The sequence below is a fragment of the Heloderma suspectum genome, chromosome 2 (assembly GCF_057233095.1).
Source record: "Heloderma suspectum isolate Gila_16-S chromosome 2, 16-S_ref, whole genome shotgun sequence".
NCBI classification, from domain to species: domain Eukaryota; kingdom Metazoa; phylum Chordata; class Lepidosauria; order Squamata; family Helodermatidae; genus Heloderma; species Heloderma suspectum.
The window spans coordinates 261,040,279-261,112,367 of record NC_139459.1 but is presented as its reverse complement, the minus strand read 5'-3'; the positions used below and the strand labels follow the sequence as shown (position 1 = coordinate 261,112,367).

The 72,089-nt window shown below is 43.8% G+C and overlaps 1 protein-coding gene across 1 annotated transcript; it reads right to left on the bottom strand.

The window, feature by feature from the left end:
* Nucleotides 1-18,341: 18,341 nt before the first annotated feature.
* TGFBI (transforming growth factor beta induced) lies at nt 18,342-71,487 on the bottom strand. Its single transcript, XM_084838985.1, has 17 exons — nt 71,257-71,487; nt 63,626-63,724; nt 46,886-46,950; nt 44,980-45,137; nt 43,152-43,316; nt 41,420-41,566; nt 41,002-41,143; nt 38,217-38,429; nt 36,199-36,336; nt 33,879-34,015; nt 33,017-33,153; nt 30,649-30,779; nt 27,694-27,818; nt 26,891-26,993; nt 24,816-24,895; nt 23,273-23,297; nt 18,342-20,422 (listed from the first exon to the last, which is right to left on the bottom strand). The coding sequence occupies exons 1-17, from the start codon at nt 71,373-71,375 to the stop codon at nt 20,382-20,384; spliced, it is 2,025 nt and encodes a 674-aa protein (XP_084695111.1). The 5' UTR covers nt 71,376-71,487; the 3' UTR covers nt 18,342-20,381.
* Between the last annotated feature and the right edge of the window lie 602 nt (nt 71,488-72,089).

Below are 72,089 nucleotides of genomic sequence, written 5' to 3'. Positions count from 1 at the left end.
GCTCCAGGCCAGACTGTGCCTTGGACCTTGTTCTTCATTGACTGTCTATCTGTTATTTCTAGGCTGCCTTGAAGGTGATGTGTACCATATAAAACAGGTACAATAAAAATTCAGTAAGTACGTATGCGATGAAAGTTCCATAAAAATAATGAGTACCATTAAAAAAAAAACAATAAAAACGGATATAACCATTATACATCAGCAGCCTGAGACACTATGAGAAGGATAGCAAAAACAGGTGAATCTTTGGAGCTTTCCTGAAGGCCTGCAAAGAAGGGGCCTGATAAACCTCCGATGGAAGCTGGTTCCAGAGGTGTGGGGCCACCACTGAAAAGGCCCTGTCTCTTGTATTGTATTGTACTAACCACCCTTGGTGGCATGCAAGTGCAAAGGGCCGCTCTTGATGACCTTGAAGTGCAGGCAGGTTGATTTGGGGGAAGGCGGTCCTTCCAGTAATTTGGGCACAGCTTAGAAATGTCATCAAGGGCCTCTCCTAGACAGAGAACCTTTAAATAGCACATGATGCTCAGTCATGTGTACTTTGTCGCTCGCTTCCTTTCTTTTCTAAAATGCAGCCATGGAGGCTGCAAATTAAAGGAGAAGTCTAGCACTGGGGGGCCGAGGGACAGATTTCTTAATCCTTTACCTTCATGCTATTTTTCTACTAACAGCTCCCCCCTCCCATTGTTTTTGGTCCTGCAAACTCTGTAGCTGAACCCTGTAGTGCATCGGAACAAGCTGATTGGAGCTGCCCATTGTCTGGAAGACCTGATGTCTGCTCTGTTTCAGCAAATTCCCTCCGAGCATCTCACTGCCTGTTCTTGCTGCTGACTGCGAAGCCCCACTTTCCGCTGCTGCCTCTTATCTGCCCGTATTTGTCCAGCCAACACTTTTCTGTTGAGGTAAAATTACATTTCCACACTACTCAAGGAACAACATTTTACGCTTTAGAAAAGTACAGGCCCCACCCACAGCCTGACACCCACAGACCTAGATTTATTGCAGTGGATTCCAATGAGGGGTACTGTGTGCAATGCGGCTGAAAGATATCATGGCCCTTGAGACCAGTAATGGTGATTAGGGACACAGCAGAAGTTTCATCCAAATTCCAATATAAATTGGCCTGATCCTCAGTTCCTGAACTAATGTGTGGATTGACACCGACTTTTTCACTTCCTGATTGTTCCAATGAATTCACAACTCAAGAAAAGGAGAAAATGAATATTTTGAGAGGAAACACATTGAGAAATATAGTTGAAACGAAGGTTTTAGTGCAGATTATTTTTAAAAATGTGGAAGCAGAACAGGCTGATGGGTGAAAACATGCAAAAGTGAGGTGGGCCAGCAATGGACTGATATGTCCATCCCTCCCTAGGAACTGGCGTCGCTCGCTGTCCCTGGCAGTCCTACGGGGGGCAACAGTTCCTGCTTAACCCTGCATCAGATTCCACAGACAGCTCCTGCAACCCAAGGTGCTCTGACTTTAGGCAACCCACAGTTCTTGGTCTCTGTCTGACTCTCTCCAAAGTCAAACTAGCTCCAAACTGTTTCTCTCTCCCAACTGCAGCCCACGCTCAGCTCTGAGGGGTGTTACCTTCTGAAGGATGAGTTTTGGGTTTCAGGAAAAGCATCTCTCAGTAATCATGATTTGGGCTATTAAGGATCTTTTGTTAAAGTCATAGGAACATAAGAAGAGCCCTGATGGATCAGACCAAGGGTCCATCTAGTCCAGCATTCTGTTCACACAGTGGCCAACCATCCACAGAAACCCACAAGTAGGACATGAGTGCGACACCACCCTCCTGCTCATGTTCCCCAGCAATTGGTGTACATAGGCATACTGCCTCTGATACTAGAGGTAGCATATGGCCATATCGCCAGCAGGACTAGTAGTCACTGATAGCCTTTTCCTCCAGGAATTTGTCTAATCCCCTTTTAAAGCCACCCAAAGTCCCTGGCCTTTCATTTACAGCATGGGTGCAGAACCTCTTTCAGCTTGCAGATTGAGTTGCATTTCAGAGAAACTTCAGGGGCTGCATCAGAGGGGCTGGTGGGTGGGGAGGAAGGAATAAGGGGTGGGGCCAAACTGCCAAAAAATACCAGCATATTTGAGCTTAAAGCTCTTGCTGAGCCTTAGGAGAGGCATTTCAACCTCTTAGAATAGGGAAAAGCCAGGAAAAGCCACCAAACTATCAGTGACAGAGAAATGGGGTGGGGTCAGAGGAATTGGGCCTGGCCATCTGTGGAACTCTGGAGGTCCATATTGAGCCACCATTATGTTCTATACCTCTGATTTACAGTGATCCAAAGAGCTCCCAGCACCATACATGGCCAAGTGTATTTATTTAATGCAGATGGATCAACAGCATGGGTAAAATCCCTATTGGTGTGTTTGTACTCTTAGAGTTCTGAGAAGATATTGTATCTACCATGCCTCTCTGGGAAATCCATCCTGGGACCAGTATTAGAAAAGTCGATCCATAGTGTTCTAAGCTTGCTGTGGCCCACTTACCATGGAGCTCAGAAGTGAGAGAGATGGACCCAGCCTCTCATTGGCTAGGGCATCCCAGCTGGCCCAGACTATACTCCAATCTATCCCCTGAAAGGGTCAAGGAGAAATCCAACCCCACCTCTAGGCAGATGGGTGGGAGCCAGAATTCAAGCTAACTGCTGTCTAGGCCATGTTGCTGAACTGCTTGAATTGGAAACTTCTCACAAATCATGGAAAATATCATAAAAATAAAGGAAAATCCAACACAATGCTGAGCACCTGTCATTAGTGTAAGGAAAGCTGAGGCAAGGCAACTGGTTCATCATCAAGTCACTCTCTTGCTTCCAAGGGAATATAGCATCTAATATAATGCAGCGCTTGACATTTCCACTCCATCCAACTACAATAAAGAGAATTACAGTGAAGCCAGTAACTCTGACCTTGATTTTCCATATTTGTTTCCTTTACTTCAAGTTCAGCTCACAGTGTGCTGTTAATGGTGTGCATAGTTCAATATTTATTTATTTATTTATTTATTTTGTATTTAATGCCTTTCCACTTAAAAAATTAGCACTCATGGTGGCTAACAATAAAATGCAAATGAAATGACCAAGTTACAAGTCACGCATTAAATCCCATCAAATGGAGACACATCCCAATGAAAACATTAAACAAAAACGCATCACTTGTTGTCGATCACAAGCTGAATATGAGCCAACAATGTGATGTGGCTGCAAAAAAGGCAAATGTTATTTTGGGCTGCATTAATAGAAGCATGGCTTCCAAATCCCGGGAAGTACTAGTTCCCCTCTACTCAGCACTGGTTAGGCCTCCTATGGAGTACTGTGTCCAGTTCTGAGCACCACACTTTAAAAAGGATGCAGACACACTGGAGAGGGTTCAGAGAAGGGCAACAAAGATGATCCGGGGACTGGAAACAAAGCCCTGTGAAGAGAGACTGAAAGAATTGGGCATGTTTAGCCTTGAGAAGAGAAGACTGAGGGGAGATATGATACCACTCTTCAAGTACTTGAAAGGTTGTCACAGAGAAGAAGGCCAGGATCTCTTCTTGATCATCCCAGAGTGCAGGACACGGAATCATGGGCTCAAGTGACAGGAAGCCAGATTCCGGCTGAACATCAGGAAAAACTTCCTGACTGTAAGAGCAATACGACAATGGAACCAATGACCTAGGGAGGTGGTGGGCTCTCCCACACTGGAGGCGTTCAAGATGAGGCTGGACAGCCATTTGTCAGGAATGCTCTGACTTGGATTCCTGCATTGAGCAGGGGGTTGGACTCGATGGCCTTGTAGGCCCCTTCCAACCCTACTATTCTATGATTGTATATGATTCTATGATTCTATCAGTAAGAACAGCATCCACCAGATCAAGACAAAACCTACTTCAGCAGCACAGCAGTTTAGATTATCATATGGCCAAAATCCTGCCTAAATAACGACGTCTTTGCCTGCCTGCAGAATGGCAACAAAAATGGCATCAGCCTAGCCTTCTTTGGCCGGCAGTTCCAGAGCCTGGACACAGCCGCCAAGAAGGCCCTCTCCCTTGTCCCTGACAAACGTGTCTCTGATGGTGGCAGGACTGAGAAAAGGGCCTTTCATAAGTATCTTAAAGCCTGCGCAGCCTTGTAGGGGAGACTGCGTTCTTTCAAACACCCTGGCCCCAAGTCATATAGGTCATACCCAGAACTTTAAATTGTTCCCCAAAATAAAAAGATAGCCAATGAAGATGTTGTAACAATTCACATGATTCTCCCTGTAACTGGCCCCAGTCAACAGTAACCGCAGCATTCTGGACCAGCTGAAATTTCCAAACAGTCTTCAAAGGCAGTCCCGTATAGAGCATGCTACAGTAGTCCAAACAGGATGTAACTAAAGTATATGTCAACATGGCCAGATCAGACATATCCAGTTGGCACACTAGCCTTAGATGTGAATGCGTGCCCCTGACCACTGCCAAAACCTGGGCAACCAGGTTTAGGGCTGAATCCAAGAGTAGCGATGTATGTATTGTGTAAAATCTGTTCCATCTGTGTTTAGTGGATTTTCAGGTGCCTTTCATTCCTTTGGAATCAGATTTTTTTTGTTGTTTCCAAATTTGCACAAATTCACATTTTGTGAAAATGTGCAAATTCCCCCCGAATGTGCATTTTCATGTTTTAGCCTATGGGGAAAATATGCATTTGGGGCCAGGTGTTTTTTGGGGGGAGGGGGACATATTTTTCTATGACAAAATTTGCACAAAATTCAGGAAACTTAGAAAACCAGTCTGCAGGTCCACAGAAAACACCCAACAGAGGGAAAGCCAGTCCACTGTGGAATCCATGGGTCATATTCATGAAAATCCAAACTCATTTGGTTCTGTTGCAGATTTCTCTGACATCCCTATCCAGGAGTACACCTAAACTGGGAAACTGATTCTTCCAGGGGAGTATAATCACATCCAACACAGGTTAACTCCCTTTTCCCTAATCTACTTTCGACTGGCCAGGACCACCTCTGTCTTGCCTGGATTAAGCTACAGTTTGTTTGCTCTCATCCAGTTCATTACAGACTCCTTGGGCCTATATTAGCTGTGGCATCCAAGTCAGCATGGAGACAAGCAATTTTATCTGTCAAGTGCCAGGCAGATTGGTCCCAACAGGTTACTGAGTGGTCAACATTTTTTTCTTGTGGGCTAGAATGTAATGGGTCTTTGACCACCCAAAAAAGCTCTGTTGGATGACATTGTAAGATGTAAAGGTGTTGGAGAAGAATACTTTCTTCACCGCCATCTCTGCCACAGAGCAGGCCTTCAAATGGGCTCCATGTTTTCCACCAATATCACTCTAGTTGTCATCCCACTCATTTCATCACTCCAAGCTCCCTTGAGAACTAAGGGTCTCATTTGGCTCTACACCAGGGGTCCCCAAACCTTTTGGACCAGTGAGCGCATCTGGGAATTTGAGATACTGCTGTGGGCACCACCACTAAATGCCTAATCAGTGGATTGTCACTTTGGCATCTACCTGTAACATCTATGGATCTCAAGCTGCATTTTATTCAGCAAAAACGTTTGCTTCGTGTCTATGGGAACAGAAACATCTCTTAATAAGGGATGTCTAATTCAGCTCATTGCTGGTGGTGCAATACAGCCAATGCTTCTTTTATACATATGTTTTGGAAATGTCCAGTAGTTGCTTCTTTTTGCGGGGAGGTTATTGCACAGATAAATTCTGGAACACTCTTTAATATTCCCTGATGTACACATTCTTTTAAATTATTTGGAAATTAACAAACGGTCAGCATAAATGGATTCTCTGCACCTAAAAGACTGATATTACAACATTGGAAGGATAAACATTCACTTCCTATAATGCAATGAATGGAGGACCTTACAATGCTTTTAATATTTGAAAGGCTGGCATATAGCTGTCACCTTCAAATGGATACTTATTTAGATATTTGGTCCACTTTTGCTCTCCCCCATATATAATTGCTAGAAAGGTGTATGCATTTCATACAAATCCATGTATGGATATTAAAAAATGAGGAAAAAACTAAAAAAAAGAAAAGAAAAATGCTCACAGGCACTACTTTGGGGACCCATTTGTGAGTGCCATTGGAGGTGCCTGCGGGCACCATGTTAGGGACCCTTGTTCTACACTGTGAGAGAGAGAACTTAGGAGCTACTCTGTCATCTGCCTGGGTCATTTCCTCATTCCAATTGCCAACCAGGGCTTCAACGGAAGTGCCTACTGAACTGACAGGAAAAACCCCAAGAACCATCAGGAAAATATTTGGATCCATCACCCTTCTGGGGCGGACTGTCTTAATTGGTCCCCACCCCTGCACAGGCTCCAAGTCCCAGTAAGGCTAAACCTGACCAGGTAGTGATCTGTCCATGACACCAGAAAAACAGAAAATCCCTCCTCATCTAGATTACCATCATCCCACCCAAGATCCAAATACAGATCTTGGGTGGGATCTTGGGTGGGAAAACCAGATCCAAAATGTGCCCTACTGAATCCATGAAGTCCTGAGCCACTCCTGACAAGGTAGCCTCAGTATGCATGGTGAAGCCTTCCAGCACAAATCAGGGGGACTCCAGCGCTACCCCTGAGACCACCTTGGCTAGTTCAGGAAAGGGACATTGTTTGGCAGCAGGGTGGATGGTACACCAATAAAATCCCAGTTCTGTCTTCCCAAATACCTGCCTTCAGATACATACAATCAGAACTAGAAGACTGTAGGATGGGGCAGGAGGATAGAATCATGATAGAACCACTGTAACTCCACCTCCTCACCTCACCCCACCCCACCCCATGTCTTGCCTGTTGTCTTGGCTCTCTGAAATAACAAAAAAGAAATTCTCATGAGAGTTTACCAGACAAAAATAGGTAAATGTGCTGGATGACTAACAAAATGAATGAAAAGATAAAACTTGCAAATGAAGCATGCTGAAAGACATCATTTTATGCTGAGCTTGTGTATGAGCACAACAGATGTGCCGGAAAACTAATCAAAGTAAGACAAAGTAAATCAAGGACACTTTATCTGGAGGGAGTTGAAAACATCCAAGATTTATCAGTGCATTGTGAAATGCTGTTTAGTGTATTGTTGGAATGCCGGTTCTTTTACTTTAGCTTACTGTTAAAATGAAAGGCTTGTAGTCAGGTGACAAAGAAACCAGAAACTAAGGTAAAACTATAACAGTTGTGGCCACACAATCAATTATGTAATGAAAGGCTTTGTACAACACCACTTGGCATAACATCCCAATTTTCCATAAATTCTGTAAGCAGAAAAACATGCCATGAACACCACAAGTATCTCTAATCCATGTTTACATTGTTCTCCCACCCACAATTTTAAGTACAGTATCCATCTCCCAAAAGATCAAAGTGCCTTTAAAAGCTCTAAAGCAGCCCAACGTTTAGAAGGTTCAGGGCTTTCCTGTCACCAGAACACTTTAGAAGAGGGGTGGACAACTTGTGGCCCTCCAGATGTTTTGGCCTACAGCTCCCATCAGCCCTTGCCAGCATAGCCAATTGTGAGGACTGATGAGAGTTGTAGGCCAAAACATCTGGAGGGCCACAAGTTGTTAACTCATGGTCTAAAAGCATAGAATATAAAGGGATAAGTATAGCTTGTCCCTTTAAAGTAGCGGTGGGCAACTTGTGACCCTCCAGATGTTTTGGCCTACAACTCCTATCAGCCCTTACCAACATAGCTAATGTCAGATTGTGGGAGATGTAGGCCAAAACATCTGGAGGGCCATTTGTTGCCCAACCTTATCTTAGAGGAACATAGGTGTTGCCCATTTGGAAGAAGGGTACACTGTTCTTAAAAACACATTTGTCGTTTCTGTACTTCAGATACCAGCCACTGGCCTTACACTGACTACTTGTTGAAAACCAACTCCAAACCCATCCAAAGAGTTGTTTAATTGTTGGAGAAGTTCTGCATTTGGACGGCCCAGCCTTTGTCTTGGGGGGGGGGGGAATGGTCGCGTGAGAGTTTCCTGCTCTATTCCATCTAGTCTAATGTGCTAACCCAGCAGAACCGAGGAGCGTCGGGCTGTGTGTGTGTGTGCTGTGGGTCACTACACTTAGCATCAGCATCCTGTTGAGCAAACAGGAAGAACAAACACCATTCAGTCTGCATGGGGGGTGGAAGGACCTTTCTGTGGAGTACTATTCCTATTTTCAAGGGTTAGATGAATCAACCTCTATCTTGTCTGGATTAAGCTTCAATTTATTCACCCTAATTCAGTCCATTATCAACATCAGACACCGATTTAGAACTAGAACACCTTCCTTGGATTTAGCTGGAAAGAAGAGACAAAGTTGTTGTCATCAGCATACTGGTGGCAGTAAACCACAAAACTTTGGATAACCCCCCTAGTGGTTCCACATAGGAATCAGTTTTTACAAAAAACCTCAGACTTTATTTCACAACCCTTTCCAGACACGATGCCATTAAATATGTCTAAATGGCAGCAATGGAGGATTTTCTCCCAATACAAATAGACTCAGAGAAGCAATTTATGTCAGGAACACATTAGGAGAGGAAAGATTAAACTCCCTTTCCCCACCTCCTGCTATATGCATTTTTTAAAATGTGCCTATCAAAGGTAAAGACACATTTTACATCCCATCTTGTTTGGCCCTTAGATGCTTAGATCCTGCTTGATCACACACATTCTTACAAAATTATATAAAACTAATACAAGCTAATGCCATTTGTTTATTTATTTAAATCATTATAACAAGCCCTTCAGCCTAAGGATTTGGAAGTGACTTCTACCAAATATCTCTTTTCTCTCTAGGAATTTATCCTGCGAGCCACTTCCTTGTTGTCATTGGAAAGTGAGACAACAAAGCTGTTGAATCTATTATGGCTGAACACCCCAAGCACTCATTGTTCATATGGGTGGGCATGCTATGGGATCTGTCTTCTTCTAAGCCCTCCCAGCTACATCACACACAACTTTGATGACAAACCTAAAAGGTACAAGCCACCAGTCACTGATGTGATGCTGTGATAAGTTGTTTATAACCATCACATAATTCTCTCTCTCTCTCTCTCTCTCTCTCTCTCTCTCTCTCTCTCTTGTCTTTCAGCAATAGTGTGTGGGTGGTTTCACCTTTGCCTTTCACTTTGCCTATTTGAAAAATCTTGGGGGTTGTGCCTCTACCGTGGCCTTCTTTATTCTCTGCAGACTATTTACCCTGGGTGGCCTTTTTATACAAATGAATGCTCCCACTGTTACACATTTAGCAATAAAATGCTGAGAAAGCTCCTAATGAGATGCACGTATATGTCAATAGTGCATCTGCTAGAGTTTGCTGCACAGTTTGTCTTCGACCGACCACCCAAACATCAGCGCATGGGTCAAATCATCTCCAAACCTGCTTTGTAAACTAGGAAAACAATGTGCGGCTTTTCCCATGTGGCTGAGAAAACGCACACTTGACAAGAGAATCCCTGCGCATGGGCTTTCTGTTGAAACAGGCTGTGCTATCTTTCTCCCGGTCTTAAAACTCATTTGTAGAACAGCAGTGAAAAGTTTAACAAAGGAGATAATCTGTAATCAAATGAGTTCATTTAATGCTATTTTAAGGACAGATGTTGGCAGATGCTTTTACTAAGAAGCCCTGCTACTAGAAACGTTTCCTGCTGGCAACTTGCTCATCATTCCCAAACAATGGTCCAGAGGTCCCATGCATATTCCCTGGACTTTATCTCTGGCCTTTAATTTTGCTAACAATATGGTGATAACTGATGACCTTCCTACCCACCTGTGGGTCCTGATGCACTAATTTGGAATCACATCTTAAGACATACATATCGGAAATATAAGTGGGCACAAAATGTAGTGCTGGTGCAAATATCTGACGTGAATGCAAAACTAAGCAAATCTTTAGATTATTTTTAAATATTATCTATCATTTCTTCCATTGCATGCATGCATGTATATGTGTGTGTGTGTGTGTGTGTATGTATATATATATATATAATATCACACATTTTTGTAAATTCATTTTTTAGTTTTAAAACTTTGAAATATGAATGTTTTCATATCGGCATTTGAAATCTCATTAAACCCTCAGAATGAGGAACTTGTTTTCTCAAAACATCTGGTTTGAAAGCAGTGGGCACCAGGACCCTGAGGAGGGTGGCAGGAGGCTAAGCTGAAACATGCTACAAGCCAGAGAGTGAAGTCATCAACCAGCTACAAACTTGGCCAAGCCAAGGCACTGGAGGATCCTCAAGGCAGCTGGGGGAGCACTAAAAAAAACATTCTGAGGTAGGGATGTATGGATTATGTATAATCCACTCTGTCCATGTTTCACAGATTGCCTTTTGTTCCATTGTCCGTTCACAGACGGGTTTCATTTTTTTTCGTTATGTGGAAAAATACACAAATAATTCTGGAAGAGGGTTTGCAGCAATTTACATAATTTACCTTCGTATTTAACATTTAGTGCATTGTCCCCCATTCCATCCAACCTTTCCTTAGCACAACCTTGCGTATTTCCCTATGAATGAATTTGCATACTTTTCAGGGAAGTGGAAAAAAGATCTGAAAGTCCACAGACTCCAACCAGCCTGAGGAGGTCTGTCCGCAGCAGATTCTCCGGGTCGGATTCTTCGAAACCCAGGCTCACTTTAGTCCATCTCAAATTTCTCCAGCGTCCCTATTCTGAGGGAGAGAGGTTGAGGATAGGGCCATGGCTATCATTGCCAGGAGGAGATCTTCTGCGCAGGGGTTAGCGGGTGTGTGGTTGACTCACTTATGTTTGTAAGCATGACCTCCTTGATCTGGTCCAGAGAGGTGATCTACTGTGCTTTTAATCCAGTGCTGCGGGGAGGATAGCTTGGCAACTCCTCTTAGCAAGGCGAACAAGGAGGTGCAGCCAATCAGGGCATTTTATAAGCAGGCCGTGGCACAGAACTAGTTTGTCCACATGTAGGCATGTTGCAGGCATGCAAGTGAAAGCACCTACAGTGGAGGAGGTTGGCTGCCACAATCTTATATCCCCCTAAATGCATTGGGTCATACAAATGGCACGATACCAACTCAGATGCTGGAAGATCTGGTTCAGGAAGGGTCACCAAACAGCAGGAGCTGAGTGGTTGGAAATGAAGTCCCTTGTGCTTTTTTGCAGCAGACTTGAACAGTGTCTGAATCATATGGAGAAGGAAGCGTTTTGTCAAGACAAAGCAAAGGCTGAGGCCAGGCAGTATATAGCAGCCTCAGGTAGCAACCAAGGCCCACCCATAAAGGTATGCAGCCTTTAAAACCAGTGCTCTGATAATTTCCAGGGGACTGCCATTTTAATTTCCTACAATGCTCTTCAAATAGTGTCGCTCTAGAGCAGAGGTGGGCAACAGAGTTTTTGGCCTACAACTCCCATGATCCATCACCATTGGCTATACTGGCTAAGGCTGATGGAAGTTGTAGGCCAATCTCCCACCAATCAGCCTCATGGGTTGACCCCAGGTTCTAGTACTATGAGAGAGGGGGAAAATGTCTCCCTATCCACTTTCTCCACACCATGTATAACTCTGTACACCTCTATCACATCTCCCCTTACTGGCCTTTTTTCTAAGTTAAACATCTCTGTCTCTGGTGGTGCTCATCCAACTGGTCTAGCTGGCTGCTCCTCATCTGGGTTGGCATTAAGCTCTGAGCTGCTGCTCAGCATGTGAGTCATTGCACCCTCAGACCTAAGTGCAGATGCCAGTAGTCTTGGTTTCAAGACTCACATGTAGTCCTGTTCACGTGTAACTTGCATGAATAGGGGAAGCATGTTGAGAGGGGAAGCAGAGCCAGATGTTTAGCCCCCAAGCCACACCGCTCCTTCTGCCCCTGATATCACCATGTCTGCCATGGCATCTGTAGCAAGAAGCCTACTACAGTCATGGAGGCTTCCCCACATTATTTAGAACCCTTAAGAAGGCTGTGGGGATGGAAGGAGTGGTGCAACTTAAGAGGCAGGACCAAAATGAGCAGCCCCACTCCCCTTTTCAACTCACTCATAATACATGAATAGGGCTAAATGTGTTTGGATAAATCTGGCCCCCTTTCTCTCTGAAAAACAAAACCAAAGGAAAATACATTTTTTGCTACATTTGAGGGCAATTGTAGACTGAAGCCCACTTAAGCCATGGGTGATGAAGTTCATGGCTCTTATGAAGAACATAAAGATTCCAGCTAACTTTTCTAATGGGTTAGATTTAGAGGTGGCTGTGCCAAGAACAAAGTATTTCACAGGCATGGAGCCTGGGGTGGTGCTGAACTTGGCAAGGAAAGAACCTCAATAAATCCCTTGAATCCTCTCACAGAGAAAACAATAGCAGAAGCTGTTTTCATCTGAACAAATTGCAGGTATTTTCCCCTGTTAGTCAATGTTTTCAGCAAACGGAGATTCCTCTCAATTTTTGTCTGAGTCTTAAAATGGGTGTTATGAGGGAGTCCATCGTATAAAGAAAGGGGGACATTGATTTAAGGCGCAATCCTATGCATGTTTCGACAGAAAAAAGTCTTACAACTCCCAGCATTCCCAAGTCAGCATGGCTGGCTGGGGAATGCTGGTAGTCATAGGACTTTTTTTGTCTAAACATGTGTAGGATTGCACCCTTATAGTCCTTTTCTGTGGTTGTGGAATTCAGAATCTTTGTGACTGTACAAATGATTGCAGTTTGGGGACAGAGGCAATGTGCCACCTAGATTTCCTGGTAAACTTTCCAGAGCAACTGCATGTCACTGCTTTGGTATACAACTTTGCTCTACACCTTGAGCTCTGAGGTGTCCTTCAGTGACTAGAGATACAGATAACTATTTGACAACACATCTTGAGCTGTGATTAAAAAAAAAGTCCTTATCACACAGCAGAGCAATACAGAGTTTGAATACAGACAAACGTTTACCAAGTAGTAACTTACCACAGTGTGCACATATGACCCAAATATTATAAAGAATTTTTACCATACTTCTGAACCTGCTTATAGGCCCAGGGAAGCAATACATTTCTCCTCTTCACTTGGCAGGACGTTATTGGCAACTGATCTGCCAAGTTGTTGCATGTACTCTGTGGTACATTAACACCAGATGAGCCAGTTCAGTCATTGTGGTGTAGTGGTTAGAGCATTGGACAGTACTCAAAAGATCTGAGTTCTAGTCCCCACTCTGCCACTGGGTGATTTTGGGCCAATCACCAACTCTCAGCCTATTCTGCCTCACAGGTTGTTGTGAGGATAAAATGGAGAGGAGAAAGACCATGTTGGGTTCTCTCTCTCTCTCTCTCTCTCTATATATATATATATATGTATATTCTATCTTGGTATATATTCTATCTTGGATGGAATCCGTCTTCAAATGGTAAAAGAGTGGGTTCATCTGCTCCTTTCTACCAGGTAGACAACATCATGTATGATATGGGCACTTCACATGGCCAGATTATTTGTGTAATCCTTTGCACTCAAAAAACTGTGGGAAATTGCACAATTGGGCATCTATATAACTGTGCATCCATGTGGTGTGCTCACAACATACATAACAATATATGTGCAGTTGTGGAGAAGGAACGTGGCTGGTCCTCCATTCTGCAAAACTGCCACCACACAGGTGAAGCTCAATGGGTGAGATCAATCACATGGGTTTTTTCCATCCAATCATCACATAGGCAGAAGGGAGAGTCTATTTCTATGCTGGTGTGGATATGTGTGAATGGGACCCCAATAACTTCCTGCCAAGGGCTAAGGAGAATTTTACCACACATCGTGTTTTATTTGTGTAGTAAAATGTATTGTAAAAAGGCATCTATATCTACCCAGAGATTCTTCAACATTTTAGACTTGTCTTTTTTCCTTTGGTATGAATTTTATGAGCCATTAATTCTGTGGCAACAAGTTCTACAAGTCCCTTGACTGCTCAGAGTGGGATAGGGGTGGGAAGGTGTGATTCTCTGGGGCTTCTGTAAGAATATAGAATCATAGAGTTGGAAGGGGCGATTTAGGCCATCAAGTCCAACCCCTGCTCAGTGCAGGAATCCACTTTAAAACATCCCTGGTGGATGGCTGTCCAGTCTTTGCTTGAATACCTCCAGTGAAGGAGAGTCCACCACCTCCCTAGGGAGTTGGTTCCATTGTCTGACAGCTCTGACAATGAGGAAGTTTTTCCTGATGTTCAACTGAAATCTCTGTTCCTGTATCGTAAGCCAGTTATTTCATGTCCTATAGTCTTGGGGCTCCTTCACACTAGGCTTTTATCCTGCGATTGAGATTGCTCCTCCACGGAAGTTTGCGGGCCCTTTACATGACGCAGTGATCATACCAGCCATCTCCTGCACTAAATGCCCTTTGTTCCGTTTTTAAACAGATCGCAGATAATGAGCTATCAAATTATCCCATTGTGTTCCACTTCAGTTTCCTCTGTGAAAAGAGTTAAAGCAGCAAGAAGAGGAGCGAGACCAATGAAAAATAATGGAAGACTCAGATACAGGGAGAAGGAGGGGGGAAGGGGAGGGGTGAGAAGGAAACGCGTGTAAAGGAAGTCAGTTGTGATCCTGCATTTAAAACGGAAGCAGAAAGCCCCATTTTAAATGCAGGATTTTAGGCTGGTGTAGAGATGCCCTTAGATAACAGCGAACAGGTTGCAGCTCTGTTCTGTGTGATAACCCTTTAGGTACTTGAAAAGTGCTATCATAACCCCCTCAGTTTTCTCTTCTCAAGGCTAAACAAACCCAGTTCCTTCAATCTTTCATTGTAGGACTTAGTTTGAGGTCCCCTTATCATCTTTGTTGCCCTTCTCTGAACTTGTTCCAATTATCTGAATCCTTCTTAAAGTGTGGTGTCCTGAACTGGACACAGAATTCAAGATGAGATCTGACCAGCACAGAATAGAGTGGAACTACCACTACTTTCTGTAATTTTGAAACTATACTTCTATTGATGCAACCTAAAATTGCATTTGCTTTTTTTGCAGCCACATCACATTGCTGACTCATATTCAGCTTGTCATCAACTACATCTCTCAGTATCCTTTTCACACATCCTATTGTCAAACCAGGTTTTCCCCATCTTATATCTGTGCATTTGATTTCCCTTTCCTAAATGAAGAACTTTGCAATTGTCTCTGTTAAATTTCATTCTGTTATTTCCTGTCCCGTTTTCTAAACTATCAAGATCATTTTGAATGTTGTTTCTGTCTTTTAAGGTATTAGCTGTTTGGCTTAATATTTCAAGAAACATATGCTACCATAACAAAAAGCACAGAATCCTAGCAACTGCCACATGAAGTAAGGAAACCCATAAACATAAATACAAAATGTAAACAAAACATGACTGCCAATAGCCTAACAATGAGGGCCTGTGAGTTTGTCCAAGTTGACCAATGGTCTTAGGTTGGAAAGGTGATGCTGCTGCAAAACTACCAGGCTCCGTCATGGATTTTGTTAATATAGGCATTGAGCCACATAGGTCATATAGTACTGCTCTGAATGGCAGTGTCTTAATTTATTGGAAAGGAGTAAAGATGGCTTGCTTATTTGTGACCTGCTTAGATCAAAATAAGAACTGATATTTGACAACAATAAAGTAGCTTCCTTCCGAGCGGGTAGTGGAACATAGTTACGGCTTGTTTTGAAATATGTAAATATTGCTTCCTTTAAGCAAAAGTTCCTCTTTCATTTCCCCATTTGCTCCTAGAACAGCTGAGAACTGAGTTTTGCTGTGCAATGTATTTTGTGTTTGTGCCCTTTCACCATTAGTGTAGAGCGCGGGACAGACCTTGGTAATTCTGCTCTTTGAGGTAGGGCCTTCTCCACCAAACTATGCTATCCTGGCAGTTTTCCTCTCTTCTATGTAGATTTGCCCTGTAGGATTTTGGTGTGGGCCGTGCCCTCCCCTCCCCCTCAGAAGCATACAGTTGCTGCTTTAACCCATGAAGGCATTTCCTTTCACATCCGTTGTTAATCAGAGTTCTTCTTAATTAACCCCACTTAATAGCTTAATGTCAGGACCACTTTGGTGTGCATTTATTCCAAGTTACATTATTTAATATCTGCCTTAATTCCTGGGGATACAAGGAAGAATTAGCTCACGTTTATCTATATAAGAAAACCCACACATAGGTAGAATCTAGAACTAGCTCTAACATTCACAACTCTTCTCTCGGGGGAAATTATCCATTCCTTTTCCACAAACTTTAGGTTAGTTTATACCATGAGCAGAGCCAACTTCGGATGAGGCCTTGTATGTATGAATGCTCCCTCATGGAGAAAAAAGACAAAACACGCTTCCTGCATATTCAGAGTTAATATGTCAGGAGGAATGCTTCACCTGCTGTGTACAGAGAGGGGTCCCCAGCCCCAAGGATCATCCAAACATAAAATTCCCCCTTCCCACCACCTGAAATAATGCAGTCTAGAAAAGCTTTTCCATTTGATTGATCTTGTATTTTAAAAGTTGCATGAGGATCGCTTGAATTGGATGTGTAACACCAAGTCAAACAGCATGCCATAGCAAACTGGAAATGGAAAGAACCAGGGTCCCCAGGGGTTAACTTGAACAATAAACATGAAAGGATATGGCTGGCAAGACATAATGGACTGCTAGCAGGGCATACTGAAGGCCTTGGAATATAGCTTACAGGGCCCTCTTGAAGTGTTTGACAGTACAGGGTTTAGAAGTATTCCTTTGTATCTTGCTTCTTGTACACACTAGACAGTGAAACTCAAAAACAATGCCTTCAGTGGAAAAGAATTGCCTTACAATACTGCGCAGAAAAAATGCCTGTGAGAAATCCAACATCTTCTGAGAAATCAGCCATACAAATTCAGAAAAGGTGCTACACCATAATGAGAAATTGAGTTGTAAACTTGCTCAAGCACTGACTGACTAGGTATTCCTAGGCACGCCACTTGCTCAGCCCCCACTAAGTGGCATGCCAAGGGGTTATTAATTATTAGCAAGGGGTTATTAATACTGCTTTACTTTATATGGCTGTTGCGATCATGACCAATGTACGAAACATCCTTTGAGCAAGGCGTTAGTAGGAGAGGTATGCATTTACTGGGATATCTGGTGAACAGGCCTTTAAAGGTATGGTTGAGGCACCACAGCCACGGATATGTATGTGGCACCTACACAATCAACAGAATATTTAGATACACAAGTAACTGAATGCTTGCTGTTGAGTTCTGTTTCATTCTACAATCCCCTTGCTTTAAGCAATGCCATGAACATATCCAAAAAACGGGAAAATATTGTCAAGTCTTTATACAGATCTTAGCCTCCGTGGAGCTTTTCATCTCAGCCAATTCTATTATAATGCAGCTGTGCCACCCTGGTTTTCACATGTGAATTCATTTGTTTGAAATTGCCCACATTTGAAAGTTACCGTTCTAGGGCAAACTTGCCACATCAGAGAAAGCTAGTTTTTTAAACCTTCTGAGATGGGAAGTTTTTATGTGGGCGTGATTTTTCACACGGCGATATGGTCAAATTATATTCAAACTGAGTTGGTACTGCCCTACAAGAGAATTGTACCCCTTCAGATAGTGAATAATCAGCCCTCAGTCATTGTTATTAGAAAGCCATTATTTGGCCTGCTTCGCACATAATGCTATGAGGTTGTTGAATTCATAATATGTGAAACCAGCCACACTAACAAGCCATGGTTTGTTCACCACAAACAACCCAGAAAGAAAAGGCATGGTTTGTTGTTGGATTGTGAACTCTGGGTTGTTTAAACCATAGGCTGTCACATGTGAACCCAGAACTGTGGGTTTTTCATGGGTTGTTTTGCTAGGCTATAAAGCCAATGGACAAGAGCAGTAAAAAAACACCAGCTGCTCTACATGCCAGTATTACAGCGCTGAAAGGCATTTGGGATACAGGGAGGAAGTGGGTGAAGGAGGAGGGAAACAAACAACCTAGGGATTGAGAAAACAAATTGCAGTTTGTTTGATTGTCAGCCAGACAAACCCTGGCTAGGGCAACAAACCATGGGTTAAATAAACCATGGGTTAGTGTTTTGCAAACCAGGCCTTTGGGTGCTCACAACTGTTTTGACCAATTATTTGGGCCTGATATGGAAGGCACATCAGTGCCCTTTCTTCCTGAAAAACTGGAGCAATATGAGAAGCCCAAGAACATGAGGGAGGGGCCCTCAAAAAGCATGTGGAGGAGCTGCTGTGTGGGCTCCTTCCGTGTGTCCAAAGCTTCTCACATTACCACGGTGGTTCAAGAAGGACTGCTGCAGTTCCTTCACTGTCAGGGTAATTTGAGTACCAGACCTCTAAGGTAAAACTGTGTCCACAAAAACGAAACAGGCTGAAGTAATTCATACTATTTACACAGTGTATTTACACATTTAAAATAAAAACCACGTTTTATTACAAATGAATTGTTTATTCGAAGGTTTTGATGAGGGAGAGCTTCTATGACCATATTACAGAGAGGGTGTATTTTCAGACTCAGGAAGAACAAAAGATATTAAAGTTAGAACCATATGTGTAAACAAAAGCTAATTGACAACACTGATCAAACCATAGCTTATATCATGCAAATTCCCTAATATCAACAATGAGGCTTTTTAAAAAATAAAAAAATGTTAAAACGCAGAATTGCTTTTCAAAGCACAGGAGGGAAGAAAATAAAAACCACATGTTCTTGCTGAAGTACACGAATTGCATTGTTCAGAGTAGCAAGGTCTCCAAGATTATATGCCACAATTCAGAGAGGTCACGTCAGCATGTGTGATGGCCTGTACATGCACAGGCAGCTTTTGACAATGGTCTCCCACATTAATTTGCAACCCCCTTTTAAAAATCTAACTTTCAAAAGTGTTTTGCCATCTGTCAGGGATTACTGGCGGGGTGGGATGTGGATGGGAGAGCAGAAAACCTAGCTGCATGTGTGAAGCTAGCTGTGCATGTATGAAGGTAGCTGCTCCTTGGATCGTGACTACAGAGCCACGGTTTAACTGAAGGCATAGGTTATACTTTTTAAAAAATCTACTTCCCTTTAAATGTGCACATACCAACTTATGACCAGATTGTCGCAGCTACAAGTTTGGAAAAAAGGTAGTAAGATTTTAGGTTTTGCTATCAAACCTGTTGCCTGGTCTTCATTTTCAAAATGTAACTAGAGCTGAAAGTTCCAGCTACACCTGCCCACCCCTGCCCCTTAACTACAAGAGTTGGACCAAAATGGAGCATGTTAGCTGGTGGGCTGCAAGCCTGAAATCAGAAATGTGGAAGAAACACAAAGCTGGATGTTTAGTCTAAAGTGAGGCTTCTTCAGTCTGTGATAAAAAAACAACAGCATCAAGGTTCAGAGACAGTTCTTAACCCTATTAGTACAAGCTAATGATTTGGACACCGTAATATAGAAATGAATACTAGATGGTTCTGTGACTCTCCTAAAAAAATAGTTCACAACAAAAACTCTATGAAGTAGGAAAATCGGTTGTTAGCACCTTATAAAAACTGGCCATCCTTTTGGGCCCCAAGGACAAAGAATCTCCATTTAGGCCCATGAGCTTCACCAATCTTTATTTTAGAAGGGAATGTCTGTAGAACAGTATGGTCAATCTAAATGACTGCATTTTTTCTGACCGTGCTACAGAATGTAGCACAAAATGGAAGCCAACCTGAGACGAATTCAGACTAGAATGCTCAGTAGCTTCCTTTTCTGGAGCAAAAGCCTCAACTATTTCATATCTGAAGTATTTGAATATCTCCAAATACTGTGTGTGTGTGTGTGTGTGTGTGTGTATCAATCAATCAATTGGGAAAGCTTTTAGCTCAGTGGGAGAGTGCATGGTTGCACGCATTGGGGCCGAGGCACAAGGTTGTCAGCAGGGATGGGGAGAAAACCATTCTGGAGAACTGGAAAAGCTGCCTGCTAGAAGAAATAGCTCTGAGCTAGATGAATTAACGGTCTGACTCAGCATAAGATAGATAACGTATTCAGTTCCTTACAGCACATACTAATCTTAAAACATTTTCTTAAGCACCATCCTGAGAGACATGGATTTATGGGTGACTATCAATCAGTCATGCATCCTTAGCTCTCGCACGCCTGGAGACTGAGCCTGAATTGTTTTGGAGTAGACACCCATACCTGAGGCTCTCCAAATTTTCAACTACCAATGGGAACAGAATTAACCTTATCAAACAACAATTTAAATATATATATACATATGGCTTTTATTTTCTCTCCTTCCTTTCAGCTGGAAAAAGGTAAGCTTCCTGTGACACGTGCTGGTGGCAGCAGTTTTTGTTTTGTTTTTAATGGAGTCCTTCTCTTCAACAACCCAGTGGCAAAAAGCTAGCTGAATCCTTGGTTGTACTTTACATGTTGAATTGCTGTCACTTTAATGTTTCATCCTTGCTAACAATCTGGAATAGACAGGAGCTGAAAGAGGAAGGAAGCAGACACATCATAAGTGCAACTGTATTCATCACCCCGCCTGCTGCTACAACTCAGAAAGGTACACCGAGTCCTGCTTGAATTAATATCAGTGATCATTTGCTACCTCTCTGTTTGGTCTAATCTGTTCTGTAAAGCTGTTCACAGTTAAAATGAAAACGTGGACTACCTGAAAGTAGGTGTAGAATATGCCTACAGTGATTGTTTTGAATATAGGCGGCAATCATGCATCCATTCACACATACTGAATTCTAGTGGATTTCATAGAATCATAGAATAGGGCTGGAAGGGGCCTATAAGACCATCAAGGCCAATCCCTGTTTGCTAAGCTTCATTAAATGTAATAGGATGTGATCTGCAGGAGCAAGGGAGCACCTCGTAGAGTGCATAATGGCCACACATTGGGGGGGGATGTCCCCCAGACCACCCAAAGTTGCCCACCCCTGCTATAGAGGCTCGCCTGTTTTTGTTCAGTGTAACATTTTGACTAGTTTATTTTTTAACTATTTAACTATTTTCAGCTGTTTTATTGTTGTATTTTATGTTTTATATATTTATATTTTATTATTTGAAATTCTATACATAATGGATGATCACAAATGGTTAAAATAAATAAATAAATAATCCATTCGGCCACCCCCTCATTCTGCTGCACATACGGGCCAGGCCTTAGTCTTAAACCCTGGCAGGCCCAAGAGAGATATCTGAAAGAGAACCATGATGGAAAGCACCCTGCTGCTGAACGCCAGAGTGGACAATAAGCAATGAATAAACACAATCAACGCACAAATACAGTATTGGACTCCATGCAGTTCTCTTTGATACACCAGTGAGTATCATGGATTGGTTCCAGATTTAAGCTGGATCAACTGCACTGGCAGAACTGGACTTCCTCACCCCCTCCTTCTCAGGGCAGCCCCTCCAGCCCCCCTGAAAATGCTACACACAGAGTCAGGAGACCCTGCTGCGTGGGGTGAGCTGTGGTGTGACAGGATTCCCCAAAATCAGGCAGAGAGACCTTCTGTGAGCTGGGCCCTTTCTCTTGCAGAAGGCAGATCCTGGAGCCAACCCCATGGATTTATTATTTGGGTTATTAATTGTATTGGGAATCAGGCTTTGCCTTCATCGGATGCTGTTTACAGGACTTAAGGAAGAAGCCCTTGATAAAAATGAAGGAATTACAAAAAATGAAGCAGATGTGGAAATAAGAGGATAAAAGGCTATGCTAACAACAACATCTACTTCCATAAATTATGAAAACAAATATTTTGAAAGCTGGACACTATGTTCCATTTATATCTGCACACTTGACACCCTGAAGCCATTTGAACATTGGCTTAGATACTCATGCCGGTGCAATGCAATCATGCCTAAGAAGTCAAGAGCTGCTTTTCTTTATCTTACCAATATTTGCCAAGTATGATGTGACAACAGAGCATAAATTAACCATATTTGGGTTCTATACCCCAAGATTCTAATAGCCCCAAGACTTTTCTCTTTGCTATGTTCTGTCTTTCCTAGTGGCTAATTGTTCTGGAGTTAACGGAAGGGAGCTTTAAAGAGTTATGCATGTGGTTAAAGGGCCTTGCTTACTTCCGGATTACAGTGAAAAATGTTACAAATGCCTCACTTACTGAAGCCTTGCATATATACAGTGTGCCATGGTGAAGATTCAGAAAATACTACATATCTCCAGTACAATGAGGTCCAATAAGGCTTGGAGGGGGGAGGGGTGTCTCCAGAGTGCCCACAGACACCTCTCACCTGCCGGGCTCCCTACCACTCCTGACTGTCATTTTGTGTACATTTTTTAAATTATTCTTTTTTTAACAAAACTGAATGGTTTTTGAATTGTGAATTGCCCTCCGGCACCATCTTTATTTAGGCTCCAAATAGTGGTTTTGTGTTTTAGAGCTCAGACCGCACCTCTGCCTTGTCGTTAGGTTCTTGGGCAAGTTATTTTGCTTTCAGTCTCACCAGCTTTCTTTCTAGGAAATGCGTGTTTTGGGGTGGGCCATGACCACCATGGCAGCCATTTTGTGAGAGCACCCACAACACCCTCTCAACATTCCAAAAGTGCCCACCGACCTGAAAAGGTTGAGGGCCACTGCCACAAGGTCCATAGAGTTGCTTGTTCTGCTGCAGCTACGTCAGCATCCTAGTTGAGGCCCCTTCCAGTGATGCCGGTCAGCTAAAATCCATTACAGCTGTTTTATATAATGCTTCAGTCAACAAAGGCTGCACTGTGGTAGCAGGCGCCAGGGCATCCAGAATGCCATAGGATGGTATGTAAGTAAGAAGTCACGAATCTCGTCCCTAGGTGGTAGCCCTCCAACTACATTGTGCAAAGCCACTGTGCTTCACTTGGTGGAGGAAGTCCTTGCCAGTCTAATAGCACTGAAGCAAGTCACTGCACTGGCACAGGTTCCTTGGCCAGTTAGTGTGGTGCGGGTGCCAGGGTTCAGCCCTCTGTACTGATTTGTTTTTAGAGCTGGGCTGTTATTAGGGTTATGAAACAGTCACCCTAACTTCCCAGGCCTGTTTGTGAGCTAAAAACACTTCTCTTGGCTGGAACCCACAAGAGGTTATTAAGATGCTAAAGCACAGAGCACGTGAAGATGCCTGAATCACCTGGGTACTTCCCATGCTGCCATGAGGAGTTCTGATGGTGGTGTGATGTTAGGAAGCATCGCCATGATATGGGAGGCACACATGAGCGGTTCTCTCTGGAGAGACACGGAGCCAACCACAAAGTAGTAGTTTTGAGGGAGCTACCACACCACAGAGAAAGCATTTAAATTGGGCCACAGTATGCGACATGTAAACATTACTTACCTAGCCTAGAATCCCTTATGGAAACCTGCAAAAAAATATTTTTAAAAATGTTAACGTCAGTGTGTGTGTCTTTGTGTGTATAGATCAGCGGTGGCCAACCTGTGGCCCTCTAGATATTTTTGGTCTACAACCCACATCATCCCTAACTATTGGCTATGCTGGCTAGGAAAGATGGCAGTTGTGGGCCAAAACATTTGGTGGGCACAAGTTACCTACCCTTGGTAGACACAGACAGACAAGACAGACAGACAGACAGACAGATAGACAGCTATAATAATTTAATTTATGCAGCAACAGATATGTAATCGACAACACAGAAGATGATTCTGTGATTCTAATTCAGAAGAGACTCTCTTATGCGCTTATCTTAAGAGGCTGAGTTTCTCTCCATATTAGAGTGGAAAGATACTGCCTTAAACGACGTCAGTGGGCTAATATACTGCTGGAATCCAGAGACTGCCAGACAAGCTTCTGTGTGCTCTGCAGGGCTTCAGAGGCCTCCCTTCTTCCTGCACCACTCAAAAGGCTTCTTAGGGAGTAATCCTATGGCCCCTAGACAGTGGATTCTTTGGATTCCCAACTCTGATGTTGGAGACAGTGGATTCTTTGGATTCCCAACTCTGATGTTGGGGGGAATCATGGGTCTGACCCTCCTCTCCCTTCCACTCGCAGATGGCGTGGAAAGAATTGTGCCAGCTGCTCTCCAAGGTCAGGAACTCAACCCTGGAGCAGGGGAGAAGGGGGCATCCCAGTGGGCAGGGAGGGGAGGAGAGCGGAGAGGCCAGGATATGAGCTGTCCTAAGGCCCCTCCAGTCTCCTTCCTTCCCTCTCCGAGTGCCCCAGGTAGAGGGGCAAAAAAGCCTGTAAAGCACAAAATGCAAAGATGCCTCTGCCGCTCCTCCCACTCTGCATAGGGTGACCATGAGCCTCTGAGTTCGGAGCCTTATGATCAGTACGATAGGATTGTGCCCTCTGGCGATTAGGGAAGATTTCAGAGTGGTTCTGGTGCTGCATGAGGAGATTCAGTTGGAAAAGCCAATTTGGAAAGGAGCGGAGCATGCATGGAAACACTGTGCATCACAGCCACGGTTGTGAAGGCCACTGAAATATGATTGCCTAAGTGGCCTGGATGACTTATTATGCAGTATGATTTAGGAAACTGGCATATTAAGAGTCCCACCATGCTCCATACATTTAGGTTTAAGATTTTAGGTAGAGATGGTAGCCAGGCAAATTTCAGTGGGAAATCCTTCCAGGCAAGCATATTTTGGGTCTCTTCAGACAATTCTTCCCCTGCCAATTTTCTATGTACGTGAGATGAAGAGTGGGTCTTGGCCTCACATCAGCTCTCTCCCAGCCCCCTCTCACAGCACATGAATATAACTATGAATCGAGGAGATGCCACATTTATTTAAATGCAGGATCTTCCTTACCCTGTGATCCAATCCCTGCTGGATTGCATGGTCAGATAGATTCCATGATCAGATAAGGAAAAATGCAATTTTGCAAAGGTCCCTGTATGTTGGCTGGGCTTTATATTTACCTTGGATAATGCAGAGGCATGCTTGAAGATTTCCAGTGCAGGGTCTGAAGGTTCATCACTTCTTTCATTTGGCTTAGAAGCTAAAGAGACACAATTCAAATGACATCAAGGCATACTTGCAAATGTTTTTCTGCCTCCACTAATTAGCAGATCGTTTTGTTTTCTTTTATTTGGGGTTTATGTTTTTGAACTGGCTGTTTGTTTGTGAGCTGCCTCTCTTCTGGTTGAGAGAGAAGTAGAAATGCCTTTTATGTCACCTGCAGCTTTTGCAAATACTTTATTAAAATTCATCAACATTTTAGAAAACGTATTACAATTAAGGGCACCTTTTTAAAATCGATCAAAAGGTTTGCAGCTGGATTCTCTAGCTCAGCCTTCCCCAACCTTGTGCCCTCCAAATATTTTGGACTACAAGTCCCAGAATTCCTGAGCATTAGCCATACTGGCTGGGGCTGATGGGGGTGGAAGTTCACAACTTCTGGAGAGCACAAGGTTGGGGAAGGCTGCCTGAGCTTAAGGGTGGGGTGGGTAAAAAGGGGTTGGCAGTTGAGGGCAGGTGAAGGGATTTTGTCAGGCAAGATATGAAAGATGGATTGGAGCTAGATGGCAAGTGGTATTTTTAGAAGCTAGCAACTTATCCTTTTATCGGCCTCCTCCCTCATCGAAACTGGTGGGCATTTTGGTGCAAGATTATGGGTGTAACCCATAGTGCATGGGAAGAATTCCATGTGGTAAGTTGTTCATGTGAGTTGCTTTCCCTGTGGTTTCAGCATATTTTAACTATGTCAGTGCTAACCTCTGGAAGGGAAATGTGGTTGCCACCTCCCAAATTGTTTGTGGAGCCCACATGGCTGCTGCACGTATGAAGTGAGCCATCCAGCCCTGGGCTGTAATTTCCAAATGATTTATGCTTGAATAATCTTCTTTGCCCTAAACATGTACTTCTGGTGCACATGCAGGGCTTCCAGTTACACAATTTCAGATTCTGGTGGATTCCCTGCATGCTCTGTAGAATTTATTTTATGCAGAATCCAGCACAAACATGTAGGCAACTCCCTTGGTGAGGGACCATAGCTGAGTGGTAGACCACCTGCTTTCCGTGCAGGTCCCAGGTTCAATCCCCAGCATCTCCAGGTAGGGCTAGGAAAATTCCTGACTGAAACCCTGGAGAGCCGCTGCCAGTCAGTGTCCACAAATACGAGGCTGGATGGACCAATAAGGCAGCTTCCTATATTCACCCAGTAGCAACCTTCAAAATACCCCCTGTATATATGCTCGAGAGTACATTACTGTCAAAAACAATGATGATTCAAAGTCCTGTGAATTCACTTTCCTTTTTTCTTCCTGAAGTTTTCAAGTCATTTATTTATGTATAGAATTCATACAGCCTTTTTCTACCCACCAGGGCCCTCCAAGTGATGTACAATTTAAAACAATACAATAGAACAATAAAACCCACAACGTAATAAAAACAGAACCAAAACAGTCTTTAAAACAGGGGTTGGTAACTTGTGGCCCTCCAGATGTTGTGGCCTATAGCTTCCATCATTCCTCACGATTGGCTATATTGGCTAGGGCTGACAGGAGTTGTAGGCCAAAACATCCGGAGTTGCCCACCCCTGCTTTAAAACAAGCCAGAACAATATTAATATCTGACAAAGGTCTACAGAAACAATTCAGTTTTTACTGCCTATCTAAAACTCAGTAGGGATGGGGCCTCTGACCTCTCCCTGGAGGGAGTTCCATAATCGGGATGCTGCTACAGAAATGGCACTATATACAGCACTTATTGTTTTTGTAAGTTTCACCTTTGAGTGTAAAACCAAAGGACTTTATTACTGCATGTGTGTGTTAGTGTAATTAACAAAGGCTTTGGAGACTGAAGCCATAATGTTCGTCATGAAGATGAGAATCACCTGCTTATTTCCTTCTGTACAGGAAATGAACTTCCTCTTATAAATACACATTTCAATGGTGTTCCGCAATAATAACGTGCCCTTAGCCACTTAGGAAAGAGAAGCAAACCTGGGGGAAAATATGAGATCTCTTTTATGCTTGAACCCAATTTGACCTACCTGGTGGCTGTAAAACAGTATTTACAGCATAAATCACACCATTAGTAGCCATAATATCAGCCTCAGCAATGGGTTCCTTGTTGATGTTTATTACGTGATTTTTCTGAGGTAAAAAGAGTCAAAGATACATTGTTAAAAAATTATACCCTAGGAGAAAGAATTCTAGAGGATTTTTCAGATTCCCTCTCCCGAGGCCATAGACGCCCCGATCCCTCCCCCCAGCCCCTCACAGCCACTGTGCAAAGAACAGTGGCAGCTGCTTCCTGAGGTCGCGAAAGTGACTTTGGGGAGGTGAAAATGGGGCATTCCAGTGGGAGGGGGGTGGGGGAGAGGGGAGGCCAGGATCTGCAGTATCCTGTGGCCAATCCAGTCCTGGTCCCACCCTCAGCAACCTCTCCAAAGGAAAGACACCCAACAAGGACAGAGAGGTGAACATTGCCTCTGTTACTCCTTCTGCTCTGCTGGCTGCTTGCCTGCAGAGAACAGAATATTGGTATCAGACTAGTCCTCCTTCAAAGGGCATAGAATTTCACCCAAATGTATTTGTAGATAAACAACTCACACCAGGCAGCAGGGACAGAAAACAGAGCATCCCTAATGCACTAAACTCTAGTGTTAGGGAAGGTTTTTTTTAAACTTCAAAACTTTCTTAGACTCCGTATGGCAATGCCCAGTCTACTAGTACCTTGCAGAGACAATGCACATTTGGAAGCTGTTCTTAAAAGTTCATTAGAACAGAGTGATGGATCTTGAAAGAAAAACAAAAGAGATTTTTTTTAAATGAGGGAGGGAGGAAGACTTACAGAGCTGACTTCCAGTTTTTCACCTTGTAGAGACTTGATTCTTACAACGGCACCAACTGCTCCACTAACCAGAATTTCATCCCCAATGTGGTACTTCAGAATGTCAGCAAGTTCATTCACATTACCTATACCAACAGTATAGAAGTGTTACAGCTTATTTCCCATATTTCATGATATTTAAGAAAGAACGTAAAACATCATGCTAGGATCTTGCATAATTAGTAAAACAAATTGGAGCAACAATACCAAAAGAAAGAAGAAGTATTTTGCCTTCTGCTAAAAGCATGAAGCTGTTCCACAGAAGGGAGATGGTAACCATGTTGCTCTACAGTACCTCTGTCCAAAATCTCCTGTGTACTAATAGGTATTCCTTCCAGATAATAAGCTACACTACAGGATGGAAGCATTTTGTACAGCCTCAGGAAGGACACAGCAAATTGCACATCAAGTTTCTTTGATTTAGCTCTTGAAATGAAAAAACGTGATTCAAGTGATCCAAAATGTTTGGAAGAACAGTACTTAAAAAAAGAAATGGTATCGCTTTTTCTCAACAGGAACGATGAATTCCCACAGTTCTCTGTGTTTAGTTAAAATGCTTGCATAACATGATACTGTTTCCTCGCAATATTTTTCTGCCATTCTGTGCTGCCACAGCTTCTCTAGCTGTTTCTTCCATAAACAAAAGAGGACGCCATCATATACTGGCACTGACTCACAGCAGCTAGCGCAGACCTTTGCTATTGGCAAATGCGTCCAAATGCAACCCTTGCATTGCCTCTCCTGCTGCTCTATAGGGTCCCCTAGCCCTCCAGAGTAGCTTTTCAGGAGGCACAGCAGGCTGCAGGGAGAAGGAGGAATCATTATCACCTCCCTGCCCCCTTCCTTTGGTGCAAGCAGAACTCTGCTAAGCATTAATCCGAATCCAACATATATTGCAAATCCCATAGTGGACTACTGGATGGTTTGGCACGCACATGCAAGTCAGTTAAAAACACACTGGACACAATCCAGTTAAAACTAGCATGAGTACAGCCAGAAACCTCTCACTGTTGGCCATGGCCCAGCTGGTCTTTGCAGAACTTTTCCTTCCATAGCTGACAGTGGGATCTTGTTGAAATTATGGTTTATCTGGATCATAGCCATTACATGGAAGTAAGTCCCAGTGATGTCAGTGGTAACTGCTACCACCCATGATGTTTAGGATCAGGTAGTCAGTCTAATAAGACTCCTGGATGCCCAAGTCTAGAAACACAACCCAACTTTCATATATCAGAAAACCATAGCCAGATTAGTCAAACACTGGCCCCAAATTCTACCAGAAGCTAGCAGGCTTTCCATCATGATCTTGCACCATGCTTCTTTTTATACCTTACAGGGGCCAACCTGGTACCAGATTTATGATGTGTGAAACACTCAAAGCTGCATTCACTTTCAAGAGATAAAGCTGAACAAACAAGAAATCACAGCTTCTTCTTTTCCTTTTTTCCTCTTTCACAAGTCTGCGCTTTGCTATATATTCCCACCAACTGTGATTTACTGCGTTCTGATCAGTAAGCTAAATATTTTGCTTACAAAGCCCAAGAACATTGTGACGGTTCACATCTGGGATGTTTCAGCTCCACAGCTGCTTACGGTAGCTACAAATCAGTTATGAAATATTTCTGCATTAAGCAATAGAACAAATGTGCAGAGAGCTGCTCGACGAACTTAAAAGGAGAACCAGCTCCCATAAGCAGATGCTGCATTATGATGTCACAAATCAGTTGGGCTTTAACTACTAAAGGACCTTGCTCCAGAACAGCTCGTGTTTTTTCAGAGCCATAACTATTTTTCCATTCAGGAGAGAGAATGTGTCAATATTTACATGAAAGATGATGGAACACATCCATATACCCTTTCCTTATAGGACGTGCAACCTAACGCTTCTTTGGGTGGCTGGTGCCTATGATCATCTGATCTTTGTCTTTACCAGCCCCGTTAACTTTCATCACTATTTATTTATGCCCATCTGTGATTTCCTTCTTTCCTGCTATAAATCTGGATAAGTGAAGTAGACATGCATATTACATTTTTATAACTTAGATACTTCCATATTTCAGACCTGTGCTCCCCTGAGCATGTTTCCCTGCCTCTCTGTTGAGGAATAGAGATACAGTGGGTTATTAGTAATTATGTCTGTCAGCTTTTTGGGTCGCCCCTGTTAGATGAGAATGCAGCAGATAAATACCACAAATAAATACAATACTATAAATGTTGCACTTAATCTATATACAGGAGGATTTGGGGCGGCCCAGCCACATTCCAGAGCACTAATGTTACTGGTCTATCCCCTCTACCTCCACTTGCACAATGGAACTTTCCCTCCATCTCCTCCCCCTGAAGCCCCCTAAATCTGCTCCGGGATGCGTGTCCCCCAACCCTCCAGAGTTCGGGGAGTGCATGGGGGCTGCAGAGGACAGGGGGAATCCATTCCATTAATGGGCGCCACTCTGTTGGGAAAGGTGCCATTTGCATACCACCCATTTAGTAGTTGTAGCAACAGCAGCAGATCATACGTATAGATCATGCTTGCAGACCTGCAAGTAACAGAAACATATCTTTTGCTATTGCATGCTTGGTATGAAATGAGGGGCAATTTTCACATTTCAGCAGCTTCGTTAAAATACGGATAGTAGCAAACACAGCAATCAAAGAGCCTGAAGAGTGTCTCCTGTAAAGACACGGTCGAGACAGTGATGATAAAATAGTTCTGTGTGCGCTCTTTTCCTAGCGACATGAGATGAAACCTGAGCACCACTATTGTGACCTACTGTTCCCTTCCCATGGACACGCAGACCAATCAGCAACACAGTGTTTTATGAGACAGAAATGGAATTAAATGCCAGAAGCTCGCTTATCCAAAGAATTCAGTAGAAGCAATCTCAACGTTAGCCAAATAAATCTACGGACGTTTACCCATAAGTTTGTTCAGCTTCCCTTGTGGCATGGCCTGGAAAGCTTCATTCGTTGGTGCAAAGACTGTGAATGACCTTGGCCTATTCAGTGTTTCTGTTAGTCCTGCAGACTGGATGGCAGCTACTAGAGTACTGTAAGAAATCCAGACATTAAAAAAAAAAAATTGTTAAGTATCTAGTACTTTCCAAGAACAGTTTAAAATGTCACCATTAGATGCAACAACCCCAATCTAAAGTGTCCTGCGGTCCCAGTGTGCACTTGGAGCTCCTAAGCAAGTGGGCTTCTCCATTCATTCCATTGGAGGAGATCACTATGGATTGTGTCCAGTATTAGTCCGACTTAGAGTAGGTCCATTAAAATGAAGGGTGTCTAGGCAGACCTTTTCATTTGCGGCTGACACATTCAACAAAAGTGTCCTAATGGCTTGACTGTCCAATTTGCCCCCAGGTAATACAGGTTCCAGTCAGCTTAACTAAGGGCTCAGTGAGCAATCTTTGCTCCCCGTCTGTAAAATGGAATTAGTATTGACCTATTTGCCTGGCATTTGTAATGGGGAGAAGATAAAGTGCACACTAAAGGAATTATGGGGGAGTTAGAATCTAATTAAATGAAAGCATTGGTCTGTGTTTCATTGATTTTACTGAGTAAATATTGGGGAAATCTTTTTTAGCCTGGGTTTTAATTAAATGGTTCTCTCTAATCATTTAAAATAAAAGAAAGTTTAAAAGACAATATATTAGAGCTTTCATTCTTGTACATCTAACTTTTATTCAAATACCTAGGCAAAATACATTTATCTTTAAAAAAATTTAATTTAGATGATTAAAGAGTATTAATTAAAAACCTAGGATAAATGTTTTCTCCCCGATATTCCTAAATAGGAAAAACACTTTGAATCAATTAGGGTACAATCCTATGCATCCTTAAACACAAAAAAGTCCTACAACTCCCAATATTCTCCAGGTAGTCACAGCAGGCTGGGGAATGCTGAGAGTTGTAGTTTTTTCTCCTTAAACATGCATAGGATTGCACCCAAAGGAATGAATTAAAGATCAAGTCACAATTTCTTAGTAACACCGAAACCCATAGAGCACAGAACCACATAATTAACAGTGTGGCCAGCAGAACATTTGATTATTATTTCTTCTTCTCTTCCTCCCCTAACAAAATAGCAATACTGCATGGCAAAATACCTTTGAAATTCAGGAAAAACAAATTTCTTGGATGTCTTAATCAAGAAGAAAATAAGATTTTTGTGAAGAAAAAGCTTAAAAATGTCACTCTGCCTGACTGTAATATAGCTATGCTTGCGCAGTGTGGTTGCACAAGTACAAGTTGAAAGTCCTTTTTTAAATGTTAGCATAGCCATGAACTTACTGACAGCTGATAAAAGCTTCTCTTCCTTAGCCACAATCCCTGCCTATCTTCTGTAATATGAAAATTATACAGGCTGGCTGTAAGGATGGTGAACCACTTTGCGAATTTAGTGAGTTCACTGCAATGCTCTCTATGAGGGGCTGCCCTTAAAGGTAGCTCAGAAACTTCAGTTGGCTCAAAATATGGCCGCTGGAATGCTGGTAGGAGCATGGCATTGAGAGCATAGAATAATTATCGTCCATGAAAGCCAGAATAAATGCAGAATTAATGCAAACGTCATAGGTTCAATCTAATTGAAACTGGGAATTACTCCTGCCTGAAACCCTGGAGAACCACTACCAGTCAGTATAGATCAGGGGCGCAAACCACATTGCAGATGGGCTGCCAAACTGCCCCCCCTCCACTGGGCCATCCACAGGCCAAATGACATCACTGGCTTTGCCACATCAATAGGGGACTCGCTGGCCCTGGGAAGAGCAGCAATTCCTCCCAGCACCAGCAGAGTCTCCAGCTTCACACGCCACATGTCACCCCCATGGAGACGGCATGCAAACAGAGTTGGCCGGCACTAGGAAGAACAGCCATTCCTCCCAGCACCTGCTGAGTCCTCTGTCACCCACTTTCCTGCTGTTATCTCTGATCTGTGATTGGAGATAACAGCAGGGTTTTCTCCCAGGTTGTGGCTTGGATGACTCTGCGGCCCAGACAAGGGACCTCCACGGGCCAGATTAAGCCTGTGAGCCAGAGATTCCCCATCCCTGATGCAGCTAATATTGAGCTCGATAGACTAATAGTCTAATTTAGTATGGGTCAGGTTCCTCTTACATGTTATTTTTTTAATGTTTAAAATCAGACAAGTGGTTTAAAAAGACAGAGACACATGTTTCAATAAATGGAAATCATGAGCCCCACCAAAAATGTCCTTACTAAAGCAAAACGACCTCTCCCCTTCTACTGTTCTTACACTAACAGTCAAAAGTGAAAACGTCACCTGAAGCGATCATCTGCTTTGAGCACATCCATGACCGTTCCAACAGGGGGGGTCAGCATCTTATCCACGGAGAACAAGGTGCCAAATCTGCCTCTCTTGTCATGGGCAGCAATGCAGGCATTTTCAATGCAGAGAGCCTGCAAGAATGATGGCATTGTAATAACAACATCAGCAACGTTTGAAATCATTCATTTCCCATGGCCCATTTGGGCCCATTTGCGGGTCTCTGAAAAGTGCTTGTACTTGAGCAGTAAATCTGTCAAACAGTCACCCCAGGCTAATAGATTCTTGCATGCATGTTTATCAAGTCACTTAGAAGGGACAGCGCTTTTACACAAATTAGCTCAGGGTTGCACTACTGCAAAATCAAATCCAGTGCTATTTCAATATGTCTTTCAAGCGAGGAAAGAGAAGCACTCAGCTTGTTCATCTATTCTGAACCAGAGACGAGCCAGTGGATATGGAATGGGAAAGTCTGTGTTCAAATTCTTCCTGTTCCATGATGTCCCTGGGTGATCTTGGCCTGACCAGCCTCATAGGACTGTTGTGAGGATAAAAATGGAAAAACCTCAGGAGTGCCTGGGGGAAAGGCTGGAAATCGAACGTGATACAGAGGCAGTCATATCACAGCACAAAACTCCATGGGTAAAATTCAACGTATGTCCTACTTAGAGTAGATCCACTGAAATAAGTGGGACTTAAGATAGTCATGACTAACTTAAGTGCCATTCATTTCAATGGATCTACTCTAAGTAGGACTTATGTTGGATTTTACCCCATCACGTAATTTCTGCGGAGTTTACCTGTGGAAAGATCTAATCTTAAGAACAAAATGGAGAGCAATAATTAAATGGAAACATACGTTACGATACACAAGGACTCTCAGTTCTTTGCCGCTCAGAGTTTCTAGCTTCTGTCCATGAAAAAGGTACTTAGAGGAAAGTTGTTCCTTAATAATGTGATCCCGGAGCAAGTTCCTATCTGGCGAAGGAGTCCCATCTGCAGAACAAGGTAAAAAGACAATTCACAGATTACAATTAAACCAGCTGTTGCTTTCTCTGGAATCTCGTTGGTGAAATGCAAGCTTCAAATGCAGAGCTGGCAATTGCTGGGCTGGCCTTTAAAAAAAAATGCAGGCAGTATCTGCAGAAGCAAAATCAGTGTCCATGTGGAGAAAGGCTATATATGAATACAGAAATCTTGCTGATGGAAAATTATGATTCACAGTGATGTCACCCTCAGTGGATATTTCCCAGCACTAATATGAATACTACTACTACTAATAGAAGTGCTTACATTTCCAAGAAAAAGCACTTCCACTGACACCTTCCTTGCCTGCCTGAGATATTATGGGCCCAATCTTACGCATGTTTAGAGCGAGAAAAGTCCTACAACTCCCCCCACATTCCCCCAGCTATTATAGCTGGCTGGGGAATACTAGAAGCTGTAGGACTTTCCTTTCTCTAAACATGCATAGGACTGTGCCCTTCCTCAATCCAGTCAAAATGCAGAGAGCGTTTACCTACACTCCAATTAGCTTTTGAAAGGAAAGGGGGAAGATCCTGCTCTTGCCAACATTTTTCAAGATCACTGTGCAATGCACACCATCTGCTTTGAAGCCCATAGCTGAACAGCATGATTATCATGGTTCCTCCACTGCCCCCACCCCACAATCTCCTCCCACATCAGTTCCAACAAATAGCAATTCCAAAGAAATAGCCATTTTGGGTTTTGTAGCAAAACCAACACAGACTCCTGGGGCCCTTTAAAGATTTTGGTGCTGCTACAGCCGCTTTGTTGGGAACTCCTGGCAAATGCTGATATAGCTCTACAAGTGGGACCTGCAACAATGTGCTGCAGTTTGAAGGGTGCTTAGGATGCCACATACTTCACTCTATTCCTCTCCCCCTGGTTTTCTTTTCCTCCCCTGTACCCACCCAATAGTCTGTCAGCATTCTGTGTCCAGTGAACATGCTCTGTCCTCATTGGGCTGTTTGGCAGCGGCGGGGGGGGGGGGGTCCTTAAAGATTTTTTTGTCCTTCCACAAATCTTGGGGTTCCCACAGGCCTGCCCCTTGTGTGAATGGTGTTGTTTTGGCTATATAAAGGATCATCTCTCAGATAATTGATTGCTGTTTGTTTGTTTGTTTGTTTGTTTATTTCTAGGCCACCTTTAAGATCAAAGCAAGTTAGGGTGCAATCCTATGCATGTTTAGACAGAAATGTGTGCTTGACTGGCTGGGGAATGCTGGGAGTTGTAGAACTTATTTTTGTCTAAACATGCATAGGATTGCAGCCTTACATTAGTATATCTGATTTCTAACAGCCCTGGACTAGTTAATACGCATTAGCGCTAATTCGAATTAGCACAAATAGAATGACATTCTGGTAAAAAAAATATCCAAAGAGCAGACGATGGAATAAAAGACACCTGACATTCTGTGAAACACAGATGGAACGGATTTAACAAAATCCATACATCCCAAATTGTAATCTAAGCTGGCCAACCGCATGTATGATGGGTATTAGTGAAAGCACATATATCCTGCATGCATTAAGGCTGCAAACATGAATCCATTATAAGACTGTCAACTAATCAATTAAAATATATTTATTATTACTATTTTATTATTTAATAAATTTATTAAGTCTATATCACTGACCATATTTTAAAATATCTCTTAAGCTGTTTAAACAGCTGTTTTAACTAACAAGTTAAAAGAAATGTGCATATATTTGCATATTTTTAAAACCTGAATACCAGTACATTTGTGAAGTTCAAGATGAAATAAAGATGGAATAAAAAAATGGAATAAAGATGGAATAAAGAAAAGCCACCATTATTTGTTAGAAGGCAAGGCCATCTTCACCATTTTCATTCTCCATTACAATCATGCACCAGAACCAAAATAACCTCAAAAAAATAAACAAACAGTTGTGACTTTAACTTGCAACCCCACCAATTAAAGATGAATCCTAGCAATCAACTGAAGCTTTTGGCACATCCATGGGCCCAGCTCCACATGTGGGGGGGGATCACTCTCTCTCCTCCTTCTCCTGCACAGCTGGCCATTAGCTGTGCATACAGCACCGCCCACAGGAGAATGGATTGTGCCCAGAGTTGATTGAGCTTGCAGCTCTAATTATAAGCAGATTGTGTTGTCTATGAGTTCCAGCACTTACCTTTGTAGAAAGAGTTGATGGGGAGCAGGAGCGTCAATCGCTCGTTTCCAGTGAGATGTGACTCGAGACCAGCTTGTCGTAAAAGGTCAACAGACTTTGAAACATCAGATTCTGTACCCAACTCCAGCAAAGTTTTAGCTTCAATTTGAAAAAAAGAAAAGACTGTCAAAATTGATCTCACAATTATTACTCATGATTGAAGAAATGGCTGAGTAACGATCAGACATTTCAGTTCTGAAACTAAATGATGAGCAAAAAATATGCATTTTCAATGCTGTACACATTGTTGATTTGTTTTTAAACCCACAAATCTTTTGTGCCTTTTACCAACATCAATCACCCCTCAGAAGTAGAAGGTGCACAGCAATGGGCAAGCAGGTTTCTACTGGGCCTGAGGTACCAAGGATCAGAGCAACTATATGACAACAACCGAACAGAGATCACCAGTTTATTCATAATATTTTTAACTTGAACTAAAAAGCTGCTTGGGTGAATTGCTCTTTTTTTTCTTCTTTTTTTTTTACAAATGGCTCTCCCTAAAGTTCTATGTGAATCCTACAGTAGTTTAGGGATGTCTGTTGCTAGGAAACCCAGTTCTTTTTTCGCTCGACCGAGTTCCACGTCATGTATGACTCAATTTGTGTCTGCAAGCTGAGCTGCAGGCTTTTCTCCAGGAACTTTTTTGCACAATTTTTTAAAAGTTCTGCAATTTGTGCAAGTTGTGGCCAAATTTGCACAAGCTATACAAATTTGGCTGGAATTTGTGCAGATTCCACAGGAATTTGTGCAAATTCCACAGAAATTTCCACAAATTGCCAAATCTTCCCCCCAAAGTGTGCAAAATGCCCAGAAAATCCACTAACTGGCCTGACTCGCCACAGACTGAGTTGGGCAGTGGGAACTGGAATGAAACCTAGAGGGCCAAATCTAGGAAAACCCGTGAAACTCCACCTCCCTAATGGATTTCTCCAACATCCCTAAGCTAATATCAAATTACATGCTGGTTTACATGAGCTGTCAGGAACCAGGTGGTGAAAGGGAAAACTACAGACAATTCATGACTGTATGTAAGAAGCCTCAATAGATGTCTTTTATAAATAAAAGCAGATTTGGGGCAGGGTGTTTTTGCATAGAGGAACAACCAGGGAGGGCATGTAATCCTTTGCCCGCTCATTGTTTTTTCAGTGAAATAGCCTCACTCACCCAGCTGCTTTCTTTGGCACAGGTTCCAGTTGCATATTTGTGATGGTATTCATGCAACTAGAACCTTGAGACCAAGGTAGAGAAGGAGCTGAAAAGACATGGGCAGAAAAATGGTCACTCCTCCTCTCCCCCAAATCGACAAATGCATGTGCATCTATTATTTAGTCTGGCCCTTAAGTCAAGACCTGGGGATCATTTAGAGAGGAGGTGGCAGAGGTCTTGCAGTTGAACCAGCTCATTTTGTTACAAAGGCAACTTCCTACTTTTTGGGTGGTGGGGTCCTAGAAAACCTGGGACAAGAAAGGAAGGAATGTATGAACTGGCTGGTAGAACTCGGTCTGGTTTGCTAGGACAAACTAACTCCCGCTTCAGGCTTTCCAAGTGAATGCCTAAAGATGGGGAGCAGGGGTCGAACACATCAGCCCCGCTCTCAACATGCCCACCCCTATGGAGAGAGCTTCAGGCCTTTCCCCATTCAGCTTTCAGTTGAATGTAGGGTTCCCAGTTGCATGGAGGCTTCTAAGTGTATCTAATTGAACAGAATTTGAAGCCCCCTTCAGCCCTTTGCACTGAACATGGAAAGGTTTGATGCTCCCTCCACAGAGACAGGAACGTAGGGGGCAGATCCAATCCCATTCCTCTCCTTCATTCATGGCTGAAAGGAACTAGTGCCACAGGCCTTTCTCCGTGTATTTAAAGAAAGGAATGCAATTCATGGCAATTAAGGTGCATTGTTTACATTGGCAAGTGCATGCAGCATGCCTCAGTTTGAAGGAAAAAAGTAATAAACGGGGAAAAAAACCCAAACATTTTACCAGAATCTGGGATGAGTAGTTCATTGACAAAGTGTATCACACCATTGGTCGCTATGACATCCCTGTTAGCAATTATGGGCCTTCCATTGAGGGTCAGTTCATCACCATTACAGCCTACTTCCAGCATGTTACCCTCCAGTGTTTCCATGGATAAGCCAGCAATGATAGCTTCAGCACACATAGCAGATTTCAAGATGTGGTTGCTTAACAGATCTGCATGGGAACAAAGTATAGTAAGTAGCTAACTTGAAAAAGTGGCTTGAAAATTACTTCCAGTGTACTGACGGCTATGGAATGAAAGTAAACCAACCCTTCACCACCGCCCCCAAAACTAGATGTCATACTTAATCTGATTTTTCCCCTAACCTAGCAAAACTGTTCAGGTAAAAGATCTCAGTGTTTTAGCACAGGGACACTTCAGCACATCAGAACACATCAGCACAGAGGAAAACGTTCACAGCCTGCATGAGTACATATGCATACAAATTGCAAAAGGAGAGAAGGAGTTACTATCACTCAGTAGACCTTGGCAGGGAATCCAGTGTCCATCTTTACAGATGTGCAACATCTGCCTTACTATTTCCAAAAATGTTTCCACTTCACTGAAAAGGATGTTCAGAACACTTGTCTGCAAAAGCACAATCACCATTTTTACAAGGCTAAGATTTCCCAAAGTTTTATGTTTCATGTTAGTTCAGATCTTACCAGTATTGACTATTGTTGCCCATTTAAAGAAGCAAAGACCTGGCTTCACTGTCCCTTGTTTCTGCTTTGGAAGTAAATGTGTTCTGTTTTTTAAACCAGCTGCACAGGCTACTGGAACCTGGCTAATGCTCATCTAGCACATCATTCAAAGTGCTGACCAACTTGCTACTGCTCATCTAGTTCCCCATGGAAAGTGCTGACCAGTTTGCAATTACTCATCAAGTTCTCCATGCATCTGGGCTCCCTGTCTACCTTCTGGCTAATGACTCAGTGCTGACACAGCTTTTTTCTTGGCTTCCTCTCTGCATTCCTGCCTTAGAGCCAAAAGGCAGAGTGGGAAAGGACACCACCATAGCAGTATGTCATGGAAACACAACATATAAGTATGGGAAGTGGGGCATGCCTTCCATGCATCGTCTCTTTCTGTCTTCTGTCATTAAAAGGACCTGAAGAAGAAAAGTCAGAGAGAGGAAAGCCCAAGTGCATCAGTAGATGGCTGCCCCCCTACACTCTAAATGGTCAGGATGGGCTTCTAGTGTAGGGCTCCAGTGATAAGTGAAAATAGATGTTCCAAATCCTCTACTAACAGCTGCTCCCCTCCCCATTTAGCCCAAGGACAGTTCCATTTGTCTAGGTGAGTGGAAAAGACAGGAACTGAAGTCCAGCCATTTTTTAAAAGAAGAATACTGGGGGCCAAAACTCTTTGCATCGTTGCAGAAATATCATTTAAAAAAACCACAGCCTTTCAAGACACAACAAAATTCTAAAATCAGCAATAAAAAACTACAATAAAACAGAAGTAAAAGCAGCAAAATAACAAAAGCAGAAGCAAAATGCATTGTCAGTAATAGCTTGGGAGAACAGAAGTCTTCAACTAGCACCTGAAAACTAACAAAGCAGATACTAATGGAGTGTTCCTGGGGAGAATAAAAAGGTAAAGGTGTCCCCAACCAGTCGTGTCCGACTGTAGGGTGCGGTGCTCATCCCCGTTTCTAAGCCGAAGAGCCAGCGCTGTCCGAAGACCCTTCCGTGGTCATGTGGCCGGCATGACTGAACACCGAGGTGCACGGAGCGCTGTTACCTTTCCCGCCGAGGCGGTACCTATTTATCTACTTGCAATTTCTTGCTTTCGAACTGCTAGGTTTCCTGGGGAGAATACTCCACAGCTAGAGCACTACCATCACAAAAGCCCTATATTAAATCATTTCTCCTAAGCTCTGAAGTCTGGAGCACTTGGGAGAAGGGCCTCCAACAAAGACCTCCAAGAATGAACAAGATCATGGTGGTACATCAGTCTCAAACCATATGTGGCTTTATAGGTCAAAACTACTGTCTGTATTTCTCACAATCCAGGCAAAACTTTTCATATTTTATTCCAGTAGGAGAAATATAAGCGCCTGAAAAATCAGTGGAGCTTAGATGAATGTAGGCCAGTGTTAACAAGGGCAGACTCAGTTTTGTCAATAGCATACTTGAACCATGAACATGTTTTGTTTAATCTTTCTGAAGGGCTTGATGAACAATGAAGCCAAAGGGTCAAGCGCCCTGGGATCACTAACCTTCGGGATGGTGTGTTACAGCCAGTGGTGCAGCTAGGATAGGAGTCCTGCAGCCCAGAGGGCCCTCAAATCAGGGCTGGCAAACAGGTTTGTCATATCAGGACTGTAGAAGCAGTTGTAAGGTATGGAGAGGTAGTTGGAGCAGGGAGAAGAGAAGTTTAAGTTGTGTGCATCACGACTGATGCAATACAAATGGCTGTCTAATGGGGAGGGGATAAGGTCATTAAGTCCAGGGTTTAAAATTGCCTGGCTGCATCACTGGTTATGTCTCTACGCAACTTCTTCCATTTCTCTTATGATTGCTGTTTACAATCCCTCTACCAACTGGTCAAAGTGAGCAGGAATAGCCAGCAGCAGTATACCATCAAAGCAGTATGAGGGCCCAGAAATACATTTTACCCCCATCCATCACAGCATGAGACCTCTGGCAAAAGATGTAGTCCAAGTTCAATACTTCCCCCATCTCCAAGGCCCTGCTACGCATGATATCCATGTACTATGGACATGTCATAGCAGTTTACCTTTCAGAGCTTCAGGGTCTCCCAGGATCCTGGTCAGAGTTTCTGAAGGGATCTTCTCAAAGGCTTCATTGGTTGGGGCTAACAATGTAAATTGGCCTTCATTTTCTAAAAGGTTGTTGAGACCAGCAGCTGCCACAGCAGCCTTTAAGGGAATGCAAAAGAAATGTAATTAAACATGTTAGAATGAATCCAATGGGGCTAGAAGTTAAATAAATTAGGCTGGATCCAGATTTAGTCATACATAGGAGCAGACCCAGTGAAATTGACAGGACGTAAGTTAGTCATTACTAACTTCCTCTTGATTTCAATTGGTCTTCTCCAAGTATGACTAAATCTGGATCTAATCTATTTCCAAGAAAGTGATCCCACTTTAAATTGGCATCAGAAGATACATTGGAACCATTTGAGATGGACTTACCCGAAGGGTTTCAAGACTTTCTTCAATCTCAACGATTTGCAGGATATTGTTCGTTGTTGTAGAAATTACTTTGTCTATGAGATGGACCACTCCATTGGTGGCCTGATGGTCAGCCTTCAACAACCTTGCACAGTTCACTGTCACAATCTGGAGAAGACAGGGACCGGCAAAGTCAAAAACAGAAGCTAATGTATTATTGACACTAAAAAGTTAATGTAATAATATACCATGAGTTGCTTTGAAGAATTACACAACTTATTATTGTTGCATTTATTACATGTATATCCCACTTTTCTTCTATCATGCAATTCAAGGTGGGTACATGTGGTTCCTAGGTGGTCTCCCCTCCAAGCACTGACCAGACCTAGACCTACTTAGCTTTAGAAAAGTGGCTGCCTCATGTGCCTTCAGACCATGCCCTGGGACCTTATCCCACTGAATCAACTAGGAAGGCTGCAAGCCTGTATCACTCCCTACTGTTTCTTCATACCATCTATACTACATCTGACCATATGCATCTATGGTAAAGACATCAATACATATTCCAATGTAACTGAGCAGCTGCATTTTAAATTATACATAATAATGTAAAGATTCTGTGACCACAGATGTGAAGCCAGCTATGCATGGGCAGTGGGACATTTGAGGCATCCCACCCCATTCCCAAAAGGAATTCTGAACATTTAACAAGCCACCAATGAAACTCGGGGGCATTCAAGATGCTACACACAGAGGAGTTAGGCAAAAAGAATTGAAAGCTCCAATTCGTGGGCATAAACTCTTCCAGGTGCCTAATGGGTTTTTTTCAGAACTGTTCTCAGTTAATATTAATTATTACTCTTATTATTTATTTATTTATTTAACTGTTGCTTGGATTGTACACTTTATCTTAAGCTTTCCTTATATGTTCAACGTATTTGGAGAAAAAAATGAACACGAAGAAGAATAAAGGGCATTGCTCTATGAAGAGAGGGCAAACAGAAGAGTTTGGCCAACTTATATCTGTCTCATTCTGTCCAATCTGGAATAATGGCTATGTTGTTAAGTTTGGATGTGGAATACCAAAGTTCAAGTCGCCGAAAAGCAGGCTGCTGTGGGAAGAGAGAAGCACCCCAAATAGGAGGAGGCACACAGAGTTCTGCTCCACTCAGTTTTGACAAATTTCCTCCATGCCCTATCCCATGCTGTTCAGGAGGGTCTCCACAGCTGGCTTCAGGGGAGAAAGTGACAGGAAAGGCCCTTCCATGAGTGCCCTTCCACTCGCAGGTCTTGGGATCCAAGCCAGCATGAGCATCTGCCATAACCTGCAATAATTTTGCAGCTGTCTACAAATTATAACTGCCACACGAGAGCAACGTGAAACAGCTTCTGCATGGCAGGAACATGTGAGGGCCGTAATGTAGAACAGGAGTGGGCAATTTGTGGCCCTCCAGATGTTTTGGCTTACCACTCCCATCAGCCCTCACCAGCGTAGCCAATGGTGAGGGATTTGGGGGTAGCAGGCCAAAACATCTGGAGGGCCACATGTTGTGCACCCCTGATGTAGACCATCCAGTTTTAAGTCTGTTGTTTACATCCATCCCTTTTTGGGGAAAGCAAGCCAATATCAAATGCATCTAAAATAGGAACAAAATAATAATGATTATTTCATCCAGTACAGAGTTGGTACTCTTCCAAAAACAAGAAAACAAATGTAGCTACAGTTATATTTGCAGCTTTACCAAATACTCACTCCATTTGGATAATGATGGATCTGGATGTGAATATCTTGGTACATTGAAGGGAGAGATGTTCCATGTTTCAGATCATCCGTTGAGACTCGCTTATTCACCATGTGGTAGCGAAGAGCATTTAACAGCTCAATATTAACATTACTCACCAAAGAATCCAACATTTCCTAAGAACAAGGAATCAAGCCAGTTACTCAGTTCAATTAGCCTTATTTTTCCAAATAGGGAAATGCAGTTATACGTGACTGTTTCTATCTGCCTCTGCCAGGTAGGAGGAGGGAAATTAGTGCCGAGCTTTACCACCACCACTTCTCCCCCTGCAGTGGGACTGAGGACTTTCCCAGCAAAGCAAAAGATAGTTTCTATGTTAATAGATTCCTTGACTGAGGCTTCTTATGCACATCCCCTAGATTAGGGATGCACAACGTTTTTGGCGCTGATGGCTGCATCTGAGGTACGCGCGCGTGCACACACACACACACACACACACACAGGATTCTTGCCCATTTGGACCTTTTCCCACCAAGCAAAGCATAGCTCAGTTCTATGCTTGTCTGCCCAGAAGTCAGTCCCAGAGCAACAGCTTTCAGGCATGCAAAGCACAGCTAATTCTAAAATTTAAAGGTATTTAAACTTGACATGCGAAGCAACCTATTTAACATTTAAACGTCTTTAAATCACTCATCTCTGATCACTGATGAGAGATAAAAGCAGGGATTTGCCTGCTTACCACTGAACAAAGCTTTCTTTCTTTGGACTTTCTTAGGTCCCACTTTCTGTGGCCTTTTCCCGCAGCCTACCTGATCAGCTAGGCGGCAGCTGAGAGTGGGCTTCAGGGTGTGCACCCCTTCCCTAGATGAAAGGGATTTTGCATCCCCAACTAAGCAATTGCACCTATGGAAGGAGAAATCAGTACACAGAATGCATAGATCCTGCTCAGTGGACTGCAGCCCCTGTGAATAAAATTATTACATCTTCTTGACCCTAGATCTTATTTTCAGCTACTAGCCATGTAGCAACCTATTTTGTCTTCATTTTTATAGGGGTGCAATTATATAGAACAGTGACCAAATTTCTACTGCTGGGCAACATTATAATCACAGCCACAGCATAATCTCAGTCCTTTTTCAGATTCCATGTATTTTAAATCACATTTTTGATTATGGCAAAGCATCCAACCTTAAACATTTCACTATTCTTACCAATATTCATATTAGTTGGTTATAATGAAAGCTCAGGACTCCCATCACCCCAGCAGCTACAAGCTCTTGCAACAATGAAAATGTCCGTGCTCACTATAGCCATCGATTATGGAATTGTAAGAGCTCCTTAGAACAATTAAGTGCTTACTTAATTAATAAAGAAAGCAAGTTTTTAAGGGCATCTAAATTCAGATGGAATTTTAACTTGGAGGTCCTTCTGCATTTTCTGCTTTAAGAAAAATCACTTCCCTCCTCAAGGTAAAGCTTTTATTTAATCGTTCATCATATGAATGGTTACAGGACACACATAAACAAGGAAGAACTGGAAAGAACAGATAAGGAAGGTTGTATGGGATGGAGTGCAGAGTAACACAATACACAGGTAACTAGGACTGTTGGTTAACCAAGTGTTGATTCCAATCACGGTGTTCCGTGGAACATCCTGGCATAGCAAGAAGTCACCGCAAATTAGGGATCATTGCATTTGGGCGCTCTTATTGTCCTTACAATAACTCCGTTCAGGTGCTTCTTCATGTGCACTTCCCACTGTGTGGATAAATGATTTCTATTTTTCCTTATCTCTTCAACCCATTTAAGTTTAGGGAAAGGAAGCGGCACTTATTCTTACCGCAGGCAAGGATGCCCAGGCCTCATTGGTTGGGGCAAAGATCGTGTAGCTCCCAGGGCCTGTGATTTCAGCACTCAGGTTCGAGCTGGCAGAATAGAGCTGAGTGGTTGTGGCCCCAACAACTCCAAGTGTTTCATAAAGGTTTGCAAGAGGCAATGCTGTTAAAACAATAAATACAGTTCACTTTAGCAAGGCAGTAGTAGCATCATAGCATTTACTACTCCACAACTATAGTAAAAGAGGATGATTGCTCAAAAAGCTCAGTATGGATATAGGGCAGTGGGCTGAATGTAGACTTAGTCATGCTTAGTGCAGATCCATTGAAATCAGTGGGAGAAGAAGTTAGTCATGATTAATTGAAGTCCCATTGGTTTCAATGACTTACTCCAGAACTGGGGAACTTCCAGCCGCAGGCCTAATACAGTCCATGGAGGCTCCCCCAATCCAGCCAACAAAGGCCCCTTGGATTCTTCATGAAGCCTTCAAGCCCTCCCCCCCCAAGAAATCCCCACTGAAACTGCAGGGATTCACCTATACACTCTCCCACCTTCCCAACTGGATCAGAGATAAGAGTGGGGACCTGACTTCTCATGCCACTTGTTTTCCCAACTCTGGGGACTCAGCTGGTGCTTGGAGGAGCTGAGTCCATTAGTGAATTGCCCATTGCCTGTTTGGGATGGTGCATGGTGCACAAAGGAGGCGCCGGCTTGACCAGGGCCTGGAGGCGCCACTTCTCCAGGCACCAGCTAAGTCCCTTTCTCCATGCACAGAGAGAGGCAAACAACTCTGTGCCTCTTTCTGCATGGAGAAAGTTGAAATGGGTGGGGCAGATGACATCAGGGGAGGGGTCTTCATGGCCTGGCCCCACTCCCTGACATCATCTGGCCTGCATCACTGGTCTTGGCAGGGGACAGGGGAGGACAATGTAGTCCACAGACCAAAACAGGTTCCCCATTCCTGGTCTACTCTAAGCATGACTAAGCCTAGATCCAACCCAGTGAATTCAGAGAGATTTTCCACATGCTGTTTTTTATAGCACTGGCCCATATTTAGTCTGAAGGGCATTCTAGGTGCTATGCAGAACAGAAAAGAGACACAGACCTTGCCAATGTCTTAGGGCCAAACTGCACATTGCATGGGTGTAACATTCACTCTGTGCCTTTAAAAGGGAAAAAAACCCTGAAAGGTACTTTGGGAGTGGAGAAGCAGCCAGAGGGTGGGGGAACTTTACCCTTTCTCCACTCACAATTTCCCATGCCACATTGCCCTCCCAAGCAACATTTTTCCTGGTGGGTTTTCAAGCGCATTTTTGCCCTGGCAAATCCTGGGGATGAAGAAGCCGCTGTCGGGGGCTATGAACAACGAACAAGCAACAGGTGAGGAAAGGGTTAAGCATCCCATCGTCTCCTGCTATTTGCCCACTCCAAATCACCCCCCTATTAAAGTAGGTTGTCACGTTACCACTACATGAGGCAGTACGAGCTCTTGCACCCTATGTTAATTTTGAGATGTCAACAGGATACAATATGGGCCATGTAGCTGCTCACCACATATTTGTTATCCATTGAAATACATATATTTCAAGAAATACTTGTGTTGCTGGTTACTGAATGTATTTTGTACTTTTTATGTATTTTATTCTTGTAAGCCGCCTTGGGAAGGCTTCTGCTCTGAAAGGCTGCCAAGAAACATCTTAAATAAATAAAAAAAATCTGGAGCAGCAGTCTTTGGAGATTAAAAGAGCTGCCATTTTTCATACCGCAGTGCCTGGAATCTGTACTAGACCAGAGCCTCTTCTCCTCTTCACTGAAAGGGACCTATCAGACTCACTGGCTGAATCAGTGTATGTGCGCCGACACCCCAACTTTCCCAAGTTTGCACAAGATGTTATTTCTCGTTTCTTTACCTGCTGGGCAGCCTTTTTCTCCAGGAACTTCTTCATAACCTGGACAACACTCATAGGCAATCACTCTGCAATGAGAAAGAACCACAGGATATTAAGAGAAATGGCTAAGGGGAATCCAATCTATGTCTGTTGCAGTGGGCGTATGGAACACCAATTGGACTGAAGTCCAATTAGACCAGCCTTCCCCAACCTGTGTCCCTCCAAATGTTTTGGTCTACCACTCCCACCATCCTTGGCCATCGGCCATGTTGGTTGGGGCTGACAGGAGATGTAGGCCAAAACATGGGGAAGGCTGAATTACACAGGCCAGAAGGTGAAGTCCATGCTCAGAAATATAGCACCGTAAGTCCTCCCAGGACCATGCCACTTCAGATTGTTGGTGGTAGATCACATGTTTGAATGGCCTCCCATATTAGACATAAAAACCCCATCCTACACACAGAAAGCTACCATGGCTATAAGAAGGCTAGCTTAGAACCTTTTTCCCTTGACATACTATCTTTTTCACATGAACAGAATTTGGAGCACGGCGTAGCATTCAAACATGAAGTCTCCTGTTCTAAACTTCATTGAATGACTCTGGGTTCTAGTATTATGAGAGAGAGAGAAAACTTCCTATGTTACATAGGAAGCAGGCCTCCCCCCCCCACACACACACTTTTCAGGAATATAGCCAAACATGACCACCTAAATGCTGATAGCTACATTTTACAATATGCAAATTTCTCAAATAAACATATATTTGCTAATTTCCCATCCTTAGATTTTTTTCGTGAAAAATGTGTACAGGGTTACGCAGGACACTGAAGTTCTCTCTGCAGAAGGAGCAAAGCCACTTGGGATACGTAATACTGTTAGAGTGGTCACGTATGAAGAACAAAAGAGAGCACAAAATAAGACAGTGTTTTGCGTACAACTTGCATACGCTAATTGGTATGAATAGATGCAAACTCAGAAATAATTATTATAATTTAAATAGAAATACAGTCCATCTCAGCATAGTACGGAAGACTATGACCAGATGACCTGTGTGCTTGCCTGTTCTGGTGCTAACTGATGATGGGCAACAGTTCTTATAGTTCATTATCTTTAAACTGGAACTGGATATGACACCTTCCAAAGAGAGGACTGTCCTCTGTAAAAGAGGACACCTGGCCACTGGGGTCTGCCTATGCTGGCAGCTGAAGCTGAGGGAGTGTCAGCACAATACAGCTTAATCATGAATTGCACCCTAATCACATGGTATGCAAGCCATGTGATTTGGGAGCAATTCATGATTAATCTAGTTTGTGTTAAAGCTACGATTAGTAGGACTCAAGCTTCAGTCTTATGCACACTTACCGTACCTGGATGTAACCCTGTTGACTACAGTGGGGCTTACTTCTGAGTAAATAGACAATGTTCTTAAATTGTCTCAACACTGCAGGCTCTTATTTAAACCTCGTGGCCTCCTGTTTAAGTGTGGCATATGCAGCCTCTTGCAGAGGAAGCAGAGTGTCTGGTAACAGTCCCTTGTGTCCCCTTTGAAAGGAATGAAGTTGCAAGTGCTGTGTTTTGTTAGCAGATTAAGCTACTTTGGGAACCACTGGGCTTCTACACCACATTTAATCACTGTTTGGATAATACTGTAATTCCATTATGTTTATTATCTCAACAAAGCAAATGTTTTCTCTCTCATCAAGCCCCAGTACTGGAATAATACTTCTCTCCTTGAGACACACTTTTTTGTTTCCTTGGATCAAATTGTAATAGAACATTCAGCCTGCAGCATTAGGAATTTATCTCCTGATGTAGATGGCTTTATTTACCCTCTGTACCTATCTAAATAGGCTTGGGGGACATCTAAACTATGTTACGAACAGTTTGATAAGTAAAGCAGCAAATGTAACCTCTGTGATACAAAGCAAGCAGCTAAGCCAATTAGTTATGTTCTAAGGCTTTATAGAAAAACCTGAAAAGTTGGTCAATTACACACTAATGAACTGTCTGATACATTTAACAGCTGGTGGCTTGTTCTTCCTCAACCTTTGAATGCTGTTAAGTCATTCTAGTAGACCACAATTTAATTAAACTACAATGCATATACCAGCTTTAAAAACACACACCTCAAAACACTTCCACTTACTATGCTTTTTTTTTTTAAAAGCAGACAAAGACTGCTTTCTTATAAATAAGAAAAGCAGGCTCACCGTTTCCCCAGGGTTGTTACATTTCTAGCCTTAGGGCTTTTACAAGAGAACAGACAATATAATCTCAGTATCAAAACTGCAAACAGTAATAGTATGTTGATTGGTGACCTGACTTGTAGAATTGGTTTGGAAGCAAGTATAGCCAAGAGCTAGGCAGCAATGATATAAATAAAAATGTAAGCATGTGTGTCTGAGACTGTATGTATGAGTGTGGGGGGGGGGGGCAAAGCTATTTGTATGTCATGATTTGGACCTATGAATCAATAGCAGGAACACTATGGGATTAAAAAAAAAATCGTGAAGGTAATGAAGAGTTAGCATGTGAAACAAATACCTACACTTCAGTTATAGAAGCAAATAAATTATGTGTCATAGTTTCCTAGCAAAATTACACAGAAATATCCAGACTGATTGTCTAGACATTATATATTCCACGTGGGAAATGGTTTTCTTAGAGCAAATTGCTTTCTTTGACTCCTGGAGATCTCAACACCACACTGGTACACTTTTCAATCTCAACTACCCTACTTTCTCATTACGAAACACACACACACACACACACACACACACGCACTTGCCTGAATTCCCTAATCGTACTTTTGGGCCATAAAATAAACTAACCATATATTGTATCATAGTCTAGACAGCACTTGGTTCAAAACTGAAAATTAAACACAAAGAGATGATTAAAGATGAGTCCACCCAAACTTTAGCATAAAGAATTTTCAAGATCTGACATCGTTCCTCAAAGGCTTATTTATAGAGAGATGGAAGGTTAATGAGCTGTGACTAACAGACCAGGAACCTAATGTACACAAAACTCAGGAGAGCAGTCTAAACTCTCCAATGGACATGTCTGCCTGGGTAAGGGAAGCTGTGGAAGTGAACTAGGCTGAAAATTAACTCACGAGGGGCTCCAAGGGAAAACAAAACTATAATGGAATTTCTTTTGCTGACATGGGTGTCAGGGCTGTTTCACACATTCTGGGGAGGCAAACCTGGATTTGCTGCCAAATATACACGCAATGGTCAACGGCAACCTATTACTGTTTATGGAACCGTCTCCTAAGTCTAAGTGAGTATCTTTCCCAATGCGAACAATGATAGTGGTATGGAAAATGTTGACACACATGAGCCCCATAGGCGTAGAACCAGATCTCAAAGTACCACCTATACTCTGGGACTTCTGGATTGGTTGTTCTGCTCACTGCACCCTTTACTCCAGCTGTTACACTACCTGCTCCATTGCGCATAATACAGGGATAGTCAACTGGCAGCTCTTCCCTGGAGCAGGCCCCCAAGCCATTTTATTTGTGTCCTTTCAATCCTACCAAATTTATTTACATTTCTGTTCATAAGAAAAAGGGGAAAGGTTTTCAAGCAGTAAGAAATAGTGATGGTAACATCACCTGTCTCAGATTCCTGCAGATGTGCAGAAAGAACAGCTTACTAGAACACAGAAGTTGGTTGTACCTGCTCTAACACATTATCATATCCTAATCCTAGGCACGCACTCAGACCAGGTGTCCTTCCTAGACATTCCTGATTCACGTTGTGGTGAGTATAGGCTCTGAGAAGGATTGCTTGTAGACTACACTGTGCTGTGAGCTCAACCTAACTCTCTTCTGTATCAGGTTCCCCCACTGCTATCAAGGCTGGGTTCCACAAAGGCTGTGTTAGAGGAATGGCATGATGGTTTCCAGACCCCAAGGGCTAGAACCTTATCAACTCTGGCTCACTGCCCTGCTTCCTTGGCTTAGCTCCTGCCTCCTTTCTCAGCCTGATATGATGGTAACTCAGCACTGACCTTATGGTTTCTGAATTCTTCCTGGTTCCCAGTGTAATATGTACCAGGCCAGGCCCTGATAACATCACTCAAACCAAAGCAGTATCTTTGATCTTGCCAACTAATGTATTTGCTATTTCTTTTGCATCAGGCCTCCTCTCCCAGGCACAGGCTATACTTTCAAACAAACAAGCCTACATTAAATTAATCATGTTTTGGAGAAGATGCAGTGCATAATCAACTGTAATGGGAGCGTCCTCAACATAGGCAACCATAAGAACAGTCATCTTTTGTCATTCATCACTCTTCCCAAGCCCAAACAACAGCCACTCTGTAATTTTGTCCAGAAAAGAGATAGCCAGCACTAAAACAACCAGAGAAAATGGACACCATCAGCATGCCAAACTCATAAGCTGTTTATTATAGTGGTAACTAACACACAGCTGCTCACAGATCCTATAAGCCATAGCAATGCAATAAGGGACAGAAACAGCAGAGAAAATAGCATAAGCACATCATATTAACCAAAAAGCATACTGGCATGCAGATTAAAGTACCTGGCTTTAGGTAACACATTTGAGCTGATTAGTTTAAAAAAGTTGACTGGAGAGAGCAATGTTCCCTCTTAAATTAAAAAACCTTTCTAATAACTAAATATTATCATATTGCTGCAAATTTAAATGCTGGGCCAAGGGAGATAGGAAAAAACTAGGAGTTGAGATATTAAAAATAAAAATATCAAACTACTCCAAAGTGAATAGAACAATCATTTTAGTGCTATTCCAAATGAACAAATATGCCTGTTTTTTTTCTTAGATAGTTTATATTTCTGCAAAGGAAAACCATGCAAACTGTTTCACGGGATGATCACATGTGTATTGTTTTGAGTGTGCATGCAGCAAAATACACAGGATGTGATTATTTCCCGTTGCTGCACACCATTTGCACGCTTCCTACATGTTCTAGCTATTATAAAATAGGTTTCAAGTGACCCAGCGATGTAAAAGGTTCTAAAGGAGTTTTGTTCTCTTCTGCGTTTATGCAGAAGTATAAATGCAGTTTATTCCTGTACCGTTACTGGAAAAGCAAGCTTTGACTCATAAGACCACAGAACCATCCATTTTTCAAAAATGAAAGCTCTGAGGCCAGTTGCAAGAGAGTCAGTTGACACAATGTTTACAATCAGCAGGCTGCACAAGCCACTAGTATACTCTGTGTGACAGCGCTGTATTTACGTTCTATACTTATGGTATCTGATTAGCTGCTGCAGATATTTACATGTCGGCAGTGCTGGTGCTCAGACCAAGGGTGTTTGTCCTATATACTCTAATCCCTTCAAACCACACTTTCCTGACTTCTTGGGTGGGTGATTTTAAGTGAAGTCTTACTCATTAATCAATCACACTTTGAGTTCAAAGTGTGAAACAGCCATATAGGTCATATTGCTTTCCTCCCCACCCCCTTTTCGGCGCCAAGGGCAGCACCTGGTGTCCGATGGGCGGGTGTCAGCACAAGTATGCAAACACACACACACGCGCGCACGCACACCAATTAGGCAATTTAATTTATTTTTTTCAAATTTATTTATTTAATGGATGTGCATCTCTCCCAGTCATGCAGCTTTGTTTACTTCGGCTTTAACGATGTACTTACTTTTCCCTGCTTTTGAAATGTGTGCTCCTCTCTGCCCCCTTGAAGCAGCAGCCCCAGAAGCCTTCACAGTCATACAGCCCTTTGTGAGCAGCTGCCAGATTGTCTCCTAGAAGACAATCTGGCAGCTGCTCACAGAGGGCTCAGTGATTCCTGCCCTCAGACTCCAGATCTTAGCGTATCCTCCCAGAAGTGGGAAGATAATTTGGGGGGAAGGGGCTGGCGGGTGAGCTAGGAGAAGGGGACGAGTGGTAGTATGGACCTCCCCCCCGTGTGTGACGGGGGGAGGTCCAAAGCATGGTAAAAGTGATAGGAGGGGGTAAGCAACATCAGGGATGCCGCCACAGAGCATATCGCAGCACTGCAGCGGCCTCAGCAGCGCAAGCGGTGGTGCGGCTATTTTGGCAGTGTGGGAGATTCTCACAGCAGCATCTGCGAGCCTTGGGGGGACCACACAACAGGTGATGGGGTGCCACGGGCAGGCTGTAGGTTGTGCACCCTGCTCTACAGCCACCAACCCACTAGTTTATGAAATCTCATTTATAATTGATATAGAAGCAAAGGTATTCTTGTTTGTAGTTTTGGGGGACAGCATTCTAACATGCTTAAGTAATTCCCGGTTAAATGTGGAATGGCTGAAATTTAACAGAAAGGAAGTATAAAGTTGTAAGGGAGAACAATTTCTTCCTTTCTCCTGCAACATCCAACCCTGGCAAGTTACATAATTAACCAAACAGAGCTCTTCTTTCACTGTACAGTTAATAAAATACCATGTCACATTAGCTGCCATTGCTCTTAGGCCAATTTATCCACAACTTATCCAAACATACGCTGACAGTTATCCAAAGCTACGTACTTCCCAACCTATCAGACTTACTTCCAGCCGAAGGGCACGCCCCATCTAAAATGTGGAATACCCAAAAGAATGTGCTGTGTTTTGTGAAGGGAACAGGTTAGAGTCATCACTTCACACACATATTTTGCAGTAGCTGTAATTAGATACCTTAGCATTTATTTACTGGAATATAAGTAAATATAAGATGGAATATAAGATTCCAAACATGTTAGGGGTATTGTGAATATCCATGATTTACACTTGCCAAAGCAGATAAGCAAGATCATCATGCAGTCCCAGGATTCATTTCAAGCTGGTTTAGCAACCCTCATGCATAACACCAAACAGGGTCAGGGTTGGGTAATTCTCACCAGAGAGAGGAAGGGACATGTGCCGGACCCCAAAACCCAGACATTTTTTGTATGTCTGTGGTTGGCTTTCAGATGTGCATAAGAATATGGAGACCAGTAGAGCAAGACAGATGATGGCTGAGCATCAAGCAGTTTGCAGGAAACCTGCAATGACAGTAGCAAGACAGACACCCTTTGGTTGCTCATTCTAAGGGACAAAGCATGACTCAGAGACCTTTATATGTGTCAGATGTTCAGGCCAGAGCTGGGAAGAAGGCAAGTACTTTGCAGATGGCCAACAGGTAGCAGATGACAAAGTCTAAAAGCACAGAATACATGATGGTGGACCAGATCCAAGCTCTCATGGATGAGGCCAATTTTCTGAGTCCATTTCAACTAATGTTCAGGCCTGGATTTGGCACCAAATAGCTTTGATATTCCTATGGGATGACCTCCGCGAGGAGAGAGAGGATGGTGAGGAGTGCAATCCTGTTGCTTCTCCTCGACCTCTCAGCAGCTTTCAATACCATTAGCCATGGTATCCTTCCAGAGCAGCTGTCTGAGCTGGAATGTGGGTGGGACTGTCTTGCAGTGGTTCTACTCAGGATGGCCATTTGCAGAAGATGGTGCTGCAAGATTTCTGCTTGGCTTCATGGCATTTTCACTTCAGGGTTCCACAGGGTTGTCATCTCATGCTGTTCAACAGCTACGTGAAACCACCGAGTGAGGTCATGCAGGGGTTTGGAGTACATTAGCAACAGTATGCTGATGACACACAACTCTATTTCTCCTTCTCTTCAGAGCCAGGTGACACTGTGGGTGTACCAGACTGGTGTTTGGCTGTGATAATGGACTGGATGAAGGCTAACAAACTGAGGTTCAATCCAGGCAAGACAAAGGCACTATTGGTAGGTGGATGAGTAGGATTCAACCTGTTTTGGGGGAGGGTTGCACTACCCCCAAAGGGTGTGGCCATGTCCCCTGACATCATCTAGCCTGCAGAGGGTAGCGTGGCATGGCGTGGCGTGGCATGGGGGTCATCCAGCCCTCTCCCGTTCTGTTTCCCCACCTGTACTGTAGGCAGACATCCCCACATATCAAGAAAGAGATCTTCTGCATTAACATTCTCCAGTGGGATACCCAGAGAGAAATGCAGGGAAGGTATGCGGTGGAGGCAAATGTTTCTAATTATGTTAGTTGTGCCTGTGCCACCAATACATAGCCACTACATTCAATTGGGACTCTTCAGTAGAGAAGATGTATTAACCACTGAGTGCTAAAATTAGCTTCTTGTTTTAAACTGGAATGAAGAGATGGAAGACAGAATTTAAAAAGAAACAGACAGTGATCTTTAGGGTTGATGCAAGTATAATATTCAATTAAGTCTTAGATCAGATAGTTGAATTCCAGTATTTATGGTAACTTCACAGCCAGTGATGTACCTCTCTTCAGTTGTGGAGGCTGGATTTCTGTCATTTGCTAAAAACAGTGCACTGATCCAAAGGGCGCCATGCACATGGAACTCTTTCAGAGAGGTGTAAATCCTGCCAATCTGCCATTTGCCAGGGAAGTAGCTGCCCATCCACCTTCATGAACAGCTGAGCAGAGGAATTTTACCTTTTTCAGAGGGCTGTACATATGCAGTTCCAGTTGCTAAATCTGTAAGGGGAACTGTATGTGCAAAACCCCTTTGCTCAAGCAGTTCCCTGTCCATCTGGGGATATCTGCGTGGAAACATGCTAGATCGAGGTGACAAAATTCTACCCAGTCAATGCAAAGGTATCAAGGAAATGGAAGCAATGCCTTGCCAATTCTAAGCTTATAAGCTGTCTAAAAATTTGAAACATTTACTCTATCAAAGTCAATATATATATACTACCTTGACTAGATTGCCCAAATAACTGGAGCTGAGATGTGAAATGTATTTCTAAACAATATATCTGAGACTATCAATAAAGTCCAGCTGCATTTCATATCATATCAGCTTGCTACTAGCAAATGTCCCTTCAATTATTTATTGATGCGTTTATCAAAGTATTTATTAGTCACCTTTTGCCCCACCCCAAAGCCCAAAATAAAAAAGGAACAGCTGCAACAACTGAATTCCCAACGCATTTTGACACAGGTCTTTATCAAGGGAATTACAAACTCTTAGAGCCTTTTCTGGAGGATTCCCTCTCCCTGAAAAGGTAAGGGAGAGGGAATCCCCCAGAAAAGTCTCAGAGGGAGCAATCCTATCAAGATTGACAGTTGTCTCCAACCCCAGGGGCGACCACCTATCCAGTGCAGGGTGGGAGGAGAGGTGAGGAGCGGATCTCCTCCTCGCTCCCCCAGTCCTGATTTCGTGGCTAGACAGCCGATTTCGACTATCTAGCCATGGGACCTTGGAGTGTGGGAAGCGGCGGCCAGACGACACATAGCATGTGTCATACTGGATTTCTGACTTCCCCACCCCGCCCTGCTCCCGGGAATGCCCCGTTTTCGCCGCTCCGCACTGCTCTTACGAGCACGGGGTGCAGGGCCAACCCGTACTACCTATGAGGGGGTGGGGGAGGGGGTGGGGTCGGTTCTCTGGGAATTGACCTATCTATGGCCATCTAGCTGCTGACTAGCGGCCACAGGATTGTGCCCTAACAGTTTGTAATTCCCTTGATAAAGACCCATGTCAAAACGCATTGGGAATTCAGTTTGTGCAGCTGTTCCTTTTTTAAACATTTCTTTCCAGCCTTACAGCTGTTTTTTTCCTGATCCCTATTGGTACCGTTGCCCCCCCCAAAAGCCCCTCCAAACAACATACTAATTAAAACATATATGACACTATCATAATAAACAAATAACAAAATAAACAAATTAAAACAAACATTTTTAAAAACAGGGAGCAGAATTACATTTAAAATCACTCAAATGCCAGGCAGAACAGAAATATTTTAATGGCCTGCCTAAAACTAATCAAGGAAGTAGCCAATCCAACCTCTCCAGGGAGGGTGTTCCACAACTGCGGTGCTGCCACAGAAAAGGCCCTGTCTCATGTTCCTACCAACCTGACCTCTCTTGGCAGTGAGACACGTAACTCGGCCTCTGAAACTGATCTAAAAATTGTGGGCAGGCTCAAATGAGAGGAACCAGTCCTTCAGATATCCTGCCTCCAAGTCATTAAGGGCTTCATAGGCACGCACTAGGCACCTTGACTTGTGCCAAGAAACAGATTGGAAGGCTGAGCCATCTGTATAGGACCGGTGTAATGTGGTCAGCAAAGCACACACCAGGAAGCCATCTGGCTGCCACATTTTGCTCCAGCTGCAGTTTCTGAACACTCTTCAAGCAGGTGTTGGTACATGCTAGGGGACATGTATCCAGGAATGCTTTAGAAGGGATTGGAAGTTCTGGAGGTTTTTTCTGGCTTTCAGCATCTCAACTTAGCATGATTAATTGATTAATTTTACATGGTTTCAGTGTCATTATTATTGTAAGCTGCTCAAAACTCTGGTAGACCAATAAATGCAGAAAGCCACTTAGGTAGGGTGTGCTGACTGATTTGGACCCTACGAGTGGGGGACCCGCATGCATGGTAGCACCCTGCACATCCATAGTGGGCAGGCTGAAGTCCTGGTCTTCTGTCAGCCAACTCAATGGGCCCAAAAAAATTGTTTAGCTGTATCATGGCTCTCTCGTCTAAACACACTAACCTCAAAGCACTGACAAGTCCATGCAAGACAGACAATTAGTAGTATGATTCTAGTGTTGACATTTGGCTGAATGACCATGAAATTCCCTTTTAGCCGAATGGTTCATCACAAGTGTGTTTGGCAAATCTATACTGAAGGAAAATATGTATGTGATGAGAAACACACCCTCCAGCTGTTCTGTATGGACACCCACATTCTTCTTGTCTCAAAGAGTAATTGCACTGAATGTTTGAAAAGAAGCAGAGGTCTTAGGTAAGAGTCATCCTCCCCCCCCCCCCGCCACCCATTTCCCCCATGAACAAAGAAGTTAGAGAATCTCCAGAGTTTATTCTGCTGCTCTCAACAGCCACATTCTCTCTAAAGCTTCCTTTTTCATATGCATATATGGCAGCTGATGGGAATACTCTATTTGTATGGTTTACTTATTCATTATTTATTTAAAAGGTTTAGAGGCTGCCTTTTAGAATCAACCCTCCCACTGCAGCATACAACACAATTTAGAACTACAAAACACAATAAAACAATGATAAAACAATAATAAAATATCAAAATTAGCAATTAAAACCAGATAGCACCATATACAGAATGGCACCCAGTAAGGTCTTAGGTCAATTATAGGCCAAGGTAAACAGGTAAGACTCTAGGGCACACTTGAAGGCCTGTAATTTTAGGGCCTGGCAGAGATCAATTGGAACAGAGTTCCACAAGTAGGGGGCCACAAGTGAGAAGGCCCTTTCCCTTCTGCCTGCTCTCCTAATTCCTCTTACAAGTAGGTACACAAATAGGGCCTTCCAATGCTGATCTCAAAGTGCAAGCAAGTTGATATGGGTGAAGGCGATTCTTGTTTGCTCCTGGATGGTAGTTTCGTATGAGCAAGTCATTAGCCCTGTTCATGAGACCAAATAGGGAATACTGTATGTATGGGAAGAGAGGACATAGCAACCTCTGCACACTGATTGACACTTCTACAGACAGCCTAGCATAGAAGTCGCACACGTGTAGGGCCCCTGATTATGCAGAGAGGGAGCCTACATGTGTACAAATTGCATGCGTGGTAGGCTCTGTGCCAATGAGTGCACAGAGGGCTGAACTTGCCACCACAATCCCATGTTCGCCCACCCTCCATGTGTTCAATGTCCCTTGAACGGTCCCATGAACAGACAGGCACTGAGTGAACAACAGATATGTGTCAATTCACCCTGATTAGTAGTGGAGGAGTACAATAGGCCCAAGCGGGCAAGTTCTGTGTCTGCAAGAATTAAATATTGTTCCCACAAAAACTGAAGAGCTACAACTGATCTTGGGCAAGCAGACATTTGGATAAAAGCATCCAATGTCATACTAGGGGTGGATTCACACATGCACATTCAACACTTGGGGAATTCACTGTCAGGTGAAGACCTGCATGGGATATAACACCACATAGGACTTATGCATGTGCCAGCAAGGTCTCAGAAAAAACATGCTATCCTTCTGTTTCCCTGATAGAAATAGCTGAGCAATGCAATGCTGCCTGGTAGTAGAAACTCATTTCTTTCAAAAATGTTTGAGAACCAATGTACAGTATAACGCCTAAAGAGTTGGACTTGGCGTTGGGAGCCACAGTTATGCTCAGACTGCCGTGTGACTGCAGAAGAACATTTCCTCAATAAGGTTAGAGCTGCCACGTACATGTGATTCAACCCCAGTCTGGCTGGTTAGAGGAAGTGAGAAACCAAAAACCGTGATGACTAATGACAGGGAACATTGAAAACACACATTTGACTGAGGGGCAAGCCTAGAGGAAGAAGAGTTGGAAGGAACCTTGAAGGTCATGTAATCAAGGGGTGGGCAGAAGGTAGAGCTCCAGATGTTTGGGACTTTCAACTCCCAGAAGCCACTGCCAGCTTGTTCAATGGTCAAGAGTGCTGGGAGTAGATGTCCAAAACATCTGGAGATCTACTTTCTGACCCTGATCTAGCACAACCCCCTGCTGGAACCAATGGGGGGAGTAAAGATTACAATTGGTTTTGGGGAGGGGGTTTAGCTTCGAAAAATGCAAATAAGGTAGCACATGATACTTCACCATAGGCTGTATGAGAATTTTGTTCCTGTTCACAAATCATGCAAACTTATCCCGTTCACAACCCCAAACACAAACATGAGCAGGAGGCATATCGAGCAAAGGGCTGGATGTGCCTGATCTTGTCTGATCTCAGAAGCTAAGCAGGTCAACCCCGGTTAGTACTTGGATGGGAGACTGCCTGAGAATCAGGCTTCCTGCATTGAGCAGGGGGTTGGACTTGATGGTCTTGTAGGCCCCTTCCAACCCTATGATTCTATGATCTATCAAAGCCTTTCTGTGTCAAACAATTCTTAGGATAGGTTCGCAATTTCCCAAATGTGCGTTCATGTTTAGAACTGCCCACTTGCACAAGTGCTCATTACCACCCCAGATCTGCATTTTCATGCTTTAGTCTATTTTTTTTTTTTTTTTTGGGGGGGGGGATGCATTTTGGGTGCGCACTTCAAAAATGTGCATTTTTCCCCATTGGAAAACAAAGAGATGCTCACATACAGGAATGGGTGGAAACACCCTCTCTCACACACACACTCTGTCTCTCTGCCACACCCTTTTCTCTCTCTTACTTTCTGCCAACACCATCCTTCCTCTTTTTAAAATGTTGAGTTTCATAGACCAACATTTCCACACTGGTATGATTGCCATCTAGAAGTACTTCTGGTTCTACATGGCTGCCATAATGTCAGGATTCTGCTTTCCATGTAAGATGGATGGATTGCATATTAAGTAAACCCCCACCAGTATTGCACCTCCAACTATGCACAAAGCATTTTCAGCAGCATTGCGCTGCTGTGGTAGCATTCAAACTGGCCTTAATGCTGCATTGGAGGTGGGGGGAGAATCTACTAGTCCAAGGAGAGAAAAGGGGTTAGGGAGAGTGTTTCTCCCCAAGAGAAGCTCTGTGCCCAAGTCCAACCCCCATTTCACTACGTGATGTGGAGTTTTTAAAATGCTGGGATCGGGAGTGTGAGAGAACACCCCACCTGGCCATCATCACAAACATGTAGACACTGGCTCACTTAAAGCACATGTACAAATTTCTGGGATTTTTTCCCCCCAAATGTTGCTGTAAAGTACTGCATTCGTCTCAGCTTACACAGAAACTCTGATTGACCGTTACTGCTGACAAACATAGAAGTTGCTCAAGTGAAATGAGCTGCCTGGAGTCTCTCATCAACATTTCAAGTTGTCTCATCCCCCAAATTCCAATTTTCTGGAGCTTGCGTGACCTTGCAGAGGTTACACTTTTCCTAGAAGACTAGCAGACTTCATCTCAAAACTGGCAGTCAGCCAGCCCCGTACACAGCCTTAATTAGGTGCAGACTGCCCCTTCCAAGAGTACGTGTCAAGGCCGCTTTTACAGGATGCTTTATGCAACGTCTATTGAATGCTAACATCTGCAGGGACCGGCCTCAGATTAATCTGCAAGTCTCCCTTATGTGGCTGAAGGGGCCGGAAAAAAAGGCAAATCATTTTGCATACACTGTATGTAAAAAAATACACGTAAGCATGAACCCTCCCACAAAAAAAAACCAAAACCCCACTCTCAAAGTCTGAATTTTCCTACATGGAAATGACCTCCCTATGAAGTGGCCCTTAGTTTGCAATCAATAAATTCAAATTAAGAGAAGTGGCTTCTGTGCTGCACAGAAAAATGGTCCACGAGAAGTGATATAGATCTCAAGTCTGATTTACATGGAGTCACTGTGAATTACAAGGGCCGCATCTACATGACACCGCTTTGACCCCCCCCCCTGTCGCAACTGCGCAGCAGTGCGGCTTCGAGTCAGCATCCCCTGCGATACGCTTGTGGTGTACTACACGCTTCCCTTACAGACTCACTGTGCCCTTTTTTGCCATTATACTGAAATGCGCAGCTGTGCAGTCCCGCGAGTGTGGGAGTGCGACACTTCAGTGGCTGTTTTGTATCTGAGGGGCTCTGCCATGTCTTTCCATCACTTTTTAGGTAAAAAGTGGGTGTTTTGTGCTCCTTCATTTCCGCACCATCAGTTTGTCAGTTCCCCAGCCTGAGGCTCTCGTGATCCTTTGCACTCACAAGCATGAGCGGCACATGCCTACCCATCGCTCCGAAATGGTGGCCGGAGCAATGTTGGTCCTTCCCCAAGACACCTGCCCCCAGCCCTTGGGTGCCGAGTCCACAGCTGTTGCAAAGATACGAAGCTGCAAAACTGTGCAAAAGTGTGAATAGATGAAAACGCCCCTGTGCAGCTGTGAAGGGATGGGGGTAGTAAAGGGGTGTCACAAAGTGACGCAGGCACTACACACGCCTACAACACACCCACTGCAAAATGCGAAGTCGGTTCGGGGAAGGAACAGATGGCCCACAACCACGGGGAAACCCGCAGCAAACCCAAAAAATCGCAGTAGAACGACTCCTTGGAACTCCACATTTTCCAACCGAAAACCACAGATGGCTGCGAAGTTGCAACTGTGTCATCTATCATGAGGGACCTCGACTCGCACCCACCCCAGAGTAAAAGCCTGGTGTAGATGGGGCCCAGGTTGTTTGGGGGAGACTTGAGTTTAGATAAGAACAAATACACCGGGTCACCCAATAATCTAGCCAGTCCAGTGTAATCTCTGACAACCTCATCCAGTCCCCATTCCTTACTCCTGGACTCAAGCGGTTTAAGGTATTAGAAGCACCACAGGCATTAAGATGGATGCCTTGAACATCCCAAATAGCAGCTGCTCACAGCCCAAGAAATGCTTTTCAGTTTGTTATTACAAGGAAATATCTTGATGTCAACAGAACATTATTCAGAAAACAGTCTTCTAAGATGTTTTATTTGGGAGGTGAATTACTTGAAGGGCCCTATTCAGCCATAATGCCTGAACAAGGCATGCTAAGTTAATACGTATAAGAAGAATGGAACTGTGCATGCCAGTACTGCTTCCAGCATCTCCAAACTCCCCATGTTGAATGGAGACAACAGTGGGAAGATTTTATTTGCATCCACTTGAATGAGATTAGAAGCCTCCTTGCAGCCAGGATGCCTGCTTTATCAGGGTTCCCGATGGCACAAGGGGTTCTACTGGTGTTCAAGCAAAAGTAAGCTCACTAGAGGCCTCCTCACTTAACACAGGGATATCAGGGACTTGGAGGATAGAGTCGGCACATGCAAGACACTGGGGGGTGGCCAGGGTACACGGCCCTGTGCTTCTTACACAAATTAGTGTACCCTGTTCAGGCACAACACCTGTATTGGGCTCAAGCTGATCTGTGAATATGGAGTTATCTCCTTCTGCCAGAAGGAGCAGGAATTATACTTGCAGCAGTTTACAGCTGAAATGAAAGCAACACTTAGTAGCCAAAAACCAGATTTCAAGTACAAATTCCCTGAAACCTGTAAATTAATAATTGAGGCAGCAAAGGCATTTTTATTTCAACATGCCTTTGGCTCATAAGTCGAGTTGTAAATAAGTGGAAATAGGTTTTTAATGTTTGCTTTTACTGGTTTTATTGACATTTTACTTGGAATGAATTCATTTTACTTGCCTTATTTTTATGTCTTTTTAAAAAACTTTCTGTGTTGTTTCTGTTTATTGGATTTTATTATATTTCATTGTATTTGTAATGTTGTTAAGTGCCTTGAGCACCACTTGGTGGAAAAGTGGGTTGTAAATTTAACAAGAAAACAAATAAGATGTAACACTGAACCATGGTTAGGAAGCTGCCCTATAGCGAGTATTATCTATACTGACTGGAAGCTGCTCTCTGGCATTTCAGACGGGGTCTCAACTGGCCCTTCTGCACGCAAAGCATGGGCTCTACCACTCTTCTCCAAAGAGTTACATGAACAAGCAGAAGAGAGTCACAGGATCATGCCCTTCTCTTTGTGCAACGCAATTCCCTTTGCATAGTAAACACAAACCATGCTTGGCTGGTTTGGACAAAAGCACAAACAACGGTTTGCAAACCAGGACCAGACGGAGAGAATCACAGCATGCCTTTGACCTTGTACACGTCATGGGTTCGATGATAATCATCTCATTTTTAATTGCTACTACAAAAGCATAGATGTTGTGAAGCTCCTGGAAGGCCACAAAACATGGCTGGTGTGCTGTGTTTCGCCAGGTGAGTAACAAGAAGTGGAGTCAAGTCACCAGATGTGTACATCACAGCACAGCGTTTTCCTTAAAACCCCCTCAAGTACTTACGTTGATTTTCCACAGATTTTCTTCTGGTACCACAGTTTGCAGTTTGGCAAGTATTGCCTGTTTGTTCCAATGAGCTTCAGTACGGCGCACACATTGGGACTACAGATAAAAGAAAAGAAAGGGGAGAGAAAGCATTACTTTTAAGTTCCCCATTCATAACCTGGTGTTCAACGATATCTTGTCAATAATACACCTGAAAAGAAGCAGTGTGTTTATAGAGAAGGGATCTTTTTTTTATTCTTGTAGTTTAACTTTCCAGGAGATCAGAATATAAAAGGCTATTATAAACCGAGCTGAAATGAAAGAGCTTTTTCTTCACTAACCCAGGTGTGGAATTTTCTTCTTCTTCTCTTTCCCTTGAATGAATATATAGGCTTGATCTTTCCTTGCCCTAACAATAATAACAATACTTTAAAATGCTGTAATTACAGCTGTGTGTTAGGACAACTAGTCATGGGGAATTATAATTTGGGAATAAATTGCCTTCCTAATTAAATACACACCAAGAACAGAACAAAAACATTACAGATTCAAATCAGTTATGGAAAACAAAACCTATAGGTTTTGGAGTGTTTTTCATGTGAACTATCAAATACTTACCAAACTTCAGATCGTGCTGAATATATACTCTGGTAGCCTGATTGTGAGGGTCAAACTACATGTTCCGTTGATTACATACTGTCTAGTTGAGCCTATTCTTCTTTCTCCTTAAGAGTAAGTGTGTGTGGCCCCAATTCAGATCAGGACCAGTGTGCACTGGGAGGGAAGGATTAAACTTTTCCCCACACCCACCCATTTCCTTCCTGAAATTCCTGCTAAAAAGGGGTAGGGGGAAGCCTCCATTGACTCCAATAGAGATGGAATTTTGGGAAGTAAATGAGGGGAGTTTAATCCTCTTCTCTAGATGTGCGCTGGTCCAGATCCAAATTGGGACCTCGCACATTTACTCTCAAGTAAAATAAGAAAAAAGGCTCAGCTATGCAATTAACAGAACATGTAGTTTGACCCTTAGGTATGTAGTACCAAATTCTTCACCCATGCTTTTCCACCCATATTGCAATGATGCTGTGAGCACACTGAACACAGATATGACCCTCTCCATAACCCATTATTTTAAGGTTTCCTGTATGAGGTTATAAGTTCACATGTAAATTGCTATGTGGGATCAGACCAAAGGCTCATTTAGCTCAGTATTCTATCTACAACCCACAGTGGCAGCATCTTATACGTATATATTGGGAGGGGGCACAGATGGACCAAAGTGCATTTCAGGATGGGAGAAAGCTTTGTCCCACATGTTAGTTCTGGAACAGAAACAATGGTGTATTATTGCTTCCATCCTATATATATTTCTGAAGCAAACCTTATTTTAATTTTGATGGAGGAGCAGGAGAAGAGGTTATGGGGCAAAGCTTAATGTCAGTGGCTTGGAAGGGAGCCTCTCTCTCCCCTAACAACAAGTTTTGTCACTGACAGATAGAAATGAGCCCATGGGGAACTGTTTACTTACACACCCCCACACCCACTAACACAAAACTGGGGCAGCACTGCTTACAAGCAAAAAAGAGGGGAAGACTCCAGATGCTAGAAAAGAAATGTATTCCACGCCCAACGTGTTTAGAAAAGAAATCTTTCCTCAGGGGCATGTTTCCAGCAGCAATTTTCAAATACAAAGGACAATTTGCTTTTGGAAATGTGCCCCTAAGGAAGGACTTCTTTCCTAAACACCTTGTGCTTGGATTAAATGTATTTCCTACCATCTGTAGCTTTCCCCCCTCTTTTTTGCCCACACACACACACAATAACAAAAAGCACTGAGTAATGTAAAAAATACCTTTCCACAGAAAGCCAGCAGTGAGGGTGCGGGCTGAACTACTTGTCTTAGGGTTGGGGGGGAATGCTTGCTCCCCTCACCCTCCTCTGGTGCCACTTATGACACTCATTCCCACAACGCTGGGTGATCTCCTTCCCTGGAATCCCACAGTGTGGCCGAAGCTCAACATTCTGCTAATCACGCATAATCTTCTGCTAATCATGCACTTGCTTACTTACTTGAGTGTACACACATGTGACCCTGATTTGGATTGGGTGATTCTGGAGGGGGATTTAAGCTTCCCCTCCCATTTTTGTCCTGAAATTCCCCCCCCCCACCGAGGGGGGTTAAAAAAAGAAAAATGCAATGCAGATTCCCCCCCCCCATGTGTATGTGGAATTTCAGCATGAAAACAGGAGGGGGGGGGACTTAAATCCCCACCTCCCAGAGCACCATAGTCCCAATCCAAATTGGGGCTGCACATGCTTACACCGAAGTAATTAATCAAATCACACATAGCAAAGTGTGTTGTTTGCTTGGGTCTTTCTCACCCAATAGGCATCATGCCAGGAGGCAGGTGCCCAATTTCCACCCATGTGTTTTGGATACCCACACACCCCACCATGGAGAAGTGGATTGTATGCTGCTGAGTGTGAGAAAGAGAAAGAGAGGGTATGTCTGGGGGCGGGGGAGCCATTAACAGTGGTGAAACACTGACCAAGTATTGAACTATGGTAGAGAATCAAGAGCCACGATCATAACGTTGTTCATAGCAGGGCTGCTGATCAGAGGAGCTCTATAAGCCTGTTCAGCTGAATACACATAGAAGCATGCTCAATGTGTGAAGATCTGTGCTGTAGCCAGGGCCGTGGGAACATCTGAAGACAGGCCATGCACATGCCCCATCCACATTAATTTTGTAACCAGGTTGCAAACCAAGGGCTGCAGAGAACTTCCGAATGTTAGGTTTGGATGTGGGAAGCCCACATTTAAATCATCTCTTAGCAGTGAAGCTGACTCACGGGCCTTGGGCAATCACTCTCTCTCAACCTCACCTATGCCACGAGGTGGTTGTGAGGATACAATGCTGCCATTCTTGGAAGAAAGGCAGGAAACAAGCAATAGCCATCATCATGTCAATACACCACATCTGGTCAGTGAAACTCAAGCTGAACATCTGACTATTTGCCACTGATAGAACAATCAGTCATGTATTCATCTCATCCTGTAAAAACTCTCTCTCTCTCTCTCTCTCTCTCTCTCTATATATATATATATAGTGTAAAATATACATATACAGTGGTGGTAAATTCGGAAGTGCAAGTGCTCATGATAACTGTTCCATAAGCCACGTCCCAAGGGGGAGTCCAAAAATGCAGGCAGCTGTGTTGATCCATATCAGACAAACTGCTTCTAGCAGTTTTCATCTCCACCAGGAGCAGGTGTTCTGTAAAGCTGATGGGTCCTAATTGTCCATTCAAGAACAAGCCATCCCAAAAGACTTTGCATTACAACAGGGACAGCTCACAAGATCCCTGTTGTAATGCAAAGTCTTTTGGGGTGAAGACTACAGCTAAACTCAGAGGGAACAGGGAACTCTGAGGGGGGGGGGTGGCAGATGATGCCAGCAGCCCTGCTCATTAAAAATGTATGGCACTGCGTCCCTCTGAGCCTTGGTCACATCACCCCACTGTATATGTGTGTGTGTGTGTGTGTATGCACGCGTGTGTGCATTAGCACTGAAAATTTCAATTCTTCCATTTTGGGCATTTCATGTGGTGGTGGGAGCAAAATGAAAGCTCTGGAGAAAGAGGCTGGGAGAGGTGAGAATTTTCTCCTTGGGGAGCGGGACAGGGTTTCCACATACCTTTTTTTTAAGTGTAGGTGATCCTTGAGGGGTCTTCTTTCTATTTTTTATTTTTTAGAAAACACCCCCCCCCTCCCCTGTACTTGCAGGAGCCCAGGACTCTCCTCCAGCCTGGCAGTTCTTTCTGAACTCCCAAGAGACCATGTGACCTCTCCCTCTCCAATAGGCATTCAGGAAGAACTCCCAGCTGGAGAACAGTCCTGGGCTGTGAGTACAGGGTACGTTTAAAAAATAAATAAATTAAAAATAGAAAGAAGACCCCTCAACAATCGCCTGCACTTTAAAAAGGTATGTACAAACCCTGTCCCCTTCCCAAGGAGAAATTCAAAACCCTGTTCAGAGCCAGGTCTGGGCACAGGGGGAGGAGATGGCAAATTTCCAGAACCCGTCTCTTCTCTATCCCCATCTGTCTTTCCGTTTGAATCTCCCCTCCCTCTCGTTTCCTGCCTATCGTCCTCCCTTTCCCAACTTTGCTTATCAGGCTTTGCTCCAGTTTGCATCAGGATTTTCTGGATCAAGGAAAGGAAAGGTTCCTCCTGTGCGAGTCACTGCTGACTCCTAGAGGGACGCCGCTTTCGCTGGCATTTTCATGGCAGACTGTAGCAGGGTGGTTTGCCATTGCCTTCCCATTTCTGGATCAAACAGAGTACTAAAAATGCCCCGGAGGACTACCATTGCAACAGCAGCAAAAGTACCAACTAGAGGAGTGCATCCTATCAACAGTCAGATCTCTCTGACTTGTCAGCTCCTACAGTGTTGCGGATAACAATCTCGATACATATACTTAGGAGCAGACTGGGCCATTTACAATTTGCCACTCAAATGAGTAATTTGTTTCCTTTATATTCAAAGCCTTCCAGGAGCCTTTCATCTCCTGCATGTATCAGCTCGATTTGATCCACCTGTGTTTGGTTTCACCTCAATGCCATTTGCTTTATTTAATTCACTAGCAGTCTGAGCCTAAAATGTGCTGTTCCAAAAGACTTAAGTTGCAGCACACAACGAGCTTGTACCGGTGCGTGGCATGTGCAAATGTTTGGGAGAGAAATGCCAGGTCGCAATCAAGCACTCCGTGAGGGTCGGTCCTGCCATCAGGCAAAGTGCGGGGGGCACCTCAGGCAGCTGATTACGGATGGCAGCAAATCAATAGTTATTCAGTTTATTATTGTTGTATTTTTACTGCCTGAGACAGGGAGAGGTGCTTGTGGAATTTTCTGCCTCTGGTGCCAAAATAACTTGGCTGGCCTTGGGTACTATGTACCTTGACTTGGGTGGAGGAGAAGCAATTTGCTGCTCCACCTCAGGCAGCAAAATGTCTTGGGCCAGCCCTAACCCCATCAGACCAAGTAAGGCTGGCACGCATACATGGTTGGACTGGATTTGTACCCTTGTTTTGTTTTGTTTCATTTTCTCCATGTCCATGGCATGAAGTGAGGAGAGGGGGTCACGCAAACAACTGAATACAACCAAAAGCTACAAACTATGTCTCTTACCAAAGCACCAAGAAAGGTCCTGCAGCACCTTGGAAGAAAACAGTGTGGTGTTTCATCTTCTGTCATGTAGCTTCAAGTTTAACAGCAGCTTAAAACAGTCTCTAATGGTTTGAAAAGAGCTTTGAACCCCACACTTTAAGTGAATTGGACAATATCTTATGCCCACATATCATGCTTTCTAGGAGACGTTCCTCTCCAGAAAAAGAGATGGCTGACATTTATGCATACTTCTTCTTCCCTAGACTTCTGTGCAATTGTCCATGAAATCCTGCATTGTCCACCTTGGTGACACACTGGCCCTCTTTCTGAGTATTTGAGAATCAGCTAATATACTGCGGCCGCTATAGAGGAATAGAAAGCAATTCGCCTTGACATGGGTTCTTGAGACAGGCAAGATTTAAAACAATCACCTATTATATTTGAAACAAAATAGTCAATAGAATATAAATATATATGTTGGTTAAAAATCCTTAAAGCAAGACCCTTTTGTGATTCGTTCCATATCAGCAGTGAAGCCACTGGGTTTTCTGCACAGCATTGCACACTGCCCTGTTCCATGCCATGTGGTAGGCAATAATTTCTCCTAGTCTTCTGTGGGCATAGTGGTTTGAGTGTTGGCCTGGGAGCTGGGAGATCCGGGTTCTAGTCCCCGCTTGGCCATGGAAGCTCACTGGGTGACTTTGGGCCAGTCGCAGACTCTCAGCCCAACCTACCTCACAGGGTTGTTGTTGTGAGGATAAAATGGAGAGGAGGATTATGTACGCTGCCTTGGGTTCCTTGGAGGAAAAAAGGCAGGATATAAATGCAATAAATAAATAAAACTTATGGTAGTTCATAATATGGCCAATTCAGCTGTTCTCAAACTGTGGGGTGGGGCCCACAGGGGACTCCAACGGATCCATGGGATGAGACACCAAGGGATGACCATAAAGTTCCAGGAAAAGAGAGAATCTCTAGGCAAGTGATGCCTTGAATGTCCCGGTCAGTGGACCATCACTGATCCATGTTGGGTCTGTGGGAGTGACTTCTCCCATACCAACCTATTCCAGTGCTATGATTTTGGAAGACAGGAGTTCAGAAAGAGCTGCTGCTTTGGTCTTACATTTCCATGTGTGTAGAGAGATCGTCTTCTAAAGCCAAAACAAACAGTCTTGTGGCATCTTATTTATTTAAAACATTTGTATCCCGCCCTATATCATTAGGATCTCGGGGTGGCCTTAAAGACTAACAAGTTTATTATGGCATACGCTTTTACGGGCTGGAGTCCACAGATCCATGCATGCAGTGGCAGGTTGGTTGCACATAGCTTTGTGCAAAAATCTCAGAACAGAACAGATGACTGGTACCAGGTTGGTTGTGGGGTGTAAGTCAGTTTAGAAAGGCGACAAGAACTGAAAAGGTTGAGGAACTCTGGGATAATTCATCTTTTGTCTCTTTTAACATAAGGCAAATACAGGCTAGAAGTTTAACTGGCTGTCACTAATCAGAACATAATATAGGGTGCAAAAGCTTTCCAGCATAAATCCAACAACACAACATAGAGATATACATGCACACATATTCGATAAAGACCAGGTTTAACATTAATGCAAGTATTTCTTTTGCCATTTTCCCCCTTTCCTTTCCATTGTTGTTGCTCTAGCGTCTCAAGGGTAGCAAACTGTCAAGCCACACTTCTCTCTAAGGAAGGGTTCTGTGTGACTCGGAAGTTTCCTATCCTAACCACCTTACACAGTTGGTTCAATAGAAGGTGTCAACTGATCTTACCCTTTTAGGCATGTCCACTGTCTGTGTGTGTGCGTGTTTGGGAAGGAAAAGGGTCTCGCTTCTTTGGGCACCACACCACCTCCACAAGCCGTTTGGTCTCCATGTATCACAATCCCCAGTGGATCCCTCGCCTCTTTATCAAGACAGATGGCAACGAGCTTTCTGTTCCTACCTCGGGCTTTCCCCTACTATACCTAAACTATGAGCAGCCCTGCACTTTGGGACCAGACAAGACAATCCTTTCTCGTCATCCATCTTTTGCAAGAATCAACCTGGCGGAGACCAGTGTAAGCGAAACTCAGGAGCCGACCTCACACCTGAAGGCGCTACACACAGCCCCTAAATCTGCCCACACTCCTGATCTGGCTTTCCAGCATAAATCCAACAACACAACATGGACATATACATGCACACACATTCGATAAAGACCAGGTTTAACATTAATGCAAGTATTTCTTTTGCCATTTTCCCCCTTTCCATTTCCCCCCTTTCCTTTCGTGTCCACCAGCAGTCCCACCCATTTCAAGGGCAACTGCGGGAGCCTCGCTCTTTCTCCCGCCTCTACCCAGAGGTAAAGACCCTCACCCCCAACCGGGGGCTGATCGCCCGCCAGAGTGCAAGAGGGTCCATGGGACGGTTGGATCAGGCCTCGCCAGAGCCCTCCCCTCCCCTCCCACCCAGAGGCTCTTACCCTTGATGCCTGCCCCGGATTCGGCTGTGATGCAAGATCTGTTGGTAAGGGGTCCTGGCGGCCCAGGAGATGGTGACCCACAGCGCGAGGGCCAAAGGGAGCAGCAGCCCGGAGCGCATCTTGATGGATGGAGAAGAGCGGACAAGGCGATCGGCCGGGGGGCGGCTGCTGGCCCGCTCGGTCCCAAGGCGAGAGGCGGCGGCGGCGGGACAGCCAAGGGAAAAGTGAGCCGCTCGCACGCCGGGGCGGCGCAGTTAAATAGGGGCGTGAGCGAGCGAGCGAGCAGCCTGGAGGGGGCGGGTTCAAGCGGGGCCCGCTCGGGCGACGCTCTGGGGGGCGGCGGCGAGGGCGGGGCGGCAGGCGGGCTGCCCCGGACGGGCGAGGGCGGCCACCTGGAGGTCCCCAGCGGCTCCTCGACCTGGTTGAAACCCTCCCTCCAGCTGGCTCCCTCTGGGGCAGGCGCCCCTTTGCGGGCACCTGCTCCTCCTTCTCCTGTTCCCAGGCTCGCCCCCCCCCCTCCGCAACTTTGGCCGGGGGGGGGGGAGGAGACATGAGTGTAATGTGGGGGCGTCCGAGTGCGGCCGCGAGGATCCCCTTCTCCTGGGATGGAAGGTGGTCGAGAGAGACGCCTCCCGTTGACCCGAAAGGTTCCGAACCAGTAGTAGAAACACGCCGCGGTTCTATTCAGCCTTCCTCAGATGTTGCTGCTTTAAAAGGCGAAGAAAAATCAGAGTCCGAAGGAGCCACCGCGGGTCGTTGCCGAGGAAATGGATGCAACCTACCGGTGAGGGAGCAAAAGCCTTCAGCTCTGTGAGATTCGGGGCGGGGCGCGT

Coding starts and splice junctions, on each gene's coding strand:
- TGFBI (XM_084838985.1), bottom strand. CDS start 71,375: ATGCGCTCCGGGCTGCTGCTCCCTTTGGCCCTCGCGCTGTGGGTCACC. Junction 33,154..33,878: donor GAGTCCTTGTGTATCGTAAC/GTATGTTTCCAT, acceptor TCATTCTTGCAG/GCTCTCTGCATTGAAAATGC. Junction 30,780..33,016: donor AAAGCAGATGATCGCTTCAG/GTGACGTTTTCA, acceptor GATTTCTTACAG/TACTCTAGTAGCTGCCATCC.